Source organism: Dryobates pubescens, chromosome 5, assembly GCF_014839835.1.
Source record: "Dryobates pubescens isolate bDryPub1 chromosome 5, bDryPub1.pri, whole genome shotgun sequence".
In the NCBI taxonomy this organism is placed as follows: domain Eukaryota; kingdom Metazoa; phylum Chordata; class Aves; order Piciformes; family Picidae; genus Dryobates; species Dryobates pubescens.
In genome coordinates, this window is record NC_071616.1 from 29,762,751 (window position 1) to 29,832,874 (window position 70,124).

At 38.5% G+C, this 70,124-nt stretch overlaps 1 protein-coding gene across 3 annotated transcripts; it reads left to right on the forward strand.

The window, feature by feature from the left end:
- The first annotated feature begins 15,965 nt into the window (after positions 1-15,965).
- PPP4R3A (protein phosphatase 4 regulatory subunit 3A) lies at positions 15,966-59,746 on the forward strand. Of its 3 annotated transcripts, none has more exons than XM_009904821.2 (15): positions 15,966-16,554; positions 24,319-24,374; positions 34,139-34,237; positions 36,480-37,097; positions 46,126-46,203; positions 46,304-46,420; positions 46,894-47,010; positions 48,248-48,379; positions 48,470-48,572; positions 50,081-50,239; positions 51,453-51,622; positions 53,402-53,544; positions 55,926-56,116; positions 56,656-56,882; positions 58,662-59,746. In XM_009904821.2, exons 1-15 carry the CDS (start codon positions 16,413-16,415, stop codon positions 58,773-58,775), a joined length of 2,466 nt encoding a protein of 821 aa, XP_009903123.1. In that variant the 5' UTR covers positions 15,966-16,412; the 3' UTR covers positions 58,776-59,746. The 3 variants fall into 3 exon arrangements, with proteins under 3 accessions (XP_009903123.1, XP_054017881.1, XP_054017882.1); XM_054161906.1 differs by lacking the exon at positions 15,966-16,554 and adding an exon at positions 32,626-32,690; XM_054161907.1 differs by lacking the exons at positions 15,966-16,554; positions 24,319-24,374 and adding an exon at positions 24,816-24,938.
- The last annotated feature ends 10,378 nt before the right edge of the window (positions 59,747-70,124 follow it).

The window sequence follows — 70,124 nt, forward strand, 5'->3', positions numbered from 1 at the left end:
CAGTTAAAGGAAACCGGTGTTTAAAATCAGCTTTCCTTCTCCAGCGTACATGTATGTTTTGCTTTGTCCTGACTTTAAATTTAAATTCATTCCCAGATTAGGTGTACTTTCTAATCTTACTTATTTGGTAGTTAATATAGTAATTTCATAACTATATATCAACTATTGATACTTAATGTGTATTTTTCTTCTCAGAAGAAGGCAGTAGTTGCTATTTACAATGTAAGAGATCACAAATGGTATCAGAACCCAAAATTTCCAGTGCTTTTATTTCCAAACACCAAATTTTCACCCACAGAGTAATTTCCTCTGTGTTAATGGAAATAAAGTATGTGTGTGAAGAAAATAATTGAGTGTAACTTAACCACTTTTTTTCCCTTTTCTTCTTTTTTTTTCCCTTCAGGAAGCAAGTGGTCCAAACATATTAGAAACATGTTAGAACTGTTTTGGCAAAGTTCTTGTTGTTTTCAGTAATATCAAACTGAAAACAATTAATTTCATACATCTTTTAATTACTGCATTCATTTTTTTAGGGTATTTACCACCTCTGTCAGGAGCCTCATTTAAATTGTAAGACTTTCTGAAATATAGTTATCACCTTCAGTACCATTGGCAGAAATTGTTCTTTAGTGAGGAAATCCTTCATTTTAGACTTTTGTAGAGTCTACCCAAGAACCTGTACGTAATTTGTTGTTGTTGTTGTTTCAGGGAAATTTTGAATAAACAGGAAAAGAGTTTATTTGTAAACAAGGTTACATGTTCTCTCAGTTTGGTCTGTGCACAGTAGTTTACAGCAATAAGATAAATGGAACTTTTACACTTGATGGAATAGACATGTACTCCTTCAGAAAATATTAATTAACTAATAAGCAATCTCTGAAGTAGCTCTGCCTGTAAGTATACACAGTAATTCAGCACTGACTATTTATTTAACAGGTGTGGTTACCTAGTGATGGAAGCAATTTCTTTTCAATTATTAATAATCTGGAAGATGAAAAGATTACAAAATCAAACACATTACAGTCATTCAGTCATATTTAAGAGTGATAAAGAAAGTGCTTTCTTCACTAAAGCAGGTGAGGAATGTAAACCTACTTTTGCAGTGATGCAAGGTGCGACAACTACATGAAAAAGCTTCTGCATTAACCATGTACCTTGTTAATACTGTTGTACAGTAAACATGTACAGAAACATTAATACTCCTTGTTGATAAGTTCTGAGTGAACTGCCAGGTTAGAATAGTTGAAAGAAAAGCAAGGTTTGTAGAAAGTAGTGGTACTGTGCTTTATTTGTTGTGTCGTTGGAAGAATCAAGCTTGTAATCACACAATCCTTCATCTAGTCAAAGACCAGCAGGCTTCAGGCAAAATATTACAGTGATGCCAACATTTTACAACAAGGGAAGTGTAGTATGTGATTGTTTTAAGCGTGAAAGGTCATACTTCGTTACTTGCTGAGAGGACATCAATGGACATAGCAAGCTAGTCAGTCATACACTATGTATTCCTTGTTCATCTGCCGCAGAATGCAGAATGATGTAATCAAATAGCTCTTGTATTCTCACTGAATCTTGAGAGGCAGACACTGTCTTTTCTCCTTTTCTATTTGTTACAGCATGGTAGGTATACTAGTATAAAATTGGCTTCTGTGGATGTTAAAAGGAAAATACAGATTTAATTTAACTCTCTTTTAATTAATCTTTTCACTTGAAAAAAGTTAGCTCATGTCAGAAGGGAAGCGAGCAAAACTGAAACTAAATTTGTGATTAGCTGGAGGACTTTCCTTCTATCCCACCTCCAGCTGTAACAATGGGATTGGTACTTTTGAGGGAAGGCAGTTTTTTAATTTGTTTTTTAATGAATGATGTGGTATATGCTATAATCATATAGCTATGCATCATGTCAAAAGGTAAGTGCTGATCGTACCATAGAGTCTATCTCTAATGGTGAGATGGCTGTAGCCAAAAAAGATTTGTTACAGAGTGAGGAATTTTACTCATAAACGTTGTTTGTGAACATTTTAAACTGAAACTGTAGGGTAGCTTCTATCGCTTTGTTGTCTTTCAAATAGCAGGGATAAGGAATTATTCCAAATCAAGGTCATGTTGGCCACAGGAACATAATACTGCAAATAAAGAAGCAAACTTCAACTCTTTGCTTAGCTTTCCTTAGGTAAAAAAATTGGATTTAGATGTATTGATGTGGAAAAGACAGTACTGATTACAGGTAACGATAGTTTCCTAATCACAAGAATTCTGGACAGTGAGCCGGGTATAGCAGAGCCTACCATACCTGACAAGGTGCCTTTCAGCAGGAACTTTGCATCCAAGCAATGATTCTTATATGACCTTGTTATGATAACTGGAAAAAATGAGACCTGAAGTTTGAATGATGCAGATATAAGACCATGATAATGCAACAAAAACTACTATCAAATATTTGGATCTGAACACAACCTACACTTTCAGAGACGTTCCTCAACATACAGGTGAGAGACTTAGTGTATAGTCCTTTTTTAAGCATGTAGTTTGTGTGCAATACATGAATCAGCCATTAGCTAGTTTGTGTGACTTTGCACAGCTCAATAACCTCAACACATTTAAAATTCAGTTAAACTTTAGGACTGCTAAAATATTACTTCCTTCTTATCAAATACTATTGCCTGGGAAATGTATTCTACACCCTTATAATCAGCCAAAAGTGAATCTTACCAGATGGTTTCTCTTGTCTTTTCTGCTGAGAAATAAAAGGACTTTACTTTTGATGTTATTAAATATTTTAATTCTCTTTCAATTTGGCATTATCTTACATGTGTTATCTTCTGTCAAATACTCTAGCACTAGCCAAATTGAAGTCTCAGGCTAGTTATAAATGTGAAGTCTATGGGTTAATTTGTAATTTTGAGTCAGTGTCTCAAAATTGATTTTAAAAGTGGGCACTGTCCTATTGAATTAATTGGGCTATACATATGACCCTCTGTTTTCATCAAAGAAAAATCAAATGAATAAACATAAGTATAGACATTTAAAGTAAAGCTGAATTATTTATTTCTTAAAGCATGTAATAATTTTTTTTTGCATGTGGACATGCTTAATGCCTCTGATTCGTATGCACAACTTCTTCAATAATCTTGTTAGCAGAACATTGATAGAATAAAAGCATAGAGAATGTAAGTAATAGAAATCAGAATTAAGAGAATCTTAATTTCAACAAAACAATGTGTGTGGTTTGACAACTATTTTAATTGTGTGAAAAATATGAATTTTGGTGAGATTTGTCTGCTGGTAAAAGTGATTTCTACTGGTAAAAGTTTGCATGGTAAAATGGTTTAGGAGGAGATTATTGCAATCACTAAGATAAATCTCTCTCACCTATCTGGGGAGTCAAGAAGAAATTCAAGTTATTCTTGACACCACAGTGCTTTTTTCCTATGTTGAGCAAGTACCCTGATGATATCAAAGTAATACCAAGATTTATAGCTGACTGTGCTGGGAGTAGGTGACTTATTAAGATGCCTACCTAGTTCCACAAAGCAATTCTTTCATGAAAAAAGTATACACCCTTTCAGGCCTAGTTATTAGTTTCAGTGGTACCTGTCTGACCATTCCACCTCCTAAAAGGAAAAACAAACAACTGTGCTGCTGCCATAATGCTTGCACACACTGCAAATGTACTGGCAATCTTGCTCTGGTTGCTGTGGCCTGAATTTTCTCTCCCATAGCTACCAAAAGAGTCCATCCTCTGCATATGAGCTATTCATTCTGGGTTCTCACTGCACAATGACACTACAGCTTAATAGTTGAATTCTGGTCACTGATCTTAACACTATTGTTATTGGTCACTGGAGTAAGAAATCAAAACCAGTTCCAGCCATCAGCCAGCAACTAAGGACTTTCTCTTTGCCCTGCAGGGCTATCAGGTTGAACCACCATTCTGTATTTCTGCTTACTTTTGTTATGTACTTGGCCAACACCAAGTATTTCAGCAACAAGAAAGACAGAGGCAGCAATGTGCTTATCTAGCATTATAAGCTAACAGTCAGGATGCTCTCTTGAGGAAACGATTTGGACTTGGGCTGTGGAGGAAGTTGAACACAGGCCTTGTACTTTCTGGGTGAATGCTCTGACTAGTAGACTGTACTGTCAATGATCAGCATGCTTAACAGCAGGTGCTTTTGGAAAACTGAAGTAGCTACACATAATTTTTAAAATTAAGAGGTGCACTTAAGATTCCTTTTAACCTGATGCAATGTGCCAGCCTGACAGATCTCTTTAGGAACTTGGATGTGTCACTCCATTTACGTTTGCATCCCTGTTAATTTATGTGAGAGCTGGCTGGTTACCAGCACTGGCCAGAGCAACCTGGTAACGCACAGGAGTGCTGAAAGAACACAAAGACAAAGGTCACAAAAGGAAACACAGGAAATTCCATTTAGAAATAAGAAAAAAACTATTGTGAGGGTGGTAAAACACCACTTGTGGACTCTCCATCATAGGAGATATTCAAAGCCTGACTAGACAAGATCCCAAGCAGCCCTTTCTACCGGATTCTGTTTTGTGCAGAGGATTTAGACTAGGTAGTCTCCAGTCTCCCTTCCAACCTCAACTATTCTATGAACACTGAAGGCAGACCTCTGTCTGCAGACCCAGCTTTTGATAATTAAACTCAGATAAATCCTATTTTAAGTGAGATCAAAGCAAAGAAAATCAGCCGTGACAAGAAATTCCTGTACAGTTGCCTGTATTTCCTTTCATGAACTAACATGGATAAACTTTAAAAGAACTGTATGTGTGGGCGTGTGTTAAAAAGAAACAACAGAAAGAAGGAGGGGAGCTGGCTTGTAAGAAAGGATTAAACCCAATGGCTGGAGAGCTCAAAGTAGTGGAAGTCAGAAAGAAAAAAATGTAACCAACATTTTGTACAGAATTATGTGGAGATGGAAAGGTTACAGACCAAAAAAAAACATTAAAAAATAAATGCTTCCACAGTTACTTTCATTGTCCTTGGTTACAGTACAGTAAAGGACTAGTTAGCCAGTCAGCCAACATCACTATGCTATTGTACCAATCTCAAACACTTGCACTTCTAGTTGTTCATCTCTACGATCATTGTAGTAGCACTAGATAAGACAAAAGATAAATTAATAAGTTCTATACTAGGGAAACTCAATAGGATATTCTTTCATCATAATATAAGTGGTATAAAATGGTGATTCATTGTTTCTCAGAACAGCAAAATGTAGTATTTTGAAACAAACAAAAGGAAACACCTGGTTTTTTATATCTTGTTTAATCCAATTTTTTAATTGAAATCTCACCCATAGAGGGTGCTTTGGAAATCAGAAGTATAGGTAGGTTTAAATAGGCACTAGACAAATATATGTATGGTATGTCCATTGTTTGCCATTGAATTCAATGGTCCAAAATGCTTTAACAGCTGATTGTCAGAAAGGACCACTTTGTATTAATCCTGTTTATTATGCTCCTTCTCTGAACTCTGGTCACCACACGTAATGATGAAATAGATAGACCTGTGTGGTCTGGCCAGCGTGGCAGTTTTTACAGTCTTGTGACAGACACTGTTTCTTTGACTCTGAGGCTGAGGCAACATCATTTAGCAACATGAGAAGTTCAGTATAAAAATAACATCATTTTCAAAGTATTCTTTCCGTTTGTACCTACCGCTCCTCTCTAGTGCAGTGGGCATTGCCAGTAGCTAAAAATACCCAAGCCCATATATTAATGTTACTGCCAGTCACGTGTGGCAGTGATCTGCTTCTACCATACTTGTCCACATTGCTTCTGTTGCCAGTTTTACTAGTTCATAATTGGCAGCTGCTTCCACCAACCAAATACTCTGGTAAAAATATGGCATTGTGAGATACTCTGAAAATTAACAAAATTGGGCTTTGACACCTTGCTATGAGGTTATTTCCAACAAGAAGACAAATCAGTTAAATGGTCTTCTGATGATCACCATAAGAGCATTACAAAGGGAGAAGGCCAGTTTTGAAATACCCTTGCACTAGGTTTGTAGGTAGGAGGAGCAAACTTTGCTATGCAGATATACCCACCAGTAAAAACATGATATATACTACATCCTTTGAAATGCCTTTGTTTTGAGAATACTATTTTCACAACATAGCTACCTATAGGGTAAATCTGTGATAACTGTGATTATCTCAGGAGCATGGTGTGTTTGTGATACTGTAGCATGTATTGTAACACTGAAGAGTGGCAGCACAGCTAGGAAATCTATTCATTAAATGTCTTCAGTTACAATGACTGAAGAACTGTGGCTGGAAAAGTAAGAAGGGAGGGGTAGGGACAAGGTGTTTTTAAGATCTAGTTGTATTTTTTACTGTCCTACTCTGATTCCATTGGTAAAGTGGTGGTGGTTTTGTTTAAATTAATTGAATTTTGTTTCCCCAAAACGAGTCTGCCTTTTGCCCATGACCATAACTGGTGAGTGAGCCCTCCCTGTCCTTTGTCTCAACACAAACCTTTTGTGGTAGGGTTTTTTTCCCTCCTCATCCCATTGGAGGGTGGGTAGGAGTGAGCAAGCAGCTGTGTGATGGTTTGTTGCTCACCGGGTGGGCTTAAACTGCAACACATTAGATTCTATTTTAATGTATGCTAAAATATGCCTTTTGCTATTTAGACTGAAGAAATTAAATTGCTACTTTCCATGTAACCCTATGACCTCCCAGGGCTTTTATTTTCAGTCCAGTGTTTGGGGGGGGGAGTGGGTGGGAAGGAAAAGAAGAAAAGAGAATTTCCCCTCAGGGTCCTTAAGTTCTGTATGAAAGATCTGAACTGAGATAGCTGGAGGCAAGAAACCGCACAGTTCCCAATTAGGCTACCATTCACTGTGCTTCTGTTAGAAAAGTATCATATAATTGTCATTCCAGAAACATCTCCTATTTAAATGGATGAAGATTTCTTTAGCTAGCAAGATTTTGTTTCATTTGGTGAAATGTATGGTCTTGAGTTTAAACTATTATCAAATCGTGTATGTCCTGTGTTTAAAGTGCAACTGATTAATAGAACTTGTGTCTCATATTATACTTGTATTTATGATTTCATTGCCAAGGTAAGATATACTCTCTTCATTTCTTTGATTTAAACTTAAGACAAGCCTGTAAAAGTAACACATATGCTAAACACCCCCAGGGTTCAGTCACAGTGAAAGCCTCTCATGTCTTCAGAACACAGTTTCTGAGTCATATCAGGTAGAGGTGAGAGATAACTGGACATCCTGAGTCTGAAGTACCTAATAAAAACAATAGGGCCATATATTGAATTACATAATTTGTATGAGTAGTAAGCATCTGCTGTCATTGCTGAGATGATGTCTGGGAATGAAAAAAAAAAATTATATAGTTCTTTTAAGGACTTCCTGGGAGCTGAAATATTTGATATGAAGTAGGAAGATGATGTAGAGGTTTGTCTTGCCCCTTGCCTTCCCTCTTCCTCCTTGGTTTGGATCCAACCAGTGCTGATCCCTTTTGGTTTCCAGTCCTTCAGGAATTTCAGAGAGGGTTAATTTTTCTTCCTTAACAGAATGATTTTCTGATGGAAAATCCGGTCTTCTCAAAACAAAGAATGTTGTTGATATTTTGATAGAAAATTACTGAAATTTTAAAAGATCCTTTTTTTTTTTTTTGGATGTAGGAATGTGAGTGGAAATATTAAAATAGAAATTAAATATTTAAATCTTAACAAAACCATTTTCCAAGTCTGAAGAACTTTAAAAAAAAAAAATCTGATTACTTGAAAATTTTTCACATTTAAGTTTGGTTTTTTTCTGATCAGAAATTAAATTTTTGGCCTGATATCTGCTCATACCTGACTTATAGCAAATGTAATTCTTTTGAAACTACCTATACCATAGAGGGATAACAGCGTTGATTTACTCATAACTTCTTTTATAACATCTTATATTGAGGATTTATTCAAGAAACTGAGCTGGAATAATTTTTTTCATGGCCTTCCCACAAATTCCTGAATTGTATAAAAAGTGTGCTAACAAGTCATCTCAAACTGCATCCAGCTGTAATTTTGCTGAGAAAATGTCTTCACTTTCAGCCTTCTCAGACTGTACAAAGAATGCAAGAAACAAAGCAGAAATATCAAAATTACTGTCACTAAGCCAGATTCTGATACTCGGCCAGACACTTATCCAGTATTAGAATACAAATGGCTAAAGGAAAATTGTGCTCAAACTGGACTATAAAGGAGACGTTCCAAATCACCACCAAGTCTTGAAAGCCATACCGAATGCCCAAAATAGCCAGGCCAGTTTCACCTTTAAATGTAGCCATACAATAATATACAACTTAAATTTCAGGTTCTAACAATGCTTCCAATCCATTTCCACTTTAAGCGTTTCAGGTCCATTAGAATTTCCTTATTTTGTCACAGTTACTGAGGTCAACCTAAGGACATTCTGGGAAGTCAGAGGTGAGTATGATTTGAAATTGAAATTACTGAACAATTTTGACCCCAGTGAGTCCATGACAAAACACAGTAAAGATAGAAAGAGGGCAGTTGCATGAGTAAAGGAGAGAGATAATCATGGTTGGATCTATGGTTTCCTAGATGAGATGGTCAGGGAAAGGATTTAGTACTGGTCCGTGTGATAAATAGAAAGTAACAGGAAATCATAAATCATAATCCTAATGATTTGGGATTATGAGAAGTGAGAAGCATAGAGGAAAGCAGGAAGGGATCAAGGCTGCAGCTTTACTGACTGGAATTAGTCATGTTTTGCTTTATCTCTAGCTGCCCTAGAATTCTCTCATGTCTACAAAGCACTGTGAGGTCTTTAGGTGATCAGGGCTCTGGGGTACCAGTGTCTCCAGTAGACCTTTTGTGAGCACTGGAATGCCAAACCCACTCATCCCTAGACAAAATTGTTCATCAGTTGAAGGTCCTGCCTTAAACCTGTCTTGATTGCTTTTAAGAGCAGCATGGTTATGCTCTTCCCTAGCCTTACTTTTGCTAGATTTTTATATTAAAAAAATGCAGCCATTCTTATGATACTGATTGAAAATGGTGTCAAAACATTTCTGCTCAGAAAAGCCTACATTTTGTTTAAAGAAAAAAATCTGCAACAGAAAGAAGGCATCAATGACAATGATGATTTCTTTTACAAGGGATCTGGACTTTTCTATTTCAAATTATCAACTATTCCTGGACCTTTCCATCATCACTTGTCTGATGAATTTCAGGTACCATAAATAGACTGTGTCATTTATAGTCACTACATGTCATTGTTTCACTATAATTATTAATTTAAAATAACGATCATACAATTTTATATTAAAAACAAATAAGTTACATTAAAAGCTTCACTTGTGCAAGTCCAGTGGCATGAGATTTAACACATCCAAGTGCCAGGTTCTACTCATAGGCCACAACAACTCCATGCAGTGCTACAGGCTGGGGTCAGGGTGGCTGGAGAGTGGCCAGGCAGAAAGGGACCTGGGGGTACTGGTTGATAGTAGGCTGAACAGGAGCCAGCAGCGTGCTCAGGCAGCCAAGGCGGCCAGTGGCCAGCAGGAGCAAGGAGGTCATTCTGCCCCTGTACTCAGCACTGGTTAGGCCTTGAGTACTGTGTCCAGTTCTGGGCCCCTCAGTTTAGGAAAGATGTTGACTTGCTGGAACATGTCCAGAGAAGGGCAACAAAGCTGGGGAGGGGTTTGGAGCACAAGCCCTATGAGGAGAGGCTGAGGGAGCTGGGGTTGCTTAGCCTGGAGAAGAGAAGGCTCAGGGGAGACCTTATTGCTGTCTACAACTACCTGAAGGGAGGTTGTAGCCAGGTGGGGGTTGGTCTCTTCTCCCAGATGGCCAGCACCAGAACAAGAGGACACAGTCTCAAGCTGTGCCAGGGGAGGTTTAGGCTGGATGTTAGGAAGAAGTTCTTCGTAGAAAGAGTTATTTGCCATTGGAATGGCCTGCCCACGGAGGTGGTGGAGTCACCATCACTGGAACTGTTTAGGAAGAGACTGGATGGGGTGCTTGTTGCCATGGTTTAGTTGATTAGATAGTGTTGGATGATAGGCTGGACTCGATCTGAAAGGTCTTTTCCAACCTGGTTAATTCTATTCTGTTCTGTTCTATAGTGATTTTGTTCTGACATACTGAAGCAGGAAAAACTTCTACTGAGCTCCCAGATTGTTTACATCTGAAAGAAAAAGACCACACTCTTCTACCTCTGTGCTGAGAACAATTTATGGTTTATGTTAGAAATAATGAATTCAGTGTACTGGATAGAACTTTTATAGAATTTTAATGCTAATTAAATAACCAATGATAAACATTTTATTTTTCAGATTTATGTTGTGATGCTGTGACCTTTTCCGAGAAACATTTCAGAATATTACCAGTTGCATTGTTATTGGGCATTATCTTTGAAGCATTTCCAAGACAAAACTATGATGGAATCAGAAAGAATATGTTTACTGAACTGCTTACAGGTGTTTTATGTTTAAAGTAGCTACTGCTTTGATGATATCTTGCTGATCTTCTGAAATTTTTATGTGTGTATATTCCACACTAGGATCTGAGTTATCATTCTCAAATTGTTTTTGCAATCTCCAGATAGTGTATGTTTACAAGATTTTTATGCAGAAGATTTCAGAGTGTAAAGAATACTCTTCTCACCATAATGTTTTAGCATTAAACACAAATAGACAGGTAGAACTGAGCTATATTCCTATATGGACTCTCTTATGATTATTTTCTCAGCTTATGTCACCAATGAAAGCCATCAACCTTACAAATAAATCCAGCATGTTAATTAGTTTAGAAAATTGTCAGTGAATATTTAATAACTACTAGATAATTTCCACATAATGACAAGCTGCAGTGATGATTAATGAAGTGGTGTACTTACACTGCTTTTGGTAGCAATGACCAAGTACTGCTTAGTTGTATCTATTTAGGACAATTTATTAGTTCTGGTTATTTAGCCCTACTGGCACACATCAAACAGACATGCAGGAGGGGCCTTGGGGTCCTGTAGCATCTCTAAGTGCATTCACACTACACTTCAACACACCAGGGCATGAAAGCTCCCATACCCCCTTTGCACCTCACCGCTACAGACCTTAGTGGCATGCACACCATTCCCAACCTACTTCCTCCTGCACATCTACTGATAATCCCCACATGCCACTAATGCCTTTGCCCATTAGTCATAGAAAGTCTCTGACTTAAGAGCTCTGCTTTGAGGCTATCCATACTCTCTACAAGAGACCCTGGTAGTAGATTAACACATTGGAGTAGTATGTTGGACTTCAGCATTGATGTTATCTTGCGGCAGAGCAAGGAAAATTTGTCTACTTTATTCTTTTCTGGACTTCTGGTGGACTTTCAAAGCCTCATGAAAATAAGGTTATGATGTGGATCTTGTATATCCTGCCTCTCTATCCATCATATTTTCAAGAGATTACCAATTGTATGGGTCTACAAACTGTATGGGTCTAAGAGAAGCCTGTTGCAGTCTGAATTACAGATAAAGTACTACAAATCCTGGGGGAAAAAAAAAAAAACAAAACAAAAAGATACATGGGAGCAAAAGTTAGTAATGGGAAGTCTGCCATAGAAAGGGGGGGGGGGAAGTACTCAATAATACCTTGTTTCAAAGGTTTAGAAATACAGTCAACAGGCACAATAATACATGTAAAAATAGAAATATACATTGCATAGGGACAGCATAATTCGAATGTCTGAGTGTTTCCCTTTCAGAAAAGGGAAAATTTTCACTATCATATGAATAAGTGACCCAGACATGTTCTCTGCATACAATAGCTTCTGCAGTGTTTCAACATTCTTCAGTCTTTGATGATGAGGCCTATATATTTAGGTAACGTATAGGATAAAGTATAGCATTTCCAGAGAAACACATAGGAATTCAAAACAAATACAACCCTGCCACTGATTCTGCAGTAGGAGAGAATTCTTAAAAGGAAGCTCTGCTTGGAAGACAAGGGTCTTTCCAGCACTATGAATATTTAAGATGACAATATGGGTTGAAAGAAAAGAGATGACATTTCTGTTGAGGGGATCCACATGCACATTATGCAGCAAGAAGAGTCACAGAATTTTAACTGCTGACATACAGAGGTTCGGGTTTGTGGTTCAGGTACGGGAACAGGGATACTGCTTCTAGGGGATCTGCAGCAATATCTGAGGCATGATTCATAAGGTATGCTGCAAAACAGTGCATGCTGCAGGAATCTGAGAGATTGAAGTGCAACACATGGATCTGCAAAGAAAAAGCTGTTCAGAGCAGTCTTTTCTGACCCTTTTCTGTTTCTTAAAACCTGCTAAGAGTGAGGACACTTGAATTACGGAACATAGCATAAAGCTACTTTTAGTCCTGATGTTACATTTTTCCATAGCTTATGATACACCCAAAGGGTATTAGATCTTTTAGATACAACATGAGAAATTTGTATTGGGTAGCTTGGTTTACTGTGCAGCCTAACTTCTTTTGAAACTGCCCTGCTATTTATTTCCATAGGTGTGACTTTGTATTTGGTTGTACCTGCATGGTCCCATTTAGGACGTGTAAGTCAGAGCACAACTGGGCCATTCTTAGCCACCCACCCTGGCTGCCTGAGTCGTTTATCCATGAGCTCTTGAACCAACACTGTTTACTTTATTTTAGTTAAAGTGTTGGGCTTTGCCTTAAAAATGCAGTGATAACTGGACATTAATTTTCCACAGATTTTCTTGGGAACAAGAAGACATAGCCAGAGACCATCTCTGTGTATATTTTGGATTGCAACCTTGTTTGCACATCCTGAATGCATCAATACCTGAAATATGTAGCCAAGCACTGACTTTCATTGTAGCAATTATCTTTACCATAATAAAGTCTGAAGTTACTAGTTTCCCAAATAAGTTTGGGGTTTTTTTCCTTTGTTTTAGTTTGGTTGTTGTTGTTGAGTGGGGTTTTTTTGTCAGATTTTTAGGATTTTTAGGACCTCTAATAATGGTTTAGTACATGGCTCCAAGTTATATGTCTGATCTGAATTTTCTCATAATAGCAACATAATTTTCTTTTCCCAAATTATGAGCAGATACTGAAAGAAAAAGTTACTTTGTTCTTTAGCCTTGACTGCTGTGCAGGAGGTCCTCACTGGTAAACTCAGTTTAAGCTTATTTCTATTATGCTGATCTACATGCAGTTACTTTCCTGTGCAGATGAGAATTTAATAACTTTATTCAATGCTCCATTTCCTCATGTATTACTCAATTCCTACTGGGCTAAAACTTCTGCCAGGTGAAGGTCCTTTATTATTTACAGGCACTAAGGGAGCCTATATTTTTTACTTCATTAAGAATGTCTTCTCACTATCCCCAAAGAAATTTCCTTCTGGACATAATTCCTCTGGAAATGGAGAAATAATTGAGATGTGACTTGACACACTGTTGCCTTCTATCTCATAGCTCATAATAGAGTGGGTTTTTTTCTTCCACATCTGCTTTCTGGAATGGGAAGTTGCCCTCTATGTCTAACCTTTCTGCTGGAATCACCAGAGTGGAAATGTTTGAAAAAATTAAAACCCTTTGACAAATATAATGAGAACTAGGATAAAACCTAAAAGTAGGAACTACTGTTGGGCTAAGAATTGTTCAGACTAGTAGCAGAATAATACAAGGCAAATTTAAAAGAAGTTGAACCGAAAATTTTCACAAAGCAAATTATGCAAATTGAAAATTGACTGAATGTCCTGTTTTCCATTCACAAAATAACCCTCAAAGAATCAAAACTGCAGTGAACAGTGGTCTATTCTTAATCTGATGGCCACAATAGGGTACCTTTTTTAAGTTGTAAATTAGTGTAACAGTTCCACAGGCATTTCTCTGAGTGACATTAATATTTTTTTTTCAAGTCACAAAAACTCATTGTCAAAATTCTGGTACAGCACCTTCTCTGGCATGTCTCCTCCAGGGCCGCACAGGTTGCCAAGTGAAGGCAACATGCACCTTTCCATGCATTTCTGCATGATGGTTTCCCTTCATTGGTGGGGATAATAATCTGTGGTTCTCTGACAACTGAATTATTCTAAACCTTTTGGTGCATTAGCCAAAAATAGCATACTGAGAACACCTGAGCACAACATACTTTCAGCTACATTATGAGCCTGCAAATAGCGTTGAAGTCATTTGTATTCTTAACCAGTCCTTAGGTGTCAGAACCAGGCCTGAAAGCAAAGGTTTCATCTGAGCATGTAAGGCAACTGGCTATAAAGTCTGGTGCTGAACACCAGCATGGGGGCATGCCAAAAAAAGAAGATAAAGAAGGATCACTTGACTGGAGGCTTCCCTGTCATGTGTAATTAATTCTAAGGGGAAAGCTCCTATCTGTGGGTTTGGCTCAATCTAGCCCCAGCATAACTTTGATAAACAAAGACCAATACTTGTGTTTAAAAGTACAAAATAAAAATTAATCGATCTAATTGAGTATACAAATTGCAATGATCTCCCGTGTTTGTAGATGGAATGGACTCTGCTGCAGTGGTGTGTCTGAGGGGTCCCAAAAGCACTAGTGTTTCTGCATATTTTAGAGAAATCTGTCAAACATATGTTCAGATATTGGCAGCAGTGGCAAAAGCAGAGAGACTCAACAGTTTCTGTTATTGAAATAGTTAGATTCTATCTCTGTCTACAGAGATCCAACAGACGCTCAACCAGAAGCTGTTCAACTTTTGGATCACTCGGCGATGCGTGACACGATAAAATCGCCACCACCCCTGTTGCGAGAGGGCCCGTCCACTTGTGACGCACCGACGCACGGCCCCAGGTGCTACCCGGAAAGGCGAAGGACGGCAACACCTCTCCGGGATCTCCCCTGAGGTGGGTCGCGGGGACGGGCGCTGGCTCCGCTGCGCACACGTGCGGCGGCCGACAGGCCCCGCCTCATCGCCGTGGCCGCACTACCGGTCACCTCCCGGCCCGGCAGCACCCGCTGAGCACGGGAAGAGCAACCGCCGGGCGTGGCAGGCAGCGAGGGTAGCCGGCACTGCTATCCGTGTCGCTAGCCTGAAGCGCACCACCTCTCCGTTCCCTGGGTTCACGGTAATGGTCCGGCCAGGGCCCCACGCATGTCCTTCCTGTGCGGATCCGAAAGCGACCCGGCAGGGCACTGCGTAGGAGCGGTGCAAGGCACTCTGCGGTGCTGCAGGGGTGCTGTGTGCAGGCGGCTCGGAGCGCGCGGGGCCCAGATGCGCGTACCCACGAGCCTGTGCGAGGCACGCCCGCTACCCGCTTAGGGCTGCTGGCTCTTTAAATACTGGCGGGCGGCCCGTGCTGCCGCTGGCTGGGAGACCCCGCGCCTCCAGTGAGAGGTGAAACCAAGATGGCGGCCGCGCAGTGACTGAGGCGGAGCCGGAGGGAACCGGGCTGGACAGGCCGCGCCGTACCGGCCGCACTGTACCGTGCTGTTGCCGCTCGTCCCCTCCACAGGGCAGAGCACCTCTCTGCCGGCCGGTCTGCTGAGTGCTGAGAGCGCAGCCACGTCGCAGGGAGCACCAAGGAGTCGGGACTGAGCCGCCGCAGCACCGGGAGGAAGAGGAGGAGGAGGAGGAGGAAGAAGAATATGGCGGCGGAGTCGGGCTGGGAGTGAAGCTGTCGCCGAGGACGGCAGCCCATAGGGGAGACGGGGCGCTGAGCCCTCCTGCCACCTTCATCCCGCCCTGGGACAGGCAGTGCCCGCAGGCTCCAGCCAGCCCCGGCGGGAAGGAAAGCAGCTTCTTGAAGCCCCGCGCTGACGGACGGCGAGCGAGGGGCTTCGGGCCTGGGCAGCTGCTGCACAATAGAGCCGAGGTCCAGGCCAGGGCGAACGGCCCCTCTCAGCCTGCCTTTCAGCGGCTCTTTTACCTCGGCCTCGCCAGGCTCACGCCTGCTTCCTTTGCCGGCGTCCCGACCTCCAGGGTCGCCTGTTGTGTCGCCCTGGGCCGGCTACCCCTTGTTGCCCGTGCCATCTGCTGCCCGCCGCTGCGTCTACTCCCGTGGATCTACTTCTGCGGGATCCCTTCTTCACTGCCTTTCCTGCCTGCCCTTCACCCTGCAAAGAGTCTGTCTCCGCTCTGCGGCTCTCCCCAGCGTAGGCTTACTCGCCTTTTCTGCAGCGCCTGCTTGTGCCTGGAGCAGCTCCCCTCTCTTATCTTCACCTCTTTTCTTGTTCCCCTTTCTCCCCTGCGCCCCTCAGTCCTGTTACCCTCGATAATGAAGATCCCGTTGGAGCACTGAAGTAAGGAGAGCTTGCTTTGCGTGCCCGTGTGGGGTTGCTACCTTCTTTCCCGCTCCCCTCCTTTGAGGGGGGCCTGGCCCCCGACCGGACTCCTGCTCCAGCAATTGAAAGCCAGAGTGGTGGCTGTGGTGTGGCAGGCAGCAGGATGACTGACACCCGGCGGAGGGTGAAGGTTTACACGCTAAATGAGGACCGCCAGTGGGATGATCGAGGCACAGGACATGTGTCCTCTTGCTACGTGGAGAGGCTGAAGGGCATGTCCCTGCTAGTCAGGGCAGAGAGTGATGGTAAGTGTGTATGTTCGAAGGTACAATCTTTCCTTGTCCTACCCAAGAAAGGAACTGGGCTTTGGTTTGTTTCTCTTGTCTTAATGTTTTGCTGCGTAATTTAGGTGTGATTCCTAGAAGCAAGTAGGCACTAACTGCAGTTCATTAGTGTTAGTCCAAGTGAAAGAAATGGAAGATTGCCATCAAGTGCAGGCATAGTAGGCACTTGGTTCATAGTGAATACACAGCGTTGTGTACAAAACAAGTTCAGTTCTTACGGTAGATCTTGTATGGGTTTGGATATCTAGTGATCTCTCATTAGATGCCAAATGTGCTCCAGTTTCAAAGCTGATTATCCTGATACATCCATCTTTCCTTAGATGTTTCTGGAAACGATCACCTCGTGAAGGCAGTTGTTCAAAGCTTAGATCATGTTTTTTACTATAAATTTTTAAAAGGTCATTGGATGGCTGGTCCCTTCCCACTCCTTCCTTTTCCTTTCTTTGGTAGCAAGAGTAATGGAAGACATTCTAAAAGCTATCAACAGTTGTCAAAGTACAGTTGTTAGAGTAGTAAAGACAATCCAGTGAACAGAAAACAAATTCTCAGATTTCTTTTTCCTTCCTGCCCCCCTTTTTTTTTAAAATGGAATAGTAGTTCTCAGTCCTTCACCAGTTCTAGATCTTCCTGTAAATAATTTTAAAACAATGCTTTATCAACTTCCTTCACATTTTTCCAACAACATATGACAATAGTATAGGTTCAGTAATAATATCTACCCCTGTGGTTAAATGGGCTAGCCTTGATGATTGAGTTCCTGACTTCTATGATCAGAGCAGATTTAGAAATGTATGTTTTGCAGTATATCTAGCATGTACCATTTTGCTAGTAAAGTCTGTCAGTGCATGGCTTACTATTTCATTAGATATGTGGTTGCTGTATCTAGTGACTTGAAGTTGCAGCTTGTGACTGTCAACAGACCTACTTTTCTTTATTACATATGGTTAGTATGAAAAGCAACTTTAGAATCATTAATTCTTACTGGTTTAGAAAGTTCTGGCAAACTGTACAATGATCTCTACAGCAAAGATCATAAATTCATAGGGAGAAGTCAAACTTCTCTGAGCAGGATCTTGATAATTGAGCTGATAAGCACAGATCTCAGGGTTTTGTAGTTTCTCGATTAGACTTCAAAAAGTTAAACCGATACTTTTTTCTGAAGAATATTGATTTATGAAGTTTGGCTAACTTCATACTGTAAGAGAAAACATTCAAGATAAAAATAAGCTTCGTTTAATTTCAACATGAGAGGGGTAAAACAAGGTTGTCATTAAATTTTTAAGCTCATCTGTACACTTTACTGTAAATGCAGCCCTTTCTATCCTCATGGCCAATGTGCCCATGTTTAAAAACCCTCACGTCTTCTGTGCACTAGATTTCATTTTTAAAGTTCTCTTGTGAAAAGAAAACGAAGGATCTGTGGTTCATAACCTGCTTGTGAAGAAATAGCCCATTCAAACTAAAATCCCTTTATTAACTTTCAGTGAGATATGTGTGTTTAAGACTGATTAGACCCTGAATTAGGCAGTTGTTGCCAGTTTATTTTACATCAACGTCTTGTAAGAAGGAAAATATAAATTGGTGTCAGTGATCCAAAACCAACGATGAAGTAATTACTTTGCATGGCATAGCTAAAATACTCTAATCAAAGCAGAGCTGACTCAAACATAAAATTACACCTAATATACAGAAGTATGTTTAATAGGGTGCACACACTAGACTTTCTCAAGCAGTGTACATGTAATTCAAGGCTATCGAATAATATACAGCGCTTGAGTTCTTAATTTAGTAGGTAGTATCAGTCCTGGGTAAATGTGCACTCTATTAATAGGCTAGTTTTTCTAACTTGCTTGTGTAAACACCTCATAAAACCTGATTTATATTTTGTTTACTCCCAGTCAATTGTTTGAGAGTTGATTTTGAGGGCAAATTTTTCCACGTGAGCTAATGGCTTGGAAAAAGGTAATGGCGATCTTGTTGTTTAGGTACTATGCAGTTTGTGTGTACCTTTTTACCTATGTGAAGTAGTTAACTTGATTATTTTTTTCCCTAGTTATTCAAAAACATATGAGTACTAGGAACCTGACCTGTACATCATTTGCCTCCATACAAGGAGGCAAGTGGTGTATAGGTCTTCTGTTGTCTTTCTTTGTCAGCTCCTCCTCTTTCCACAATAAAACTTCTTCCTTCCTCCTTTTCTAAACCATCTTTTCCTAGTATTTGAGCAGAGATTCATCCTGTGCACCCTACAGACTTAACTCCAGGAAGCTGACTGAAAACCTCGGGATTTGCCTGAAACTGAGGGCTCTGTTTCCTGAGTGGAGGAAATTCCCACTCCTGTTAAAGGGCCAGTTTGGCTGTGCACAGAGCAACAGCGGAATTATCAGAGGTTTATTTGGCTGACCACGTGGGCTAGCACACAGTTCAGTCTTTTGATTGTGCAGCTGTGACTTGGTGTAGCTCTATAGCTGCTTTACAAGTGGTTGAGATTTTATAGCAGGGTCAGGGTGTTCAGATAAGAGAGCTACAATCAGTATGCCAAGTCCAAGGTAAGCTATCATCTGGAACTGGAGCAACAAGAACTGAATAAGATAGTAATTTTTTTAGGAGAGGTGTTTTTTAATGAGTACTTTGTTTTGGCTTTTTAACACCATCTTAAAAGAATTTAGAGCAGATGAGTAATTTGTGTTGCTATCTGATATATCTGGTGTTCTCAGGCACTAAACTTTCAAGAGTTATTGCAGGCAATTTGGAGTAATTGTAGTACAGAAATACAGTAAACTGCTTTCATATTGTGTATATTGTGCTTTGAAACAGGCAAATGTATTTTTTCCCACTTAAACAACTGTTCACTTCTTTACTTAAAACCCTAAGAAGTTGCTTTGTATGATTCCTAGTTGCAGTGTGTTCTACTTGACATAGTGATAGTGATCTTTTCTTGCAATCCCCTTCCACATGAGTTTCTGTGCATAGCCAAAAGCCTTTGCTTTCTTACCTGTTTTTCACGTGGTATTTTAGGCTGCTGTGGGCATGCTTCATGCTTAAAATCTCTGTTTCTTGATTGTCACTGCTCACTAGACATTTGTTTTTGTTCTGAGCCAAGATGACTGAAGAGACCTCTAAAATGAAATGTCTTACTGAGTTAATTTGAAGGCTTAAACTTTGAATTCAACCTTAGTAGTTATTAGTCTTGTTACTAAACTTTTTGACAAGCTGAAGTGAACTCCCCAAGTGTGGAGGCCATACTTGATAGTTGTCTTTTAGGATTTACCTAGTAATTTTTATTCGGAAGTTGTGGATTGCCACTTCTGAATTTGGTACGTTAATGACTTCTGCCATAGTGTAGGCATCCATATCCTCACTGCTTCTTTAAACTAGGTTGTTACTAACCCCATAATACTGATAGAGGGATAATAAGAATTTGGCCTAAGTGTGCATTACTTTACTCAAGGATTAATTTTATTTATGTATTCCTTGATTGTTCGGAATGCAACACAAAATTTTGTGGTTATGTCCTTTTCTTAGATTAAGATGGATGGGACCAAAAAAGGAGGTGGGGAGGATTTTTGTTTTTTTTTTTTTTCTCCTGGTTCTCCCTTCTCCTTAATATTTGGGTTTGGCCCTTCAGAAATGTGATAGACTGAGGCATAGTCTCTTGCAAGTCAAGAGCTTGTTCTTGGACCTTGGCTTAAGTTGTTCCCCAGATTTTCTGTGGCTGCAGAACTTAAACCTCTGTGTGCAAAACCAACCAACCAAAACAAACCACAAATAATTTAAAAAAAAAAAAAAAAAAAAAAAAAAGAACAGCTCCTGATCTGGAATATTCATTTAAACATTTTTATACAGGTTTGAAGAGTAATGTGTGACATTGTACCTTTTCTGGTTTTGAGAAAATATATATATATATCAACAATTTGATGGGAGAAAAGCAGATTCTGTATCAGCAGGTCTCTGTATGCACATATGTAAACAAGTCTGCAGATCTGTTTAAGACTACTGGATTAGGATGTTTGATGTTCTCTGATTATCTTTGAAAATAGCATTGTATTTCATCCCTTTTGAGCAAGTCTTTCCCTGTGTACTCGTATCTTTCACAGCATAGAATGAAAAAAACCTAGCTGGTGCTATTTTGTATTACAGGGGCACATAACTGAATCTGCAAATCAATGTTTTCTTTATTAGGTGGTTTCATATGTTGCTTTATGGCACCAATGTTTGGCAGTTATCTATACAAATTCATTCAATACTGTAACTTATTATCTAGATCTGCATCGTTTTGGAAGGTGTATCATAGCTTCTGTTAAGGTTAGTTTCCAGCTTTTTCTTAACTTTGAATAGAGTCATTGAGTCAGTGAAGGTGAAATTTTGTTGGTGTATTTTTAGTGGATAGTCAACATATTCTAGGGTTGTAATAAGGGAAAAATACCGACATGGGAAGTAATTGCTTACGAGAAATGCAAGAGTAAGCATCTTGAACAGTACTGGGGAATTAATAGTGATAGTGACTTTAAATGGAGAACAACTTTATTTGCTGTATGTTACATTTTTGTAAATTTTTTTTAAAGGTATGTATTTGTGTTACAGACATCTGTTACTGCTGCTTAGTTCACAGAAGCAAATGAGGGACCTAAGATTGCCTTATACCAGGAAGGGGCCAGATCATGTAGAACTACTGTATGAAAGTAAAGTTGCTGAAATGTCTAGTCGAACAGTCACTAGTTTTGAGTTGTTGAACCCTTTCTGGGGAATATGTTGCACAAAGAGAGATCCCATTCTCCAGAAAGATGGATCTGGGGAAGTTCTAGGTTATACAGCATGGTTAATGCTTTTGTACGTTTCTGTCTCCAAATTCATATTTGTCTAAATACTGTCTATATGGTGAGGAGTAAGTTAAAGCCTGTGGCAGTGATTAACAAGTCAAACCTTATAAGGCTTGACCTGCCTTTGCTGCAAGCATCTGGTTTAGTAGAGAAGGAGAAATGCTCTTTTGTGCTAAATCTAGTAAGGAGGTCATTCCCTAGTGTCTCCATATAGCCTGGAAGATGAAAAGTTTGCCTTGAAGATGAAAAGTCTGCATTCAGCTGTCTTCAACATTTTTTTAGTAGCATTTTGTCAAATACAATGTTCAAGTTAGGTATGATATTAATGCTAATTTTAGAAGTTCTGTATCTGTAGATCTGTGTTTAGTAGTTAAAATACAATGTTGTTATTAATTGCTTTTAAATCTGAGAAGATTGACTCATATTTGCTATTAAATACTTCTAGACACTGAAGACTTTGTAGAAATTTGTCAACCAAATTATTAGCATGAAATAATATTCTGAAAGTTAACATTATTGAAACTGAAAGTAAGACTGAAATGAAATGCTGCTTGTAACTAGTGATTGTAAGGTAAAAGGAAATGCTATTTTGAAATGTTTACTAAGCAAACACAAAATTCAGAGCTCAAGACTATGACCTAAGTGCTACAGTGTATTAGACTGGCTCTCATCTTGGATGGTTTCCTTCTCTGTCCTGCTGTATTTTTATTTTTTCTGTAGTTATGTTGCCCCACTTAAGCTGCTTTGTTAACAGAACTGATGTGGGCTAGAAAATTTGGGAAATCCTCTAAAGAAGAAAAGATACCGTATGTAGCTTGGGAGGAATATTGCTATTTAGTTGTGTTGTTTTCCCTCAAGGGCCCTTTAGTTCAGTTTTGTTGTTGGATTGTGACTTAGTTTATAAACAGCTCTTACAGCACAGTAGCTTCTCAAGCTGACTTCATTAAGTGAAGGCTGCTTCTTGTATAACAACAGACTTAGGAAGAAGCAGCCATCATAAGTGAATTACTTTGATTAAAAAGAGCTGAATTAATTGTACCTGATTATCACATACATAGTAAGCTAATTAATATAAAAATATGTGGCAAAGTTTCAAAATTAATGAAATAATAATCTTTCTTACCCCACCTAGAGTACGGTTACTAGCTCCAGAGTCATCAGACCAGAAAAGGCATGGACCTGGTGGAGCGAGTCCAAGGAAGGGCCACTAAAAGGGTAGAAGGATGGAACAACTACTCTATGAAGAGAGGCTGAAAGTGAAAGTTTGGGGGTTGTTCAGCCTGGAGAATGCTTTAGGGCAGCCTTAGTGTGGTCTTCCAGTATTTAAATGGCCTTGTAGGAAAGATAGGGACCATCTTTTTAGCAGGGCCTGTAGCAATAGGACAGGGGGTAACAGTTTTAAACTAACAGTGTTACACTTCTTAGACTAAATATTTAGATTACATATAAGGGAAAAAGCTTTTACAATGAGGGTGGTGAAACACTGACACAGGTTGCCCAGAGAGGTGTTAGATGCCAGGTCAGGTTGGGCAGGGCTCTGAGCACCCTGATCTAGGTGAAGATGTCCCAGCTTACTACAGGCATTTTAGCTTAGATGACCCAAACTACTCTATGATCTTATATTAATCAGTAACAGTTCTTCAGGAAAGGAGTGTGGTTTTCTTTAACTGTAACCGTAACCTACAACATCAACAATGATGATGCAAGAGCACTGGGTTAGGATATTCTTTTGCTTTGACTTTTGTAACTGATACACTCTTCAGATAGTGAAAACTAGTTAGTTGTTGGTTTTGCTGTGAGATTCAGAAGTGCAATTTTCGATTCAAAGTATCTTTTCCAAATCCAAGTAATATGTGTTCTTGTCTTCAGGTTCTCAGGCTTCCTATTTGTGGTTGAAGTACTTTAATTTTTCTTTAGTGTAAATGTTGTGAAGATATTTGGCAAATATTCTGGTAATATAAACGTAAGACTGCCTTAGAACTGTGACAGTGAAACTGAGAAATTGTGACTTCTTAAAGTTGGTCTTTCCTTAATAAGTTAAAGCAGATAAATGAGTGGAGAAATGCCTCTCTGTGGTGCCTGTGGCTGTATGTTTTAATAACAGGACTGACTGTAAAAGTTAATATTGGTACTTCTTCATGTGTGTTGAATGAAGTGCTGCAGGTGTGTAAATACTAAGTTATGGCTGTAAAGAGTCCCTTATCGGATGGCATTTCTGCCTCAAGATGGGTGACAAAAGTGATAGGACCAAAAATAACAGTAGCTTTCAGGATTGTTTTCACCTAAATCAGCCCTGTGAACCATTTAAATGTGACACGTGTTAACTTTAATGCTTAGGCAAAAGGGTGAGCAAGGAAGAATGGGAATTGGTGCTCTATGTCTTAAATCAGTGTAAGCTGCTGTGAAACTACTGTTGAAGTTTACCACATCTGAAGTTTTTTGGTATTGACAGTCATAATGGCTGCTACTGTAAGCAAGTTTCTAGATACACTTTCCAGCAAACTAATATAAGTGTTTTACCTGAACTTTAAGAACATGTGCCACATGACCAGCAAATTTCATCCAGAACAACTGTAGGTGCCATACAGAATTCAGCTGTGGTGCTTTTTGTGTGTTGATGTTTTTTGCAGACGTTATCTCTCAAAAAAACTGTGGAAAAGTTGTTACTGAGACAAGAAAGGTGTTAAAAAATGCCATGTTCTTAAAGCACTTGCATGTTCTGTACTATGTGAACAACATATTTGAGGGAAAAATTAAATACAAAGCCACAGTAAAGTATGGGTTTAACAGGCTTACTGTTAGGAGAAAAGGTATAAATACCTACTTGAGGAAAGAGTAATCAAAAAATTAATGTCAATAGTAAAATTGCAGTACATGTGTAAATAAATGGAACTTTATTTTCTAGGCTCTCTTCTTTTGGAGTCCAAAATTAACCCGAACACTGCATACCAGAAGCAACAGGTAAACATTATGGCTTTTTTAATGCTTAATGGCAAGTTCTTAAAATTGAACAATACAGTAAGTTGTGTGGATTTTTTGCCTCTGTTGCAAGTTACATTGTATGTTCTTGTACTAAAAATAGGCGAAGTAGTTATCAACACTTTTGTGCTTGTTGTCATACATGTTATTTCTCTGCGTGTTTTCTGAAATTACATAGAAAGCCTGTGCTCTGTTTCACACCAAAAACTGCTTTGGATCAGATGGGCAAAGCATAGTTGTGAAAAATCAAAGTATCTGAGGTTCATGAGGATTATAGTACCTGAAACTTAATATCATCTGGCTTTTTTCTTCTTTATATTTCAGACACTACAACTTTCAATGTATTTTATTTAAGAGAAGACTAGAAGGCTTTAAAGCTATTTGCATGTTTACCTTTGTTTGGCATGTACTTGGAAGATGGATATGGGTTACTACTGCTTCAAAGCACTCTGTATACATAAAAGCAGCTTCTCACCTCTAGTTTGCACCTTGCTTCAATTATTTAAGCCATACATTGTGAATCCCTAAAGAACGCTACTGAGATGGGTGAGAAGTGAACTGTAGACCTTCCTCTCTTTTTTTAATGTTCTTATCTCATGGATGCTGAGAATTACCCATAGAGGTTTAGAAATGCTGAACCACTTTGTTCTTTGTTACCTATCTGGTCAGCTCAGACTTCCTAAAATACCTTCAGGTACAGTTGATATATGAAACTACTACAGCTAAAGACTGAGAAGTGTTTTATTGAAGGTATAGACAATACTGTAGTTTTGCACACAGCAGTCTCAGTAGTTTTGTGTTTGCAACTGTTTGTAGGATTGTATGTTGAACTGAATTGAGAGAACCAGTCTGGATTTAAAAGACCCCTCCTTGGGAAAGTTCTCAATGTAATTCCTTGTCACTATATAAACAGTCTATAGCAAATAACTGGTAAGGCCAGTGTCGGATGGAAAATCAATTGCAGGGAGTAAGAAAAGACACACCCAGCAAAAATGCTAAGCAAGCTAACTCCTCCTCGTAATCCTGACTAGCTTGAGGTCATGGTTCTCTTATACTGTAACGCAAGCTTTAGGGCTCCTAAAATTACGTTGAATATTTCACAGCTCAATGGCATAAAGTGCTGAAACTTGCTTTGTTGGCTTAAGAATTAAAAAAAAAAACAGTGCAGGGTCAGTAGACTTTATGTGAGATCAAACATGAAGCCTACTTTTAAAGTAAGCATTAAAGTCTAAGATCAGTGCAAACGACATGTGCTTGTCAGTGCAACAGCATTCTGTATCTGTGCTCATTGCTACTCCAAGTCTGATGTGTACTGTAATCTAGCAGTGCACAGATCAATACTGGTGACTGAAAACATGCTTAGAGACATAAAAGTATTAGACAGCCTGTCCTGTTACAACAGCACTGTGTTTTCTGGGCTGGAGAAGGAAAAGTGCTGGTTTTAAAGTTTTCAAATGCTGCATAGATAGAAGTCTGTATTTGTAAGTGGATTGTTCATACTTAAGCAAAGCAGTGTCTAATATAGGCTTAATGTAGAACTCCACTCTGAGCTGTAGAAATATTGGATCTTCCTTGCTGTTCATATTAATCCTGCTTTGTACCATGTTATCTTTCAGGTGAGCCTACTTATTCTTTCCCTTGGTAAAAGAAATTTTAAACCTGATTCCATATAAACAAAGCTTGTGGCTAGGCAGCTGAAAGGAAGAGTTGCTTCATTCCAGCTCTGCTTGTTGCACTCTGAACTGCCTTAACTCACAGAACCATAAGAAAATCAAGTTAGTGCTCAAAAATCTCTCAAAAGAGTTAGTACTCTTCAGCTACTGGTAACTCTTGTCAGCAGAAGTTTCAAGCCTCTTCACACAAGATCCATTTGTAGAACTGTAGGGAGAAAGAGCAAGATACTTCTTTTTTTGGCTGCAGAATGCTATTTAGGTTGCCTCAGCTACTAGTGAAATTGGAGCCTGAGTTAGATAGAATAGCAGACTTGAGTTTGCCTGCAATTGTCAGTTGCACTCCTAACATTCCAAGAAAAATCCAGAAATGTAATACTTAAAAAATCAAAGTACTTTTCCATTGTTAGGGTCTTATCATTCTTCTAGCTCAAAAGTTTATGATGAGGGAGGACCTCCACTTCTTTTTGAAGGGACATGTGAGAGTAGAAATGTCAGAACATTTTACTGTGATATACTTGGCGTGTGGGTTGCTGGTGCTTCAGATATCTAATGGAGGAAGTGGATGAGTTATGACTTATGTCTAGGCAAATGTGAAGCTTGGAAGAAGAAAAAAATCTTTTATTGGACCAACTAACCTAATTTATGAATGGAAGGAAGGAGAAATGTGTGGTACTGAATCTCCTGGGGAGTCTTACTGGCCAATTGATTTGTTCGTCAGCAAGTCCATAGATACCTTTTGTGATAAACAATGAACTTGCTCATCTGGTGAAAGAACTTTCTACCTGTGTTGAACTGCTAGTGCAAGTATGCAACAGATTGTTTCAGTAACTGTTGATATAACACTTTGTATATACATATGGGTATTTTAATGACTGCAACAGCCTAAATTATTATTTGTCAAGATAACAGTGCAAAGACATGTATGTATTTGCCTTGCTGCCTCTGTTCTCTTGGCATGTAAAATATCCACATAACCCATGAAGAAAACCCAAATCAACAGAAAACCCACAACAAAATGATAGAAGGCATACCCTGTAAACCAGACTTTCAGGTAAAATTTTGTTAAATTGTTTGCTTTCAATTTCTTAGGGCTCAGGATTGAAAGCAATGAGTTTTTTATGTCATATCTCTGTGTGCATGTAAATACTGTTCTAATTGGTAGATAGCAACTGTCTGCTTTCCTCTTTGGAGAGGAAGCATTTTTTTTTTATTTTTTTTTTTTTTCATACATCAACATGGTCCTGAGATGCTTCAGTTTGGACAGTCTGAGTCCCTGGTCTTTGAAATCACTCCTTAAAGCATGAACACAGGCAGTCTTTTAACTTCCTTTTCAATAGTCATATAAACTAGATCAGTTTTTCTGTCACAATGAGAAGATGTTTTCTGCTATGCATTTAAAGTGAAAGATGTGTATATATCTTACTCTGTAACACAGAATTGCTATCAGTGGTAGTTTTTGGGTGCTCTGGACCATGTACTTCTTGGCAAACTCACCGTTATCTATTACTAGAACAAGAATAAGGGAACATTTAAGGAGAACAGCCTAGAAAGAAAACAACTTTGTGGCTCAGAAAAAGCACTCGTATTTCTTACGTTAAGATACAATTTGTAGATGGAAGATTTCCTCTGCAAAGGCAAAATGTACAGCAATATAGCCACTCAGCCTCTGGATTTATATTCTTATTTAGGGTTCAAAGTTAAGTTTCATTAGTATTTTTGTTTCAAAATTTTACAGTAATGATCCTATAACTTTGGTAGTAAATATACAGGATTTAATTAATCCTGTATATGACACAATTCCAAAATGCTAGTGACAGAGGTGCTATTCTTAAACAAGTGATCTTTATTCAGTAAATGAGTAATTGCACTAGTATTTTAGGACAACACACCTCTTCCTGTGCAACCTTAAAGGAGAAATAAATGCTACATATATAGAGTTTGTCTGGGGAGAAAGCTGATGGAGTGTGTCATCCGATACATACTTTTCAATATATGTTGCTGTATAGGGGTCAGGGTAGGGATAAGGTAACGGTCTGTGCAACAAGAGTCAAGCACAAGCAGAGCATGTAGAAGGCCAAAGGTGAGAGATTTATTCCAGCACACAACTCGTATATTGTGTATATTGTTAGTGTGGCTGCCTTCAATTGGTTAATGAACTTTTCTCAAGATTCTCATGGGTCAGCAATAGCATTGCTATAGTTACTTGTTAAGCTAGTCCAGGTGGCCTCCCATCTTATCTTGCGGTTTCTCATTCCCACTCAGTCTGTCCAGGGAATTTCCAGATTCTCATGGGAGCACAGTGATGTTTTCTCACCAGAGCTCTTCCCAGGGTTCACAGATACATCACATTCCCCCACAAATATATTGTGGCAATGCTTTAGCAATAGAACAGTAACCACTTAACTCCATTGTACCTACTCCATGCACATCCTGTAAGTCAGTCATGAAGTATATATTGCACCTGCTTTCTTTGCCTGGAACATGGAAGACTTGACTTGCTCAACAGCTTCCAGCTAGAAATTCAGTGTCCTGTGTCCCCTGCTTTTTAGTCTCTTTTTCAATTCTTCACGAGGATACAAAGTTAAAATGAACCTGGAGTACCATCTGCTAGCTGTGTTGCGCAGAGCTGACTGTCCTTGAGTAATGGAGAGGAAACTTAAAGCTAAATTTCTAAAAGATCCAGAAGGATACTGGAAGAATACTTGGAGAAGATGAACTGCTGTCAGGAAAAGCAAGCCAAGAGTGAAACTATAACAATAAAAGTTGTGCCTATTGTAGCTAAGATAGTATGGGAAAGGGTGTAGTTCTGTGGGGTGAGGAAGAAACAAGGGGAGTGATTGCTCTTGGTTTTGTGGTGGCTTATGCTTTTTAAATGATCACATGTTCCTTTCTTTTAATGTGTATTTTCCTATGTTTTTGTTTTGTGTGTTTTTTCCCTCTGCTGTTTCAGGGTATGGTCACTAGACCAGTGAGTTGAGTTTCTGTTGTAGAACTAATAAATTTATTTTATTCCACATGGTTCATGGCAGTGCAGCTATGAAATCACAAACTGAAAAGTCATTTATCATTGTGGAGCTTCCATATAGGGTAGAGTACATTCTGCCAAAGGACTGCCTTTGTGTAATTTCAGATTTTGGGATAACTTGTTAGTGCATACAGATACCCAGATGCAAGGTGAACATATGTGCAAATGCAGTATAAAAACTTCATATTACATTATTTGAGCAGATTTATTTCAATTTAAAGATTCTGAGGTAATGTGTGATGATGATAATAAATATTTAACTTAAACCTGGCTAGTGCCTGTAGTTTATTTTCATAAGCAGAAAGCTGCTTATGAACCTATACTTTTGATTGTAAATAATTAGCTAGCAAGATGCTGAAAGATGGCTTGGCGTGTCCAGGCAAGCATCTGTAGCTAAACCATGGCTTAGATAAGGCAGACTAGCAATCAGGCAGCCCCAAAAGGGGCGGAAGTAATCCATCTGCATCAAACTTGTAGGGAGGGCCAAGAAATTATCATAGGCCAAAATCACTTGAGGACTAGCAGGAAAAGATACATTTGCATTTTAAGACAGAGAATCTGTGGAAGAAGTGTCGAATTTGGGGGATCATTACTTCTTGAGGGTAGCCTAAGACTCACTGAGATGCTAAGAAAACATTTTAGAGCTACAGAGAGGACTATTATACTCTTTTGATATGAACACCAGTAAGAGGGCATCGTAAAACTAAGAGTTTTCTTAATTTTATCACATTCATAAAATCTTAAATCAATTCTACAGCAGAATAAAATCTGGAGTACTAGTCGCTCTGAAATTCGTTGTGAAAGCCCAGGGCTCACCTTGGAGATGGTCTGAGTGCTATATAACACACCTGCTGATCAGCTTGCTAATTGTTAAATAAAGTTGATGTCTAATAAAAGTGTGACTTCTGCTGAGTGTTACGGTGAGAGCTTGAGATTGCTTAATGAAAAGGATGTTGAATAAACACAATGTGTTTTGGAATTTATTTCAAAAAGTGGGGAAAAATTATAGGGTAGATAATAAGCTCTGTCCCATCTAAGTGCAGTTGTTCCTGCTTCCTGGATTAAAGTATTACAATAGAATTTTTGAAGGTTAGCTTCCTAGGAATGAAGTCTCAAATAGAGTTGTAGCACACAGTAGTGCTTCCCTGAAAACCTCTCAGCTAGCCACAGCTTGCTCCATGTGGACTTGATATAGCCAACAAGCAGTGGAGAAATCCCTGATTGTATTCTGAAGTTTTGCCTCAGGCTGTATCTTTGTAAGAATAAGCATGCATAAAGTTAATCTCTCTTGGTAGAAATAATAAATACCTCTACAGGAGCACTGAATACATAGGTCTTCTAAAAATAGGCCATGCTCAGAATTCTAGTGTAAAATTAAGAATACTTAATTAATCTGAGTAGTCATAATGACCAATGATATGAAAAATGCCAAATTTATATGAAGTGTCTTAGGCAGGCAGCAAATTTTGTATGGGCTTGGGCAGAGATGAGACATCCAACTGGTGCTATTGTCGAGTGAAGAAGCAAATTCTACATAAGAGTTTCCTGGTTATCATCAGAAGATTGTGAACTCTACATAAGTAGTTTCCTGATTGTCATACTATTTAAAAAAGATCTTGCCAAGAACTCTAGTTTGTCTTGAAAAATGTGAGGAGCTGGAATGCTGGGTTTCTTGCAGAGCACTCAGTACAAAAGTCTTCAATGACTTATCCATACTTCAATGATTTATCCATACTTACGACTTAGTTCATACCGTGTAGCTGTACTTCGATATTGCAGTTTCGCATTTTGTGTTCCAAAAGCAAGCTAGCTAAGAACAAATTTTAGTCATCCCATGCAAACCCATGTCTATAGGTTGACATTTGTATGTAATAATAATTTAAAAAAAAAAAAAAAAAAATAAGGACATGATTAAACAGCCAGAAATGGTCTCATGAATCATGTAAGATTAAGTATTTTTACTCAGAGGGGTAAAGTGTAAGAAAAGTCCATCTCTTTAGCTCTCTAACCAATAGCTACTATTACTAGGCATACTTATTCACATTCCCATTTTCTCCTGGAATGGAGGAGGCAGCCTTCAGAAATTTCTGTTTCTGTTACAGATGTGTTAGAAATAGTGCTTTGCATTTGGAAGCAACAGGTAGTCCTATCCTGTAGCTGAGAGATCAAGTAGTGCATTTAGATTGCACCAAGATCAATCATATAGATTCCTTTAAGTACAACAAGCAGAAACTAGACTTTCATTTATGGTTTTTAGCTGCATGTAAAATATTCTGCAGTCACTTCTCCCCAGATGTATAATTCTTGTGCTGCTCTTCCTTTGGATGATTATGAGCTTTGTAGGATTAAGAGAATTAAATTACGTTAGTAACTGTCAGCATTTAACAGTGAATTTAAACTTCGAGTGAACTGTGTATTATGCAACATAGTGAAATTCATTTCTCACTTTGTTTCATGTTCTCTTTTTAAAAGTCCTTTGCGACAGGAAAGTATGTACAAATACGCTCTTACTAAGGATCTAGAGTAGCAATTGATGGATTTTTGTTGAGGCACTGATACTAATCTATAATTTTAAATCCTTGTATGATAAAACAACAGATAACAAATCATTTAAAATTGTTAATGTTGGCAGTTGGAAGACACTTCTCTCATATTAATAGAACACACTGAATGATTATTCTGCTCATATGATTTCAGCAGGTTTTTTTGCTTTCTAAAGACTAAGCAAAAGAAAAAAATCAGAATATGTGGAAGTAAGCAAAACACAATCATAACTTCCATTTTTGATAGTAGATGATTCTGTTTAACAAGAACATTGCTATACTATGGGCAAATACACACTGTACATCTGTGACTATAGATTTCAAAAGCAGTTTTACCTTTGTGCTCTCCCTTTTCTTTTCTCTCTGCTTCACTCTACCCCTCCTCTTCCCAGAGGAACAAAACAGACATACCTGTCTTGGTCCAGTGCTGCATTTTATTTAGAGACCTAGAGCTTTTGTTTATTTAACTGACCTTATTTATGTTCTTTTAGTTATTTTCCTATTTGTTAGTCATGTTCTTCACAAGGAAGAAAATGTGTTTTGTTCTTTTGAGAAGGGCTTCCTTAGAAATCTAACCATTTTTGCTTAAAAGGAAATTTAGCAAGATAGAAACATTGCAAGGTTTAGTGTTAGGGTTGTTTATATTTTTAAATGAAAAAAGCATTATGCAGTGGGAAGCTGATGGAAGTTGCCTTGAAAACTACTACAGTATAAATACTAATAGCAGAGATTGATGTATTAGATTGTGACCCTGATACATATGGTGAATGATGCAGTAAGGTACATACTGCTTTTAAAAGATAGTACGAAGAACCTCTTAGTTTCTTTTCTTTTGGACTTTCCCTTTAAATTTTTGTAAACTGTTATTTTTCTTACTCTATAGGAGTCAGCAGTACTAGTTGCTGTCAATCTGTTATTACCAGAGTATTTGCACTGATTCATGGAGAATAAACTATTAATTGTGACTTTCTTCTTCCTTTTGTATTTTGGAGGTGGTCTTCCTAAATCCTTTTCTTCTGTGTACCACCTCTTCCTCAACCCTTTGGAAAAGGAAAAGGTAAACTATTTACCGTTTGCAAGGTAAAGCCATTAATGCCTCTGAAGCAGTATAGCTGCTCTGGTAATAGCAAATTGATGATGTTGTATTGCTTGACTGAATCCTAATAGAGCTAGTTGATTGTGCTATTTAAATTACAGTCCAGTTTAAGGAGTCTTCTAGTAAGTGCATAGCAGAATCTGAATTTAAGATTTCTCTCCATCCTCAGTGTTCATTTTAATATTTGAAATAAATAAGCCTAATTCATAAACAGTCTTAAACTTCATAAATGTCTGACAACTTGTAGTGCTTTTTCAAGTATTTAAAATTAATTTCTTTAGCAATAATCACTATAAGCAAAGTCTAAACTTAATGAAGGAAAATACTCTTATTTTATAGTTCTCATGAAATATAAGTAGAACATTTCTCTTGGCCTAGTGACTAAAAGCATATTTTAGGTCTTAAATGAAATAATGCCATTTCATGGGGCTATGTATATTTAATGTGGCTGTATTTAAGCTAGTTGTTACAGGAAGACAAGACTTTAAGAATAAAACTGGATTCACTATGTAAATAATGCAGATAATCTTTTCTTCTTTTTTCATGCTTTGTTTTCTAATCTATTTTTACACTAACAGTTACTCAGTTGCTTCAAATACCTTACTGGTGTGTGATATTGCTGTTTGCAGCTTCAGCTTCCTCTTCCATATAGTGTTTTTGCAGGCTGTATGAGGGCTTGGATAAACTCTTGAACTATTCTAGTAAGGAGATGAAAGCTTAAATTTCAGTGTGTAAACATTGTAGGAAGTAAATTTCTAGAAGTCTACTTCCTAAAAACATCCTTTCTGGGTTATAGATTGGAATGAGTAATAACGGTGTGCCTGGTTCAGCCTGTTAAGAATGCATACTCCTAGGCAATTGATTTTCTGTTCTTTAAAGTTTGTACACATCTTGGGGCTACTTTATAAGCAGATCATCTGTGCTTTAGCACAGTATCTTCTGGGGCCTATTAAAACAAAACACACAAAAAATTGTAACACTGATGCTACAAAAGACATGCAGTTTTATGTGGTTCAGTTGTAGCAGGTATTAAAAATACAACCCAAAACTTAGGCGTTTGTTATTGTATTTTATCAGAGAACGGATTGAGGTAGATGTACATCACAGAATGGAAGGGACCTCCATGTCATAGATCAGTGTTTCTGAGATTTATAATGTTATGGCCACGTGAATTAAGAATGAAAACTTTCAGACTTCCTTGTTCTGGTTTATGCAGAAATGTCTTTAAATCCTGAGGATCTCAGAATATATAAAAATTGTACAAAGTATGATTGCATTTGTTTTTTGATACTGTTTTATCATAATTGGGTGTCAAGCTGCCATTATTTTAACATTTTACCATTTAAACACTATGCAGATTTGTAAACTCTAATATACATTACCTGAAGATACTTCTCCTCTTTTTAAAGGATACCTTGATTGTGTGGTCTGAAGCTGAAAACTATGATTTGGCACTTAGTTTTCAAGAAAAAGCAGGATGCGATGAAATATGGGAAAAAATATGTCAGGTAAGTTTGATAATATAAAATTGAGACTATGTCAGTTGTCTTGATGTGTTAACAATTTTCAGACTGTTCCAAGAGGTGAATCTGAACACAGTAGATGGAAAACAAAAATAGATCATCTTAGCCACCTCCTCCAGGCTTTTCATTTTGGAGTTTGAAAACTTTTTCCTTCCTCCAGAAATTTGACATAAACCTAAACTATGGTTTGTTTGGTTGTTGGGGTTACGTTGTTTGTGGGTTTGTTGTTTGGGGTTTTTTTGTGGGTGGGTTTGTTGTGTGGTGGGGAGTTTTTTTGTTTGGTTGGTTGGTTTGTTTTGTGTTTGGGGGTTTTTTTGTTTGGTTGAGTGTTGGGAGTTTTTTTGGCTTGGTGTTTTGGGCTTTTTGTTTGGGGATTTTTAGTTTGTTAGTTTGGTTTTGTGGATTTTGTTTTTATTTATTTATAGCATTTTCAGATCTTTTTGCTTGACAACTTTTTAGCGCTATTATCACCTAAGGAAGTTTAACATTTTCCTAACAGTTAATTTCATAATTGACTTTCTATAGATTGGACAGAAGCGAAAAGGTTACCTGTCCAAATTTTTATCTTAGAGTGAAAAATCTATGTGAGCTCTTAGTGAATTTTGTGATGTATTTTGCATGGATTTAACTGTATCTTATTCACATCTTTATTTCTATGTTTCTCATTCTTTCTCTTACCTCATTCTTTTGTTTCAGGTGAGGGGCATATTGAATTTCTCTGTTTTTCCTAGTAAATATGACAGTATGTTTCTCTTGACTGTCAGAGTACGAAAGATTGATCTGATAGTTGTAGGAAATAGCTCTATCCCCATATTACTACTTCAAAGCTATAATTCTTACAATTTAAAGAAATCCTATTTTAATATGTGCTAATAAACTCTTGATTTCTATGCTACATTAAATGTTTTCTGCACATTTTCTGTTCTTAACAAAGGTCTGTCTCTACACTCTGTTTTGAAGTTTCTTGTTTTCAGAAATAAAGCAAAAGAAATCTGGTTTCACAATTGCACATGTGTAGATACTTTCCTTTTTTTTTTTTTTATGAATGAGTCTTTTCAGTAGTTTACCACTTCTGTAAATAAGTACAGAAACTATACATAAGTACCAAAACATTTCCAGGAACCTTAGCAGTCAAAAGACCAAAAGTTTGGGACAGAGACAAAATGGGGGAAAGGGGAAATGGTATCCTTGGGGAACACTCAGATAAGAAGCCCAGCTTTGTCAGCTTCATGTGAAGATGTAATATTTTTATAAGAATCCAGTGTCTTTACATCTCGTTATGAGGCTGTGCTATTGTATTTGTGTCTAATGTACTTTAAAGATTATAAGCTTCCTCAGTCATTAAAGCTTCTTCTAAAAGAAAAACTTGCATGCCACTAATACTGGAAGTGATTACTGATATGTAAGTAGAACAGTTTCACAACATTCTAGATTTTATTTTATGTATTGCATGCTGTTATCCATGAAGAATTACTTCTCTATGTGTTTACTGATTCTTAAGATAAAGAGAACAGAACCTTCTAACATCTATGCAGTAGTGCCTTTCTGGATTTGACACATCAGACTCGAAGCAGATACTGCAATTATGATATCACTAAACACAGCTATTCTGCCAGCTCCAGATTTCCACTGCTCTTTTGTTAATGCTGCTTTGGGGTTTCCTGTTCTTAAGCTGGGATTCTGTGATGAGTATTTAGAAAGTGCACAGTAGCAGATTCTGACTTGTAGCTTTCCAGAACTGTAAATAATAACTAAATTAACAACACTGGTCTCTCTGTTCGAGGTAGCAGAAGCTTTGAAAAGCATTAAGAACAGTTAAATAGCCTATAGATAAGTGTTTATCACTGCATTTGACAATTTGCAGAAAATGAGGACTGGAAACAAACTGCTTAGTTCACTAGTTTAGTTTAAAAGTCATCATCCATACTAGTAATTTTTAATTCTTTTTTTCTTAATTTTAAGTACTCAGAAAATGTAGCTTTTTTTCATTTTTTTCTGCTTTTTATAGAAAATAAAGAGAAATACCTAATATAGAAGTGATTTTGTAAAGCCTTCTGTTTAAAGAAATCTTCTCATTATCTCTTACTTTCCAACCCAGCTGTACTCAATGTCAGACTTGCATTGCACTTGTATTTTGGCCATCCAAAGAAGAAGTGTGTTTTGCAATGGTAGCAGTATTCAGTAGCAGTAAACATTAAACTCCACTGTTTTGTTCACGTTTTTGTAGGTTCAAGGCAAAGACCCTTCCGTTGATATTACTCAGGACCTTGTTGATGAATCTGAGGAGGAACGGTTTGATGATATGTCATCACCAGGTCTAGAATTGCCCTCTTGTGAATTAAGTCGATTAGAAGAAATTGCAGAACTTGTGGCATCTTCGCTGCCTTCGCCATTACGTCGTGAAAAACTCGCACTTGCACTGGAAAATGAGGGCTATATTAAGAAGCTCTTAGAAATTTTTCATGTGTGTGAAGACTTGGAAAACATTGAAGGACTACACCACTTGTATGAAATTATCAAAGGAATTTTCCTTTTGAACAGAACTGCACTTTTTGAAGTCATGTTTTCTGAGGAATGTATAATGGACGTAATTGGATGCCTAGAATACGATCCGTCTTTATCACAGTCACGGAAACACAGGGAATTTCTTACTAAAACAGCAAAATTTAAAGAGGTGATTCCGATATCTGATCCAGAGCTGAAGCAAAAAATACATCAGACATACAGAGTACAGTATATTCAAGATATGGTTCTGCCCACTCCCTCAGTTTTTGAGGAAAATATGCTATCAACACTTCATTCTTTCATCTTTTTTAATAAAGTGGAAATAGTTGGTATGTTACAGGTAAGTTTCAGAATTTCATGTCTCTTTATTTGTGCTTGGACAGATAAAGTTGGGTAATTTTTCTTGTCAAGGTTGAGGTACATACGTGATTCTGCAAGTAATTTTGAAGTCTGACATAGCATGGATTTGAATACTGTTGAATGTACGTTCTCAAATTCCAGATTTTAGACTAGATTCTCTAACTGATTTAAGTGGAGCAAACATTATACAGAATGATGAATGAGGTTGTTTGGAATGAACTGTTTGTGTTTTGAACAGTTGATTTTTGTTCAGTTTGGTTTTTTTTTTTCTTATGTATTTTGGGACTAGTAGGAAACTGCTGGTTCAGAACAGAACATTGCCTGAGGTGCTTGACTGTTTTCTTAGTTTGTCTTCTTAAGTCTCTACATAGTACTGCTTGACAATATTTTTTTTTCATGATGCATGTCTTAGTGCAAATTAAAAGATATTACATGATGCTTTACATATGTTACCTATGTGAACTTCCTGAGCTGTGTAGAAATGGGTAGTGCATCTCTGTAATGGGAGCTTCTTAAGCTTTCAGCTAACTCAGCAAAGTGTTACAACACATGTATTTTGGCCATAGAAGTTAATTATAATTATCTTCATTCTCCTAAGATCTAATAAACTATTAGCCACTGTCTTTGTAGAGGCTGACTAGTCTGGAGAAATGGACATAGTGCTAGATGCTACTGATTACCTTAATTGTATTTCTCTTCAACTGAATCTCAGAATGCACCCTGTTTAATTTCATGGAAAATACAGCAAGGGAGAGTGCAAATTCCATTGCGCTTCCATAAGGCAAGTCGTTGTTAGCTCTAGGCCTCTTGACTTTTCATCCACCACGCACGTTTGTTCAAAATACTGACACCGTCCCCCACAGCAAACTCCTGGCCAAGCTGTCGGCCCGTGGCTTGGACAGGTGCACTCTGCGCTGGGTTAGGAACTGGCTGGATGGCCGAACCCAGAAAGTGGTATTGAATGGTGCCATTTCCAACGGGCAGCCAGGCACAGTGGTGTCCCCCAGGGATCAGTGCTTGGCCTGATCCTATTCAGTATCTTTATTGATGATCGAGATGAGGGGATTGAGGACTAGAGTGATAGTGCACAAGGAGAAGAATATGTTCTGTGCTGTAATTGCATTTCCTAGTGTTTTCACAGTTCATACAGCATTGAGGAGCAGCTCCCTGAGTTTATAAATAACAATCTGTTGGAAATTATTTGACATTGAGACTTGGACAGACTGAAAAGCTGAGCAGAGAGGAACTTAATGAGGTTCAACAAGGATAAGTGCAGAGTCCTTCATCCAGGAAGGAATAATAAACTGCACCAGTAAAGGTTAGGAGGTGATCTGCTAGATGAGAGCAGCCCTGTGGAGAAGGACCTGGGAGTCCTGGTGGATAACAAGGGCAGCAATGTGCCCTTGTGGACAAAAGGGCCAGTGAGATCCTGGGCTGCATTAAAAGGAGTGTGTCCAGCAGATCGAGATAGGTTCTCCTCCCCTCTACTCTGCCCTGGTGAGACATCACCTGGAATGTTCCATCCAGTTTTGGGCTCCCCAGTTCAAGAGGGACAGGGATCTGATGGAGAGAGTCCAACAGAGGGCTATGAGGATGATTAAGGGACTGGAGCATGTGCCCTGTGAGGAGAGGCTGAGAGACCTGGGGCTTTTTAGTCTGGAAAAGAGATGACTGAGAGGGGATTTAATAAATGTTTATAAATATCTGAGGGCTGGGTGTCAAGAGGGAGGGGACAGGCTCTTCTCGGTTGCACCCTGTGATAGGACAAGGGGTAATGGATATAAACTACAGCATAGGTGGTTCCACCTCAACATGAGGAGGAACTTCCTTACTTTGAAGGTCGCAGAGGACTGGAAGAGGCTTCCCAGAGAGGTAGTGGAGTCTCCTTCTCTGGAGACTTTCAAGACCCCTCTGGGTGCATTCCTGTGTGACCTGTGCTAGATTCTGTGGCCCTGCTCTGGCAAGGGGTTGGACTCAATGACCATTGGAGGTCCCTTCCAACCCCTAACATCTTGTGATCCTGTGATGATCAGTTCTTGGTTTTGAGAATTAAGACAGGCTATCACAGACTATTTCCATAGTTTTTCAAAGAGATTAAAAGGCTTGATTGGTTTTTTTTCACGTTCTCACAGTGTAGCTCTCACCCAAGGTTTAAACCTCCTTACCTGGCATCTGTTCCTTTATTTACAGAGCGGTATGTCAGGTTGCATTTTTCCATAATCTTTGCAGCTTGAAGTTTCATTCTTCCTTTTGCTTTCTTCAGGCCCCCTTTCCCACAGCTCATGTATAACTAATTCTTAAGGTCTTACTTCCATTGGTGTATGGTTTAATATTTCTGTATCTGGTTGTATCACAATACTTTTGGGGATGGGAATGATGTTCTTTCATGAAAAACACAGGAGTTGTCTGTGAGTTCCTGGCATTCATTATCGTAGCTCTTACAAGATCCTAGTGCTCACTAACTTTGAGTGTAGTTTAAAAGCTCTTAAATCATTAATTAAAGAGTTTCTAGGATGCTTCTCAGTAGTTTATTGGGAACTGTAGATGAGTCTCAAGTTCTTAGCTGACATATAATACAGGTTGTTAATGGTTCTGCTGTTGACTTGAGGTTGAATCCCCTGGATCTTTGAGGGTGTGACAAAAGAGCTATCTTTCTAGGAAATGTTATTTGTCAGGTTAAAAGCAAACCCCCTTGAGCAACTGATAATCAGGGTCATCTACTGCAAGTATTGTTTGCACAACTCAGCTGTTTTATATTCTGTTATTTTGTCTCTCATTGGCTGGGAGGGAAAGGAGAAGAAAGCCTGCTATTTCCATCATGGGAAAAAAGATGAGCTCTAGAGAGCCCTTTTCACATCAGACAGCGTATTAACTAAAGACTCTATGCAAGTTGTGTTGTGCTTTTCAATGGGCTAGGTGACTACACAGTGCCTTAATTAAGGTATTTGGTGTCATGAGAGGGTATTTCAAGTCATTAAAAGTCACTAATGTTTAAGGTTAAGGTTTTTCAATTATAACTACTGAATACTGGAAGAAAGAATATGCTGATTCTTAAGTATTTTGATAATTTTAAGTAACTGCACCACTAAGCTAGATGCCACTGATCATGATGGATAGTAAACCCATGATACTAGCTTAGCCAGTCAACAGAATTAACCTGCTCAATTACAGGTTTTATAATTTGCTGTACTTAAGATAAAAAAGAGGTATATAACATTTTTTTCCAATTTCAGCCCCTCCTAATATGCTTTTACTGCTTGGGGTCCAGCCTGTTATAGTCTTGAGATGTCATAGCCACCCAGAAACCTTGCTGAAATACGGAGTCCGCCAAATTTTGAGAGTGGGGGTGGGACAGGTAAGTGGTGTTTCTTACTTTATATGACGCTCTTTTGCAATTTGAAAAATACATACTAATGTTCACACTGGAGGCCACCAGTTCTTTCCCTTTGGATTATTAACTAGTTATTAAAAACCAAAAACTTGCAAAACTGCGCCATAGAGTGAGCAAACACCGTTTCCTTCTGTTCTTTCCCCCCTTTCTCACTGGCATGTTCTTTTTTACTAGCAAGGTCTTGTAGTGTTTTTATCTTCCAGAATATTGTTAAGATTACTTTTGAGTCTTTTATTTCAGGAAAGTAGAGAGTAGGAGGGGCAAATTTGACATATGTTAAAATATTTATTTATGTGCTAGTAGAGCAGTGATGACATGACATCACTGGTAAATCAGCTTTTTTAAATACAGAAATTGTATTACTGATAGTCACTATTTCCCTTTTCAGTAACTTAAAAATTGTAAGCATTTAGGTACTTCTCTACGTTGTACTGGATTTATATATAACAATAGTCTGGTTTTAATGTGGAAGTGGTTTTACAGATGGTTACTTATTTTTAACAGAACCCCATGGATCTAAATGTGATAATCTGTTGTTGTTTAGAGAAAGAGTTGTGTTAGTTCACGTTGGTTGTTTTGCCCAAAGGTAGTAGGACTAGAAAGTCTCCTGCTGATCTGCTGTTTTGCAGTCGTTGGCTCAGGTAAAATTCTGGAGATCCACTTAAACTTTACCTTGCAGTAAAATGTAAAAGAAAGCCCCTTTCTGGGCAAATGGGAAAAGTGCATGCCATTGATTTCTGAATTTCTTTGTTGTGGAAAATTATTTTCGGTGTATTAAGAAACTTCAGGTGTGGTTAGGTGGATCCTGCTGCTTTTTCAGTGTGTTCTCTCAAGTGGAAATAGCTTATTTATAGCAAATGAAAGCATCTGTGAAAGCAGTCTGAGGTAAAGGAGACTGAAAAATTTTAGGCAATGAAATCTTACGGTGTGGTAACATGAAGAAATGCATGTTTGGAGCTGTAATTCTGTTTACTAGTAACACTGAAGCTTTCACAGAATGAAATTATTTCTGCCTTTTTGGGCAGAAATGTGGTGGAAAATAGGATGGCAAGTATACTCTTTTTCTAGTTTAGGTTTCACTGCTTTTCTTGAATGTTACTTTGAGAAAGGGATGTTTATTATCATTTATCTGCGGTCACAAAGTTCCTGATAACTGAAAGGTGAGAGAGGTCTGCTTTTGAAGAATCCTTTTTTAAGTTGGTTTTTTTTTTTTGAGAAGGAGGACTGCTTTGCAAGTTGAATCACAAATGTAGTGTCTTTCTTTGTGATCACATTTGGTCTCTGGGTTTTCTTGATTTTTAGAGTCATAAAGGATTGATTGAATAAGATGCCTTTGCTTAATGTTATCTCCATGAACTCTGAAAGACATTAAATCATAGAAGCATCTACTTAGATCCTGCAGAAGCGTAAATGAATTCATTTAGTATTTGTTGTATGCATAGTTTTTAAGTATTAAACATCTACTAAATTGTGTGAATGGTTCAAATAGCTAGATGGTGGAATTACCACATAAACTGTCATTTGCGGGTTTGTTTTCTTGGAAAACAGGTGTGACCTCCACAGCTTCTAAGATATATCCAGGTGGGTTTTGATACTTAACTGCAAGAAGAAGCCAGATACTGCAAAGAATTAATGCATTTTCCCTACGTAGACGTATGTGAGGGGATTTTTGCAAGTTGGAGAAAACAGTTCAAGCGTTTGGTGATGGATGATGTTTTGTGACTTATAAAATATGTGAGCTCTGCTTTCAGACTGTTCATTTCCATAGATTCTAATCCCTGACTCTTGTCAGTAATTTTACAGCTTGAGGGAGAATCTTGTATTTAGAGTGTTCATTGCAATCACAATTTTTCTATAAATGTGCGAGGGTTGGGGATCTTCCCATTGATAGCAACCCGACTACCTTTTATTAAGCACCTGGAATGTGGGAGCACCTAAATTAATTTCATGACTAAGACGTAACTGTGAATGTATTAAGAGGTTCATTTGGGGGTGGTTTTTTAAAAAAGTAACTGCATTTTACTGTCCATATAAGGGTGGGATGTTTCAAATCACAAGCACCCATCTTAATTCATCTCACTTTTACATAGATCACAGTTGTTCTGAGGCACAAGAAATCTCAGACAATCTTACTAATTTAAAAAGACAATGTATTTAATGGACTTTGTGAGAGGTTATGGAGTGGTAAATGTTTTGATATTATATTTAATACAGAAGTGTAAATTACGATCTATGATATGTGTGGAAGGTTGAAAAATGGTTACATGCTGAACTTGCCACAAATTCTTCCTGGAACAGTGTCAGTGTTGAAGTCTTCATCACTTCCACAAACTCAGTATGTTTGCAAGCACAGTAACAGGGTGATGAGTGGGTTGGCCTCCGCTGTGGATGGCCGCATCTTGAACCGGGCAGAGTTGTGGCAGGATCTGGTCAGATTGCTGAGCTGACGTCCTGCCCCTGTCTTCCTGTCCAGTGAGACCCTGTCTGCTATGCTTTGCTATGTAGTGCTGGAGTTGCAGCTTCTCTGGCCACCTCTGTCTCTGGGGCTCTGCAGTAGGTCAGGCTGTGCAGCCATCCAACAAGATCTGGTCAGGCTGGAGAGCTGGGTGCAGGCAAACCACATGAAGTTAAATAAGGACAAGTACAGGGTCCTGCATCTGGGGAGGAATAACAATAGGCATCAGTACAGGTTAGGGGCTGCCCTGCTGGAAAGCAGCTCCACAGAGAAAGACCTTGGAGTCCTGTTGGACAGCAAGTTCTCCATGGGACCAAAATGTGCCCTTATGGCCAAGAGAGCCAATGGTATCCTGGGGTGCATCAAGAAGAGTGTGTCCAGCAGGTCTAGGGAGGTTTTTCTCCCCCTCTACTCTGCCCTGGTGAGACCACACCTGGAACACTGTGTCCAGTTTTGGGCTCCACAGTTGAAGAGAGACATGGATCTGCTGGAGAGAATCCAGCGGAGAGCCACAATGACTTGAGCACCTCCCTTACAAAGAGAGACTGAGATTTCTGGGGCTGTCTAGTTCTACCCTATGAATAGAAGAATGAGAGGGGATCTGGTCAATATCTGTAAATATCTGAGGTGTGGGTGTCAAGTGGAAGAGGCCAATGTCTTTTCAGTGGTGAACAATAATAACACAGGAAACAATAGGTATAAGCTATAAGATTTCACTTCAACATGAGGAGAAGCTTCTTTGCAGCAAAGGTGATGGAGCACTGGAATGGGCTTCCCAGCGAGGTTGTGGAGTCTCCTTCTCTGGGGACTTTCAAAACGCACCTGGATGCATTCCTGTGCACACTACCCTAGGTGATCCTGCCTTATCAAGGGGGTTGGACCTGATGATATCTGGAGGTCCCTTCCAACCTCTAATGTACTGTGATACTGTGATCTTGACCAAAACAGCAAAAATTAAAGGAAAGTACTTAACATTTTCTTAAATAAACTGCTAATCATGGAGAACAGCTTGCTTGTTCTTCAAAAGAACTGGTTTTTATGGGGTTTGGGTTTGTGGTTTTGTGCTGTTGGTTGTTTTTGTTTATTTTTTCAGTAAAAAGAATTTAAGCATTTCTACTGTGAAATAATAGGTATGTGTCCAGCAGATTGAGGGAGGTTCTTCTCCCCTTCTACTCTGCCCTGGAATCACCTGGAATGTTCCATCCAGTTTTGGGCTCCCCAGTTCAAAAGGGACAGGGATCTGATGGAGAGTCCAACAGAGGGCTATGAGGATGATTAAGGGACTGGAGCATGTGCCCTGTGAGGAGAGGCTGAGAGACCTGGGGCTTTTTAGTCTGGAAAAGAGATGACTGAGAGGGGATTTAATAAATGTTTATAAATATCTGAGGGCTGGGTGTCAAGAGGGAGGGGACAGGCTCTTCTCAGTTGCACCCTGTGATAGGACAAGGGGTAATGGATATAAACTACAGCATAGGTGGTTCCACCTCAACATGAGGAGGAACTTCCTTACTTTGAAGGTCGCAGAGGACTGGAAGAGGCTTCCCAGAGAGGTAGTGGAGTCTCCTTCTCTGGAGACTTTCAAGACCCCTCTGGGTGCATTCCTGTGCGACCTGTGCTAGATTCTGTGGCCCTGTGCCGGCAGGGCTTTGGACTCGATGACCTTCGGAGATCCCTTCCAATCCCTAACATCTGTGATAACGAAACAGAAAACTTACAAAGCAACTATTTTCTTTCATCAGAGCTTAAGTTATATTTCTTAACATCAAAGACATTAATAGTGGTTTAGAACATGTTTGTCTGTTGAAATGTAAAATTCAAACTGTATATTTCCTGTGTTTTGATCTTCCAGAGTGAGTTTTGATAAACTTTGAATGAGGCCTCTCCTGCCTCTTTTTGTTTTGATTTTGAGGCAATCAGGGAAATAGCACCTGAAATTGTGTCCAAAATTCATTCTTTCTTGTTATTATTAGAATGTTGCATCAGGTTAGAAGCACAGCATCAAACAAGAAGAAACATGTGGCATGTCCTGAATACAGCGAATACTGTATAGTGTGGTGAAATGCCTTGTAGGGTAATAGCTCATGCCAGCCTATTTTGGGGTTACCTGTGTTGTGCAGTGCCATTATAGAGATCCTGGATTGTGTTGTGACAGTGTTGCAGGTACATCAGCAGGAGGTGCTTTTGAAACAGAGGTACTCATTTTGTCAGCAAGGCAGCAAGGTGAGCGTGGATGAGGCATCTACCTAGTTTGCAATCTGAGAATGTTTATGAGAATATAGCTGAAGGACTTTAATGGTCTTGTTTCGTCCTGAGTAATATAAGACAACTTGGGTTTCTTGCACTGGTTTTGGGTTGGAAACAGCTCTCTGGCAGCATTTATAACCAAGTCTTGTCTTACTATTGTATAATATTGGGCAGAGAATGGAGGAAGGTTTATTTCTGTTTTAATAATCTTCTAGTTGTTAGGACTATGAATGTTATGGGAAGCTAAATATTACTGCTTCTCTCTGTTTAAATACACATTTGTAATGTGCTGGCTGCCATCCATAGTTTTGCTGAGGTACAGCAGCATGAAAAATAACAGAGTAGTTTTTGATTGCTGCCAGCCAGAATGTCCAATAAATGCCATTCATAATAGGAATTTTGATTTTGTTTCAAGAATTCACTCTTTTCACAGTGATGAGGGGGAAGAATGTCACTTTATTCCTGCTGTTGAGTCTCACTTCATTGTGGCCTTGCTTTAGTTCTGCTGCAAAGGTCTCCTAACATTCCAAAGGCACATGTATGTAGGGCTATGTAAACATTTGAAGCAAAGGTATTGTAATGTGGTTTAGGGAGACAGACAAGTGACAAAGGGGAAGGTAGGTAGAGAAGAAATCAAACACAAAATGGTGAGAATGGCAGTAGGAAATAGAAAAAAGACAGCCAAAAGGCAATACAATCATAACTGCCAATGAGGGGTGGAGCAGTGCTGAGTGTGATGAAAACTCATACTAATTTTTATTTTTTTTTAATTTGAATTAAAAAATTGATACTGGTATGATTGACTACAATACACAAATGTGTGTTCTCTTATTTGCAGGAGGCACGGTTTAGAAGAACTTACTGTTGAATGCCTTTTGATAGTGTAAATAAACAAATGGTATTGTTTTGCCTTTGTAGGAAGATGAAAAATTTCTGACAGACTTGTTTGCACAACTAACAGATGAAGCCACAGATGAGGAGAAAAGACAGGAATTGGTAAGAAATCTGTAAAATATCCATGAAAGGGTCAGTTGCTACAAAGTGATACTTGCATCTTTTTGTAATTACTAACTATTATATTATTCCTGGTTTTCAGGTAAATTTCCTGAAAGAGTTTTGTGCATTCTCTCAAACACTGCAGCCACAAAACAGAGATGCATTTTTCAAAACCTTGTCAAATATGGGCATACTCCCAGCACTAGAAGTCATATTGGTAAGTCAGTTATTTGTGGTAACAATTTTGCTGGTCTCCAGAGAGGTGTTTTAAAAAGTAGGTATGCCAAACTTCAGTCACATAGTTTTATGAGTATTTGCTGCTTCTGTCTTGTCTGAGCTTGAGATTCAGAACACCTGAAATATTTTTGAGAAGCTTTGAAAGCAGTTACAATATGACATTGAAAGTGCCATGGCATTTTTATTGTGTTACTTTCCTATCTTTATATGCTTACTGATACATAATTATGTAAGAAAATAGGGAAATAGAGGGCAGGAAAACCATAAAATCTATTTTGCCCAACAATTGTCAAACATACAAAGAAGACATTAGACTTAATTCAGGTTTAGGATGCAATTTTAGTAATAGATACGGCTTGCAAGTAGGAATTAAAACCTAATGCTTTCTGGTTTTCATTCCATTTAAGCCTTTTCTTTTAAGGAAACATAAATAATTTTATTTGACTTTTCCAGGGTATGGATGATGCACAAGTACGAAGTGCAGCCACTGATATATTTTCCTATTTGGTTGAATACAACCCATCCATGGTACGAGAGTTTGTCATGCAGGAAGCACAGCAGAACGATGATGTAAGTAGAGAGTCCCCAGAAATGTCTGTATTGCTTTTTTGTATTGTTGCTTTATATTTACACTTCTATTAGTGATGCGCCCTAGTTCTGAAGAAGTATGGAATATAGTCATGATGATTAGAGGATACTGAACTGCCATGGTTTTAAAGTTCTGTTAGGTTAGATGAGTGTCTGCATCCTTACACAGTGTTGTTCCTTTGTGTGTAAAGCAAAACATTTTGGTTAAAACGTTAGCTGTCACACAAGCACAGCAAAATGTTTTTGAATGATCACCTCCTTAAGATCCAAAACACAATTTTCAGTCTTGATCTTTGCATGTGGTTTTAATTTATTTGTAAGAAAACTCTTCGGTTTGCGATCATGAACATTTAAAGTGGAATTACTGTCTTCAATGAACACTTGGACAGAGTTTTGCATTTACTAGAGATCTTCTGTAGCAGATAACTAGTAGTAAGAAAGGTATTTCAAAGTGATATTCAGTGGATTAAAAAAATATTGTGCTGCCTTTTCCATAGAGGAGATAGCTAATATTTTTTTTTCTCCTATCTGCTAAAAACATGGCAGAGAACAAAGCAGGGGCAGCTGGGACAGGGAATGTCGCTGGTGGTTCTAGACACTTGAATCTAGTGACTGGCCTCTTTATGGGGGTAACCAAACAACTTTATTATAGAAATTCCTAAATGCAAATGTTATTTTCCATTTTAGTAGGTTATTCTTGTTTTCAGCAAATACATGTTGGGGTTATTTTTCAGTTGAGAAGTTCAGTACTGTTGTAAAATTGTTACATACTGTTGTATGTTTATATAAATAAAACCCTCAATATGTATTCTAAAGGGAGATCCAAACTAAAACTAATGTACTCTGGAAATGTTTCCAAAAACAGCTGAATTTTGAGACTGTTAACTGTCTGCCTCTGTACTTTTTATCTTTTGGTGGTTCAGCTCAGACTAAATTCTAAACTAGGCTGTTAATTTCAAAACTGTTTTTAGTTGCTTTGAAAGATTCTTCTTCACTGCTTGCCTTCTTACTGTTGAACCACTAACCAGAATGTGGCACTGGCATGTAAAGTTAAGTTGTTTCCATTAAGTTTGGGGGATTTTGTTTGATAATTGTTTACATTTTGATAAGCATTGTTTTTAACCAGGCAGTAACATTTTCAGAAGATAATTTCAGGTTTGGGGTAAGGCAGTAGCACTAGAATTAATTTTTGCCTTTTTTCCCCCCCTCCTGTTGTTAGGATATATTACTCATTAACCTCATTATAGAACACATGATTTGTGACACTGATCCAGAACTTGGAGGGGCAGTGCTGCTCATGGGTTTGCTTCGTACTTTAGTCGATCCAGAAAATATGCTTGCTACTGCCAATGTAAGTAAATACCTTCAAATGAAACTGCCTTTGTTTTTTTCAGAAGATTTGGTGATATGTGTTAAACCTAATTTCTTTTTCATTCTTTAGAAAACAGAAAAGACGGAGTTCTTGGGTTTCTTCTATAAACATTGTATGCATGTTCTGACAGCTCCTTTATTGGCCAATACTACAGAGGACAAGCCTAGCAAAGGTAATGCCACTCTGGATTTGGGGCACATCGAGACTCGTAAATGTCCATGTTTGAAATAGAATGTCACGGCGTCAAAGATGTTTTCAGGCTTAAAGTGAATCTAAGACTGTGCTGCATAGTTGAAAGTAAAAGGTGGATTAATTATTTAGTCATTTGAATAATTTATAAAATTCAATGAAGAGACCTGATTTAAGAAGTGAACAGCACTTGCTGCAGATTTTGCTTCAGCAAAAATTAAAACATTTGTGTAAATTTTAGTAACTCAGAGACTGTTAAGTGGCATACATTTGGAAATGTGTAAATGTTTTTTAAGGTCAGACATCACTAGAGAGGATGCAGAATTGTCGATGAGAAGGTGTATATCACAATACTGTGCTAAAGGCATTGGTTCTGCATCAGACTAATAAGGTGGAGATCGGTGATGAAGTAACTCTTCTTGCTAGCTGCTAGCAGCAGTGCTGTTTGTTTATTGTTAGTATAATACATCCAAAAAGGATGAAAAAGGAGATATGTAAATGATGAATAAATGGCCTCTACTAAAGTTTTTAATTTGTTGCATAGATTTCCAGGGGATTAGTTAAATTAAACTGTTTTATCTCAACTGGCTTGCCGATAGATTCAAATTGAGATTTTTTACTGTTTAAAATACTTGTGTTCTTTGATGGTCAATAATCTGGCAGTGTGTTTAAAAAGGTAGCACTACTTTAAGAAAAAAATATCTAATGTGTTATGTATTAGTTGTCTACTTAAAAGCAGGATTTGAGTTATGTTTTGTGTATGCTGATGTGATTATGGCCTAGAAGTATTAAAAGATCTTGAGATATTTTTTGCATAGTACTGTTGTTAAAGAGCATGATAGATTGCATTTTTGGTACAGGCTTAGTCAAGGCACTGCATATAGGGCAGTAGTTTAATATAGACATGTGGACCTCAGGGGGAATGGAATGAAGCTGGAGGTGGGAAGATTCAGGCTGGATGTGAGGAGGAAGTTCTTCACCATGAGAGTGGTGAAGCCCTGGAATGGGTTGTCCAGGGAGGTGGTTGAGGCCCTGTCCCTGGAGGTGTTTAAGACCAGGCTGGATGAGGCTCTGGCCAGCCTGATCTAGTGTGGGGTGTCCCTGCCCATGGCAGGGGAGTTGGAACTAGATGATCCTTGTGGTCCTTTCCAACCCTGACTGATACTATGATAATGATACTTGGTAAAATATGCCAAATGGATTATGTTAATATTCTGTTGTTTCTGAACTTTCAAACACTGATTTAAGACATAATTCTTTCTATAGCTTTAGAGGGTTTCTGCCATATTTGTATAAACAGAAAATACTCAGTCCTTTACAAGCTGTTTAATTTCAATTTTAAAGACTAAACATACCCTGTAGCATGTTCCCTAAATTACGTGTGGGAATAAACAAGAACTTTGAAATGTTTACTAGTTAGATATTTGAAGTTTTCTTCTGAATGCAGTATCCTAGATCTGTTCAATAATTTTGGTTTTGTTTTAATTACAGATGATTTTCAGACAGCCCAACTCTTGGCATTAATACTGGAATTGCTAACTTTCTGTGTAGAACATCATACTTATCACATAAAGAACTACATCATTAACAAAGATATCCTGAGACGAGTACTTGTTCTCATGGCCTCAAAGCATGCTTTCTTGGCATTGTGTAAGTTTGAAATCTGAAGAATAAAGTAGTATTTTGTGAATGTGAAGTGTTACATAGCTTCATTCTGCTGGAAGAAAACTGTTCACAGATCATGACAATTTGTGACTGAACACAGAAATCCTAGTATTACACCCTTTTTCTCATGCCAGCGTCTTGATTTTTCAGCTAGTATTAGTAAATAATTTTGCATTTATAAATGTCTCTCTTTCTAAAAAGCCAAAGTTTTTTTCTGAATCTCAGTGCAGAAGTAAAACCAGAAGGTGGTATGTCAACAAAGGAGAACCATTTGAACTTTTGATAATTTTTAGTAGAAATTATCAGAAGTATTAATTAAGAGATAAGATTATCTGACTGCACTGACCTGCACAGAACCTCAGTATGCTGCTCCTCAAACTCTGGTAGTTTCTTGACCAGTAAGAGCAAAGCAGTGTGACTTAATTCCAGTAGCAAGTAAGAGAGTTTTACTTCTTTTCCCCCATGGTTCTGTTGTGCACAAAACCTAAAGCTAACTGAGTAGGATCCATACAGTAAGAAGTACTTTTGAAATTTGTAATTGAATCACCTGAGTTTGGTCTTAGAACCCTTGAATAATCTTTTCTCATAGACACCTAAGTGTCTGTGTGCTGCCTTACAGCAAGATGACAACCTTCTGTTTGTGCACAAACATTCAGACACTTGTGTATGAATGTGCTTTAAACTGAAAGTAAACAAAGTCTTTGCTTCACTGTGTGTGCAAAGATGATGCCATTTGCTAATTTTAAAATGAGATAGTTTGCACCCCATTCAAACAGGTCTTAATTAAATGTAATCAAACTTACATTTGAAAAAGAGGAATGATAAGCAATTTCCGTAGTTCTTCTACTGAGAAAGTATTTTAGTGTAAGTGATATTAAGAATATGAAAATAAACCTTTTTGTTAGTAGTAATGTAGTTAAAGAGTAGTATGTTTTTTTTCTTCAGTGAACAGAAGAGGTTTCATGTATACAGTCATGATGGAGGATTTCTTTATGATAAAATAGATAAGTAATTTTTTGCAATGTAGACAAGATTGTTGAGAAGCAGAGAATAGCTGAATGTCTTCACCTGGTTTTAATAATGCAATGCTGCATAAGAAGTGGGGTTGCAAATTGCCCTAACTACTGCTGAGTCATTTCTGGATTTTTTTTTTTTCCTTTTGAATTTAAAAATTCTTTTGACAACACTTGTGTTTCAGGTGCCCTTCGTTTCAAGAGAAAGATAATTGGGCTAAAGGATGAATTCTACAACCGTTACATAATGAAAAGTTTTTTGTTTGAACCTGTGGTCAAAGCATTTCTAAATAATGGTTCCCGTTATAATCTGATGAACTCTGCCATAATAGAGATGTTTGAATTTATCAGAGTGGTGAGTGCTTTCATATGATGAAGATAATAGCTATATTGTTTAATCTTGTAGTTCAAGATGACTTTTCTTTTTGCTTGTACCCTAAATTACACTATTGTAATGGGACTATATGGTCCTCCATTTACATTATCTTTTTTTTGTCACTGTTACATATTTGCACATCTTTCCTGCATGTAAACAGCACTGTGACTTGAAAGCCAAATTCATATGGTAGTTCATTAACAGTACCCAGATTTGCAAAGGCAGCACTAATTAAGTTTCATCATGCAGACTGGATGGGCCTGTTATGACAGAAATGTAATTTGAAACTAGTGCTAGAGAAACATCAAATTTAGCTGTACTCTGTAATGTCTGTTCAACAGAATATGGGAACATCTGGAAGAGGTACTAGTCTTTTTTTGATTATATTAGTGGGATGCTGCAAAGTTCCTCTTCCATCAGGAGTCCCTTAAAGTATTTAGGCCAATTTGGCCATCAGCACAGTACTGTTTCCTCACTGTTTGCATTCAGATTCTGACAAAATATTATACGGGCTGTAAATGTGGTAAGTGAAGCCAAGCTAGGGGGCAAACAGCTGTGGAGTAAGTGGGTGAGGAAAAAGGTTTTGTCATCTCTTGGAGTCTTCTGTGCTGATAACCTCTTTCCTCTTTTAGTTGAGACTCAAGGTTATTCAAGACTGAGTTGACCTGATCATCATGAAAGAGTTGATTTAAATATGATTTTGAAGATGTGAAAAAAAGTGGCCCTGATTTCTGTGGTCTTACAGTCCTCCATGAAATTGGGTGCTGATTTTACAGTTCAAGCTATGGGGAAATTAATGATCTGTCATTTTTTTTATTCTCCTTTTCACATAGACATCTAGGTTGCATCTCCAGAATACTTCTTGGTATCTGTCCATAATTTTTGTCTTTTTTTTTTTTCATCCAGGTTTCTTTTAAAGAGAGGTTTATTTATTTTTTAAAGCATGCTTTTGTTGTTACTGATGTATTACCACTCCTAAGAGGTGACCAAAAGGGAAGATAATCAGTGTATTAAGATTTATGTTGCTTTGCTTGTCCTTAATAGATGGCAATGTAGGTGTTTATTCTGCAGTGTGTTCAAGGCAGTGTGCAGTGCTAAGAAAGCCAAATAGGGCACAGGAGAAATTTTCCTGCTGCAGTGTGCAGACCAGTGCTAGTCTCAACTGTCTTGAGTGGCTTTGGGCAGCCACAATGCTAAGCTGAAACAGCAGAACGGTTGGGAGGTTTTTGTGAAGAACTTTGACCAGCGCTGTAAGGCCACAAAGAAAAAAAAGTTGATGTTAATCATTTCCAATACAAATATTTTTCTTACTCTCATCCTAAACAAATACATTAATTTATTTTTTAATATGTATAAATAATTTATTTGCAGCAAGGAAAGAAACAATGCTAAGTCTGTATCTTGTACACATTTTTTAATTGATTACAACAGTTACTAGTCTATCAACATAAAAATATTTATAAGTTACAGTGGGAAAGGCTTTTGAGAATTGGGTTTGGTATAATTTTCTGTTGGGTTTTTAGGTTCTGGTCATGTGTTTTGAAGGAGAATACTGCTAGAAAATTGCTGCTGTTGTGCTTTGCTAATCAAATATTTCAACCTCTAGCACTTGGATACACAATGCTCATTTTTGCTTAAGCTAATTAATATGATGCTTCCTGTGGAGTGCTTAAAAATGAAAAATATTTTCAATTACTTTTTGTATTAATTAATTTGAATGAAAATAAGTCAGCCTGTGTTTGTTTGTTCATTCTATAGGAAGATATAAAATCATTAACGGCTCATGTAATTGAAAATTACTGGAAGGCACTGGAAGATGTAGATTATGTGCAGACATTTAAAGGACTGAAACTACGATTTGAGCAACAAAGGGAAAGACAAGATAACCCAAAACTTGACAGGTAAAATGCACTAAATTTTCTTAATTAATATTACTGTTTTAATTACATTTTGGGAATATTGGTGGATTGTTCTGTGATAGTGGGAAATGTAAATTCAGATTTTTACTTGCATCTCAGGCACTGCTGAATTTACTTCATTAAAAGTGTGATTTCAAGATGTGTTACTTGAAACTCCTAATCCACTTTCAGATAACATTAGTTGCTGAAACACCAGTAATAATACTAACTTGTCATATCCTAAACTTGTGTACACTTACAACAAGGCTGGAAGGCTATCAGGTACTTCAGCAAACTTCAGAAGGTTCATTTGCTTAAATACAGACTCCCATTATTTATTAGAAAGATCATTTATTTATGATTCACCATTCTGTGGATTTTTCCTTTAAAAATTCATGTCATATTTTCTTTTAATTTAGTTGTGGAAATAGAAACTCAGATAAGCTCTACCAAAATGACTGAGAAATTGACTATACAAAAGGCTTTTCATAGAATGCTCTTTTGTCAATGATGTATCAATCAGATACCACCCTTGAATCACTCACTTTTGCCAGAGCGTGACTTCTCTTCCTTCATACACAGTTGCCCAAGGTAAAAAGGTGTATAAAAGTAGGAAGTTTAGGACATTTTACTCCATTTATTTTTAGCAAATGTTATTAATTTTGTGTGTGGTTTCATTACCAAAAAAAAAAAGAATTCTTGTGGAAATAGAAAAGTTACTCTTAAGAATTGTTAGCTTGTTAGCAAGACTTACTCCTGTTCTGTTTCAAATTAGTTTGAAAACACATTGAAGACTTTGTCCTGGTGAGTCATATTAGAACATTTTGACATTCCAGAATTTGAGGGTTTTTTTATTCCCTGCCACAAGATTTCTTAAACAATATTTATATTTGAGTCTCATGCAATTGAAACGAGAGTATAACTGTAGATTTGTTCTAAAATGTTGAAGCTTTCCAGCATATATGCAGGATCTGCAGTTTTGAGTACTAATGTTTTACAAGTGAGATGTTATTATTTTTGCTTGTGTCAGCTAAGCTTACACTTAAACAGCTGTGAAATTCAAGCCTACAATTCCTACATTAATGCACCTGTTGGAAAGAACACCCAGCCACTTTCTTCAGTGATTTCCATACAGTATAGGAAGTAAAACATTAGACTTCTCTTGGCTTAAGTTGAGCTAAGTGGTTGTGCCACCTGAGTTTGTCCAAAACAAAATTATAGTTTCAAGAGGTTTGTAGCTCAACCAGCCCAGTGGCTGCACAAGCCCTGTCACAGTCTGTGTAATTTCTGAAGTGAAAACCTAGAAGTCATAAAAATGCAAAAATAACAGGAATCTTCAGGAATGAAGGAGGATTTAAATGCAGTGTAAAATGATGCAGTGTGTATAGGTCCACATGATAGTTTTGGTAATTTTATTATTCTGATTTAATACTTTGTAATTTCCTACTTTTTCCTTTCTAGCTTTTTTCCTGCAGTCAGTAATGTAAAATGTTTTGCCAAAAATAATGAGCCTAGATTGTATTATTAACATTTTGAGTCCAGTAACAAACATTAAGTGAAAAATACTACATTTCAGACTTAGATTGTGGCCAGTACATTTTGAAGAAGCACTACAGAAAATTTGTCAAGGTTGTCAAGCTTTTGTTAGAAATTCAGAAATCAACATCTAGCAAACGAAAAGAGTGTTCTCAATCTCTTCTACTTCTCTTCCCCCTGTTCTTCAGTGTGCACATCACTGTCCCTCTCCTTCCAGGCCGTTAATACTGCTTCTGTGAGGATAAAAAAGGAGGGTGAAATGAGACAGACCAACACTCTCAGTAGATCAAATGAGGAGAAGTAGCACTTTGTGTCCAACGCTCTGAAGAATGGAAAATAGTGACAGTCACCAGAAATTGTCACATGGCAGGAGGAGTTAGCTGTCTTTTTAACGTCTGTTTTAAAACAGATTTGTAATTAAGTTAGATTTTGGGGTTATTGTTTGGTTTTGTTTTTCTTTACTACGTTGGACCCCAAATACTGACAAGTTACATTTTCTGGAACAAAAAGTCTGCAGTTCCTAAACTTCTTGGTTTACAACTTCTTAACTTACCAGTCCACACATGTAAACCAAGCCTAAATACAGCACTTCAGTGACATTTGGTAAAATTACTTTTGCTAAAGCCATAGAATTTTGGAGAGAGAGAGTGGGCTGAATGTGCTGTTATCAGAGTTCTACTTTATTTGGTTCTTTAAGAAGAAATTCTTTAAATATGAAGACTTACATTGTAGAATGCTTTGCTGGTGTTTTGTATTTCTCTATCCTATTTTTAAGCTGTCACTATAAATGCCAAGTAGAAGTTTTATTATTAATATGAGTTGTTTTTTGAATCAAAATGGTTCCGCAGCATGCGCTCCATTTTGAGAAACCACAGATACAGAAGGGATGCAAGAACCCTGGAGGATGAGGAGGAAATGTGGTTTAATACTGATGAAGACGATATGGAAGATGGAGAAGCAGTGGTGCCCCCTTCTGACAAAACTAAAAATGATGAAGATATTATGGATCCTATCAGTAAATTCATGGAAAGGAAAAAATGTAAGTAATAATAGCAATGAAAATGGCTTATGCATTCATTATGCATTCGTTAACTTGTACAGTCGTCAGTCCTGCTGTAGTGAAGGGCTTGTGTCTGTTTATTCTGAAATACTTCAATCTCAAAACTGTGACACCAAGTTGGTGGACCACCCCTTCAAAACACCCCTTTTGTTGTCTTTAAAAGTGAAATGATACAAAATATTATTGTTGGCTTCTTTAAAGTATTTGAGTGGCAATCTTAGCTCATAATCAAGTTTTCCTGTGTTTTATTCATGTTGAGAATTCCAAATTTTCAGTGTAAGTGTTCATGTGATGTCATTGGTAGAATAGAAGTGTTCATTCCTGGCCAATGACAACAGCTCATAGATGGTATAGTAGTATATAAAAAAAAAAGTCCTGTGCTGACTTACTTTGCCGAGTTGTACATAAAATATTAACCTTTTTCCCACAAAGTGATTTGTAGTTCAAGGTTTGAGTCAATAATACTGCATTACTTTTGCATTTTATATTTTGTTATGTTCATTTTTTTTTCTCTCCAGTAAAAGAGAGTGAAGAAAAGGAAGTTCTTCTGAAAACTAACCTTTCAGGTCGTCAGAGCCCAAGTTTCAAGCTTTCTTTTTCCAGTGGTACAAAATCTAACCTTACCAGCCAGTCATCTGCAAGTAATCTACCTGGATCCCCAGGGTCTCCTGGATCCCCAGGGTCCCCTGGTTCTCCAGGATCAGTTTCTAAAAGCACATCTCAGATGGCAGCTATTACAACTAAGGTAAATTTGAATGGATGTAGGTTGACTTCATTGTTACAGACTACTAATTTCCTTTAGCTCCTCTCTCAACTTTGTGTGAATTCTTACATGGTAAGCAGTAATGGACTGTGTGGATAGGTGTACTTTTTGTCTGGCCTGTAGCATTTTTAAGGGGATCTGACACGTACATAAAAAGAAGAAAGAAAAATTCTTTTAATGCCCAAACTCTTAAAGTATGAGGCATACAACTAGCAGCTGTTTGATGTGATCTTTACTGTGAAATACAGACAGCACTTCAGATTGCACAGGGCTATTTGGTGGGTAGAACTGTAGAAATACTTTGGAAACATTGCCTGATTTTGCCAGACTTCATCATGTCCCATCACCCCCATTGAGAATTTCTACTGTTACCATTTTTAATACTGTTCAAAGTTATGTAACTGGCACACATGAAAGAACTAAATTGGATTATGAAGGAGTGGTTGCTGTAAGCCAAAACATTAGAAATTTTTAATATCCCAGTATGACTTTTTTTACCTTCTGAAATGATATAGTTTTGGATTGGAACATACTGAAGTAGAAAAAAATGCAGTTAAAAGACTCAGTATAACTTGCAGTGAACATACAAACCCATCATTTTAAAATACATTTTAGGATGCTGTTGGAATTTTGGCAAAAATTATTTAAACCAAGTCAGGGACATAGAGTAACAGGTGTTTGCTAAGAAAATAGTGTTGGTGCAGCACAGTTTGGATAAGAATTAACTTTCATAAAAAGTGTTGCCGCTTCTGAAAGCTCAGGCGTGTGTCTCAGGTAGCCTCAGAATAACCCTGATTCATCCTTAGTTTTTAAAGCTATCATACTGCTTGTTAACCAAACTTGTAAAGGCAAATGGGGGTTCAGGGGGTTTTTTGTTCTTGAAGTCAAACATGGCTTAAGAGTTTGTGTTTGGATTGCCTTCTGTTGGAAACACATGAATGAGAAGAGTTTGGCTGATGGGAGAACTAAGGGCACCTTCCTTAAATCCTTCTGTGGGGGAAAGGAAGATTTATTTCATTTATGAAAAAAACATACATTAGTTAGTCAAGCTCTTTTTAAAAGGGAGTGAAGCTGGTTGGAATTTAGTTCAGTCTGTTTCTGCTGGAGACTTGTTTTCTTCCAAATAGTGTAACTCCTTTAACCTGAAGTGGAGTCTACATATGGAGCATATTGGCTTCAAAATTTGAAGTTGTGACAGCAAAGAATAGCATTCAGGTTACACTGAACACACAGTGCACCGAGAAACCATTCATAGGTTTAGAGCTGCCTAGTTTGAAAATTGGTGGTTCTTTGCAACACCTGGGAGTTTTTCATGTTACTAGAAATGCTCTCATGTTCAACAGTCAAGTTGTTTAAAGTTTGTGAAATTCAAACAGAAGGATATATTCTGTATTTGTTTCTGAAGTGCTTCTGGATTGTTTGTTGCTGCAGTCATCTCTGCCCATTAAAAATAAACAGACAGAGCTGCAATGACACTTAACAAAACTAGGTGAATTTCTGGATTTTCTTAAATTTCAACTGGAAATACTTCTGCACAGTTGGATATGTAAAACTTTGCATTTATTAATTTAATAATTTTTCAGAAAAGGTCATTTTCATTCCTACTGAGGGATTTGTTTTTGTCCTGCCTCATTGTATTTGAAACTTCAGGAATCGGTATGCTTTCGGCAGTAACCTGTGCAGACGTCGCTTTCCAGTGCGTACATGAAGTATCAATGGGTAACATTTCCTTAATTATAGTAACCATGTCTATCCTTGCAGGGAGGCCTCGTTGGACTTGTAGATTATCCTGATGATGATGAAGAGGATGATGAAGATGAAGATAAAGAGGAAACTTTACCTTTGTCAAAGAAAGCAAAGCTTGAGTCGTCATAATGGCAACTGCTGAGGAACATTACCAGTTGGGGGAAGGATTTTTTTCCAAAAACCAAACAAACCCACAGCAAAGCAGCAATCTTTTGTGAATTACTGTGTGTGACACAGATCAACCTATACAAATGTATTTCTGCCAATCAAGTGCCAATTCAAAGGAGCAGAAGAAGAGGAAATACTTTATTTAGAGGAAAGACTTACACCTTTGAGCTCTCCAGCTTGGACCACACGTTGCCCTTTTCTCAGGGAAGGAAATGGAAAACAAAACAAACAAACAAACAAAGCCAACAGGGCAGGAGTTTTGTTAGTGGAACTCTGGATTGGCTGGTCAGTTGCTACAATCAGAATATGCTTTCTTGGACCATGTATGAGACTTCTGAAGAAAAAGGCAGGTTTTGCCATAATTCTTCACTAGTTAAGAATGCCAGCAGTTTCTTTGTATAAAGAGACCTGCCTTTGAAATCGTACATTCTGAACATTTTAGTCAAGCTACAACAGGTTTTAAAAACCTCTACGGGGGAGGGCCGAATATAAAGTTTCCTCTTTTGTTTTTTTAAATCTGTTCCCTTTGCCCTTTAAACTGCAGAACTTTTTTTTTTTTTTTTTTTTTGAGGTGGGGGATTTGTTTGTCCCTTCTTGATTAAAGATTGAGTGGAATTCTAGATGTGGTCACTTTTGTGTCATAATTATTTTTTTTTTTGCCCCCCTGAGTGTATGCTTAGTTGTTGAGTATATATTTGGGACCATTAAAATTTTTTGATGTAATATAATCTCACTGTTGTGCTGGTACCTGTTTCACCCTGTGTAATTTTGTTCTGTTTAGGATTTTATGGAAGATGGTATAGTTTTTATTGGAAAACGAAAATAGTCTTTCCACGATGTGCATAAAAGCAATACTATTTTGTGACTATAAATATTTTATATTAAATTTTACATCAGCAAATGTCAAGAAAAAAAATCAGGGAAATAGGATGGAATAATAAAAAAAAAATTAAACCTACAAATACGAAATTAGTATTCCAAAGAGACAGTGAAATTGCGTAACTCGCAGCAATGATGGTAGACCACCTCATCAAAATGCAAGATGGATGATGTAGGAATACCAATATACTGACTCATTTGACTTACAAAAATAAAAAGTAAAACATAATGAAAGCTGAAGGAAAACTGCAGTAGTGGTATTTTTTAAAACCTCTGCTTCCCTTTGGAATACCAGTTTAATGAATCAGAGATGGTTGTAGAATAAACTCTTTACAAGGATACCATCTTTTGAAATTTGTTCTGATACTCAATTGAAAAATTTTGGGTCGAACTCAATGACTGCATTCTTTCCCCTTTTCCCAAAAATCTGAATAATACTACTTACTAATTTAAAACTAGATGTTACATCTTGTTTCCTCACTGCTTTTACGGAAGATGACTTTACTGTACGGCAGTGAAGCCCGTAAAGAGGAGTTCACCCAGTTCCTTTGCAAACGAGACCTTTTCATACACGTATTTTTTAGGCTTGATTTCCTTTTGAACATTCAAAGCATGAATGTTGCAACAATTGTGATGTTACACGTGAATGAATCACATACAAAAAGAAAACAGAGTGGGTCAGATGTGACCACACCCAGGTGTTAATTAATTAGCACTTTGTTCATTAAAATTGTGCGTTGCGTGGCAGATTCCATGCTGACTACAAAAGTAGAAGTTTTTGTGCTTGGACTTTACATTTTAGTAATTTCAGATTTACATAAGAGTGTGGATTAGCGAAAAATAATTTGCCATCTCTAATCAAAAAGTTAATTTGAAACAACTTTCCGAGACTGCAGTTTCACAATGTGTTTGACATGTTTGTGAGAGGGCAGTTCTTAGCAGTAAGTTTTACGGAGAGGGCCAGAGTTGAGCATTTGGTCACTACAAGATTAGCTGCAATCTCCTGCTGCAGTGGGAGAGTCCCTGTGCTGTCTCAATGACCTGTCTGAAACCCGATTTTTGCAACTTTGTTGTCAAGAGTATACACTGTGAGAAGGAAATCTGTAATTTTGCAGGCTTTCTTAATTAATCTGAATTTAAATCTTCCCCAATCTGTCAAACTTCAAAAGCACAGAGCTTTCAAAATTTACCCCTATAGTCATCTTCGTGGCCTCTGGGCTGTATCTCAGGAAGTCATTCTTCTGAGTGGGTCAAAGGTAGAACATTTGTTGTTAGTGTTTTTCACGTTTCTTCATCTGCTGAATGTGTGATCTTGTGGTGTTTGATGATGCAGTCTTCTCAACTTTCAAATACTTCCATAATACCTGTAGGAATCTTGGAGCTTGGACTTACAAGTATTTTTGAAGTATTTCATTTAACACAAGAAACACCTACCCATAAGCTACTAAGTTTGGTCAAAATAATAATGGAAGTAGGAATGTTTCTGAACTTTTTATATTTTTATGAAGTTCTAAAAGACTGGTAAAATATGAAGCTACACATGATTTAGTGATAACTTGCAGGTGGTTAGTTGGCTTCCCAGTTAACTTAATGCCTGTGGCCTGATAGGGCATGTCTACATGTAGATTATCTGTTTGTGGAACCTGAGTGTTTCAGGAGGTAAAAAGGAAATAGTGGGATTGTGAGAAGCAATCAATATAAAAAATTACCCAAAAAAATGGGTATGAGTTGAGAGGTGGAAAAAAGTATTACAAACCAACATTCTATTCTAGGTCTTTCTCCAGGCTGATGTTTTGGGGTTTTTGAAATTACTAGTTTTAACACTGTTTGTCCACATCCCAAGAGAGCTGCATGCACATTGTATTAAGCAAGGCTTGATCATCTTAATTGCATTTTAACTGTATCCGTAAGTATGTTTTACAGGGTAAACCCTTAAGTGTTGTACAAGCAAGATAAAACATTATTGAATCATCAGTTACATTCCTCTAGTTGGTGAGACTTAGTGCTGGTTACTCTGATGTACACTTCCCAACTTTAAGCCTGAGTTTGCTAGGGATACCAGACAAAAGTATAAGGACTTTCCTCCAAGTTCATCCAAGGAAACACACTCTACTCTAAGGAAGGCAATTCTGTTTCCAGATTTCTTCCACCATATAGGGAGGGCAGCCCAATGAGGTAACAGTGCAGATCACCAAAAGCCAGGCCTGTGTCATGAGGGCAGAAGGACCTGAAAGCTAGAGCATCCCTCTAAAATGTACCTGTTTGTAATACACCTACTTGGTAAACAAGGTCAGAGTGTTCATCCACCTTTCATAGCCCACCCAGGTGAGATGTCATGTTATCATGGAATGAAGTGTCAGGTAGGCCCAGTCCTTTTAACATGCTAAGGACGAAACTGTTCAGATAGGTTTGGGCTCAATTCAGATAGGTTTGGGCTCAATTTTTAAGTCTCTGCAATTAAAAAAAATGTGTTTAGTTAGATAACTGCTAAGAGTTCCTTATATTGCTGCTGTGACTCCAAGAGGGAATGAGCTATTTTTCAACCCATCACAAGTTACGTTGGTTGCTTTGTTTAATTCTGGATCCCAGCGCCTGCAGAATGGCCACAGAAGTTCAGCCTTACCTTCATTAGCCATTGTACAGCTGCAGAAGCATCCTGCTAGACTAGTACTGCAGTTTTCCAGCCTTGAGAGTATTGGGACCTGTTCCAGGTAAGTTGTGAAAATAGGAGATCAGATGGGTTACTGCTTGGACTCATCCACAGCATAACTGTAAAACTGTGCAAGCATTCTAAGAAGCAAAGTTACCAACAGATGAAGGTTTTCAAGAAAAGCTGTTCATGTGCTTGTTCTGCACCTGCTCATACTGCTGTCTTTGGAGTCCAGAAGAAATTGAGGTATATACGACCTACAATTAGTCCAGAAAGGAGGCAGAGAACATGGGCATGCTGCAGACAGAGCAAAACTTGTGTGGAGAAAGGTTCCAGCCTTCAACCACAGCAACAATTTAAAGTCTGGGTTTCATACAAGGGAGACGTAACTTGCTGTGTTTTTGTGGGAGGCTGGCTCTCTGATAAGCTGCTGTCTTGATTTAACACTCTGCTAGTTACAGTCACAGTCGTTGGAGCATGTTTTTTAATATAAAGTGAAATTAGTAACACTGTTCAAAGATGAAACAAAACCCTCTGGATTGCTGTGGGGGGGGGAAGGCAATGTGAAAAAGGGAAGTAGGAGAGGTAATCTGTATTAATGGACAACGTAAAAATATAAGCAAATGGCTAATAATTTTTAAAAAGTAGAATGCTGCTGGAGAAGAATTTAAATAGCTGCTGATTTACAGGGATTTCTGACTGGTAGTCCTGTTCTGCACTGCTGCATCTCCTGGAGATGCAAGGTGTCTGTCTCAGAACTCTGAAATAGCTCCATGTGAACAGCTGTGGTTTAGGTTGAGACCTGGGAACTATTTAGTACAGGGTGAATTTATGCTCATAAAACATGCCTTTCTAATTTAGACTGAGGATAATTTGTATGAAATAATAACTGATTTTGATACTCCACTTGTAAGGGATTTCGATAAGGAATGCATAAAGCTATTGTATGTGGGCTGATCACCTAAACGGGTTCAGAAGCATTCCATAGTCATCTATCACTGTTGGTGTTGCTTTTGGAAGTGCATGCATACTGGAGCCCTTGTGTTGTAAGTTTTCAGATGAGGCTAAGTCTTTTCTCTTTTGCTGCAGATGTACACTCCAGTGGCTGAAATCATGGAAATTTGATTTTACAGTGTGCTTGTCTCAGTAAGGCCTATTTTAAAGCTGCTCATGTTCGATGACTTTTTGACAACTGTACTGTTTAATGGGAAGTTGATGCTGTTAGATTGGAGAGTTCAGTACAGACTTCCACCCTCCTAGTGAGGCCAGAGATGGTATAACTGTACCTTCACGCTGCTACTGAATTGGTGTTGAATAGTGCTTGGGGATGTGCAATTTGTTAATCTCACCGCTCAGCAGGATTCAATCAACATTGTGACTAAGGATATGGGGGTTAATGAAGCAGCTGCTGAACCAATTCACAGGAGTCTCTGCTAGGAACAATGAATGTTTGGGTAAAACTGTAAAACCCCTACATTTTCAATCTGCTTCTACTTTTTCATGTCTGAGAATGGTGTTAAGTTAGAACATCTTATCCTGAAAATCTTGTTTCCTCCCTATGGCTCTCCCTACCTCCACAATTCCCCTAAAACAGAAGTGAATTCCTCTGCTGCCATCAGCCAAGGTTTCATTAGCCAGGAGAGCTGGAAGTTGCAGTTCTTACTCAAGCAACAACTGCAAATCAAACAACAGAGCACAACTTCTAGCATGTTTGAATTTAACCTCAAAGTGGAAATGAATCTACCTCACCAAGGTCTAGATTAGGTGGTGCTGGATGATGGGTTGGACACGATGATCTTGAAGGTCTCTTCCAACCTGGTCTATTCCTATTCTATTCCTATTCTATTCTATTCTATTCTATTCTATTCTATTCTATTCTATTCTATTCTATTCTATCTGCAGTAAGAAAGAAGGAAAATGTAAATTATTGTTTTTCATGGGCAGGAGAATTATGTACCAAAGCTAATAATAGACATAATACAAATGTTTGTCTGTCTAAAGAAGCTTTTATTTGTGTGTGCTCTTTGAAAAGCACTTTACAAAATTTCTTAGTAGTTATGTAACTAGCCATACATTTATTTTTATATATAGGCACTGTTTCATCTTTACAGCTTGTGTTCCTTTGGAACCAAGTATGGAGATTCATTTCTTTTGTTAGACCAGTTGTGTTTGTATATATACAGTTGTCTATTAGAGCTGTGCTGCACAGCAGAGTGAGAATAATCACAGTCCTCAGTGTTCACTGTTATGAACAGGACAACAGGTTAAGCCTCTCAAATACCCAGAAAGCTGACCTTCAGACTTCCCTCTTGCTCAGTTTGGTGAATAAGATAAGCTTTCCATACTTAGTCACTTAAAAGAAGACCTCCCTGTAGAGTGAGGTGCCTGACTTAAGCTAGACTCAAGACCCTAAAATCTGAACTCCACACAGTATGTTTAATTTTCCTGATAGAGTGGCATCTAATTCAGGTTAATTCTGTAGCAAGGAAGAGCTACATTTGCATGACGTGTTTATATGCAAATTGGTCTTGAGAACTCTAGCTGAGAGATCTGTGACTGTGGCTACATGCTAAGTGATGTGATACCTGAAGGAAATAGCTGTGGTAGTTGTGCAGTTTGTTTGGAGATCAGAGCTGTCTTTTGCAGCCTGTTGCCAATATAATGATGCTTAACTGTATCCCGAGGGAGGAACACATTCCCACCTCATACCCTGGCAGCACTAGGGGCCAGATGAAGTGCCTGATGGTTTTACGAGGAACAAACTTCAGGCCCTCATTTCTGAGTACAACTTGTGTAAAGTTCTACCAAAGCCACTGCCCAAATATCCTCATTTTTGATACCTAATACTGATCTTCTACATTTTGAGACAGAATCAAAGAGGTCAAGCTGGGAGGGAGAAGCAAGGTGCCAGTCTTTGGCTATCCCACTGCAAGAGGTGAGTCATTCTGACACCTGCAGCCATGTCTTCTTTTGGTACAAGAAGAGGACAAACCTTTTCACGATGTTAATATGGAAATTAGGAATAATCGGAGCATCAAGATTGCCTGCTACATCTGAGAACAGCAGACTGGTTACAGCATCTCCATCAAAAGACAAACTGCCTTCATATCACTGGGCAGTTATGCTAGTCCCTATGAGGAACATGCATGACAGTCATCTGCCTCGGTTCTATTCTGTGCTTTGATAGAACCTAAGCTTTTGGGTAACATCCCCAAGTCTTCACACAATTGTTTTGATCCTTGCCTCTTCAGACATCACCTTCTCAATACACCAGGCTTTACTGTGTCTTTAATACCTTCAAGACACCTTCCTCTCATTATTGGTGCTTGAAATGACATCTTTCCTGATTTTCTGGATGTGTAGTTCCCGCACTTCTGTATCCAAGCTGACTGCTTTACACTAGCACAGCAAGCCTTTGTTTCTAGCACCTCCTTAGCTTATGAGTCTAGCTAAAATCAATATGTTTGCTTTTCTTTCAGGTTCACAACCATTCCTACACTGCTGTGGCATTTGTTGCTTCTCTGAAGGGCTCAAATCAAGAAGGTTATGCCATCTTTCCTGTGCTTGCTTGGGATGCGAGTACCCCTCCCTTGCCTTCAAGTTCATGCAAAGGACCTATAAATCACTGCTTCCCCTTCATCTCCCCATATGTTTTGCTGAATGATAACCTGTTTGCCTTGTGTATTTGACTATTTTCTATGGATTTGAATGTTAATGAGAGATTCTGCCCAAACTCTCTCTTTTTGTATTTTAGATTCAGTGTTACATTAATTTTGTCAGAAGGCCACACAGCTGTCTTAAAACTTCATCACTGAATGAGCATCTTGCTCTGTATCAAAGTTCAATGCTAGGTTTTTTGGGAGTTACTTTCTGAATGTTTGCTTTCAGACACCAACCACAGACTCTGCACATCACCAGCATCCCCACACTCTCTATTCAGATTGATCTAAGGCATGTAAACAAATGCTTGGGTGGGGGGTATTTGTTTGTGATTTGGTAGGACATGTAGATTTGTTTTCATTCAAATTTATATAACAGTTTATTTACCAGACAAAATGAACAGTATTGATGACAGCATTTCAGATATTGCAAGGATAAAAGCTATCTTCTGGCCACCTTCTATTTTTCTGTTGTTTACAGCTCCAGAGTCTATTTAAAGGGAACTTACTTCATAGCTGAGAAGCTGGTTGATGAACAGTGGAGTCATATTTACAAGAAAGCTGCTTAATAACAGTCCCAAGCAAAGGAGGAGGAAAAAGCCCTTTCCTGATTGCCATGAGTTTAACTCTTGTATTGTAACCTTGTGAATTCTGTTATTCCCATTCCTCAGCAACTTACACTTCAGACAGCAGATGAATGGTGGACCTTTGTTGATAGTTGTAATCGTTGCTAGGGGACAGTCTGAGGGAGGTGAATCATGCCATTTACAGTCAGCCTAAAGGAACATTTGGAAATGCCTGAGCTTAGAAATTTCCTTCTGTGGTCTGTGTTGCTGAGAGTTGAGTACTTTGTGCCTCTGAAGTGAGTTTTAGAACTACAGATGATGCTGGGAGACATTAACCATCTTGGTGTCTTTTGTTGCTTGTATGTGTTTTAAATCTTCCTGGTGCTTCTTATTTATTTGATAATTATTATTTTAATTTTTAAAAAACAACATGCAAAGGGTATGAAAAATGGTAAGAAAGTTGTTGCAAATTATGTTACAACTAAATACTACAACTTTTCATCATTTCTTTACTGTAAGAAGCATGGTTTCCAAATGCAATTGCATTTACATACCTGAACTCTCCTGGATATATTTACAGACATTTATTTTATTTTACTGTACATATTCACAGGTACTTATTTTACTTTGTCTGCTGGGGGGGGGGGGGGAGGGCAGCTCCAGGTATAATTAGAAATGAGAACTTGATCTGTAGTATCTAAGTTAAATTTTACAACCTACATCTTTGGTGAAAGGTAGGTAAATACGAGTGCTCATACTATAAAATTTATGTCACAGTTTGAAAAGAACATAGAGAGAGGAAGCAGTACACAACTAGCTAGGGCTGACAGGTGTTACATGGGGGAGGAAGAAACCCAGCATAGGAAGTGTGGGAGTCCAATAGTCAGGGTGTGTTTTTTGCCCTCCTTGAGGGCATGGTGTACCCATGGTGTACCCAAAACTGGCAAGCCGGGTCTTGTTCGTCCTCAGGTCAGCAGGGTTTTGCCAACACACAGCGGTCTTGTGTGACCAGCTTGAAATCTGAGGCTCAAGAGAACAGTTAGACTTGGGCACTTCAGCAGACTCATGGTTTAGCTTTTCTCAGCGAGTCTTCTTTTGCCTCTTCACCCCTCAGTTGAGGGCTGTGAGCCCCCTGCAACACTTAATAATATTTTACATACCGCATCAGTGGCAGCGCTTTTCACAACAACAAAAATGCGATTTCCTAACGTTTTTATTTCAGCCCTAGAGGTGTGAACGCACGCGAATCCCCGGAGCCGGAACCCCCAGTTTCTGCCCTCGGCCTCCGCGCTGGATCGGGCGGGAGGAGCCGGCAGAGGGCGCCCGTCCACCGCCCGCTGAGGCCGAGGCGGTGCCCAGCCCCGTCCCGATGCCCGGCCCTGTGCTGTGTCCGGCCCCCAATCCGGTCCGGGTCCCCAGCGGGCTCCTCGTCCCAGTCCCAAATCCCGTTTTAGTCCCCTGCCTCATCCCGCTCTCTAATCCTCTCCCGGTCCCTAGACCCATCCCTGGGCCAGTTCTCCTGCATGTCCAGCACCCACCACGATACTGCTAACGGCCAAATATTTTCTGTGCCGCACGTGAGAATTTGGCATCTAATAGCACCCCCAGGAAGATTTCCTGGACAAGAAGTCTGGTTTTCGCGACTGAGCTCCACGACTGAGCTCCACGACTGACACGCACTCCCCTGCAGGTATATCACTACTGGCAACACTTGGATTGGACCACGCTGTTGTCACTTCTTTTCAGGATTCTGCAGAGGTGCACACCTACCGAGGAGTCACACCCGAGGTGTGAAAAGTGGGAAAGCATCTTTTATTTGTATTGTCTTCTCTGAAAGGAACTAAATTTTTTTTTTTTTCAAATATTATACTCTTTTCACTGTGTTGGTTAACATATCCATCCTTTGGTGTGAAATCTGTTCACAAATCAGGAGATCATAAGCCTTCAAGAAGTTTAAGCATAGCAACCCAGCTCTCTGAAGTGTTGAGAAATAATTAACCATTATTTTTCTTCCTTCTTTCCGGTTTCAGAAACACTTCGACTATGATTCACAAAATAAAGGGTTCATTTAACTGCTTGTCCACTCCTCATACGCTCTCCCCGGAAACTTAGGGCACAACAGCTGCGTTGGCTTGAAAACAAGTGGCAGCCCACAGGGGCCAGGTCCGGCTAGCAAACAGGAGTTATCCTTCCTTGATCTACTGGTTTGAGGGTCAAAAATAAATCGTGCCTTAAACAGAATGTACGCCGGCTAATTTACACCATTCCTGTGTAATAATGGGATCCATCCAAATGCAAATCCCAAGCCTGAGGCTTGGGCTACTCTTTATTTCTTTAATAAGAACCCAGATGCCTTCCCCGCGGCGTCTAAGGGGGGGTGCAACGGGAGCCCGGGAGGTGCGACGGGGCTGAGCCTGTGCGCAGCGGCGGGGGTGCGGGAGCGCAGTGCTCCTGGGCTCCGTCCCGACTCCTCGAGGACACGGTGACAAGTTTCTCTTCCCGCTCAAAGACCGTGAGAAGCAAACACAAAGTCTGATCTCATTCATGTGTCGGTGACTGATGCTAGTAAGAAGAGCGGGGTCCTCGATACGTACAGGGTGGCCTGAAACAAGGATCGTCATGAAGCAAATCATTAAACCCGATCTTTGGTGGGACGAACAGGCCACTGCAGCGAACGCCGGTGTCTGTCATCTAGTAATGGATTGCTGGCAAACTGCTCAGGGCCCTCAGGCAAAACAACAGATGTCTCTCCCTCAGACGACACACAAACACATACATACCCGCCTGCCTTGCCGAAAACACGTATGGAAGATTAAGTAGTTAATCGCGAACATAATTTCAGATACGGTTTGCCTGTCCATGTAAGAGCCAAACTATATTTTGCAGGTTGAGTATGATCAAACAAGAAGCAGGGAAAATGCACTAATAAGTAGCTGATGCAAAGGAATAGAATAGAATAGAATAGAATAGAATAGAATAGAATAGAATAGAATAGAATAGAATAGAATAGAATAGAATAGAATAGAAAGATACCTTTGAGATCTAGTCCAACCTATCATCCAACACTATCTAATCAACTAAACCATGACACCAAGCACCCCATGCAGTCTCTTCCTAAACACCTCCAGTGATGGTGACTCCACCACCTCCCCGGGCAGCCCATTCCGATGGCAAATCACTCTTTCTATGAAGAAATTCTTCATAACATCCAACCTAAACCTCCCCTGGCACAGCTTGAGACTGTGTCCTCTTGTTCTGGTGCTGGTTGCCTAGGAGAAGAGACCAACCCCCACCTGTCTACAACCTCCCTTCAGGTAGCTGTAGACAGCAAAATACCAGAGATAAAGATTACATCTGTGAAAAGTAGAGCAAACCACTGAACGTCAGTCCTAGCAAACACGAACCTCATTTAGTAATGCTGTGCACATATGTTCAACTTTATGACCAAATGGTATTTCCTCAAAATCTGAGACGAGGATCACTCGGAATAATTCCTTTCCCCTCTGTTCCCCTCCCCCCCTCCAAGGTAGAATAAATTCTGCCTTCGCATGAAAAT

Coding starts and splice junctions, on each gene's coding strand:
- PPP4R3A (XM_009904821.2), top strand. CDS start 16,413: ATGACTGACACCCGGCGGAGGGTGAAGGTTTACACGCTAAATGAGGAC. Junction 50,240..51,452: donor GCATGCTTTCTTGGCATTGT/GTAAGTTTGAAA, acceptor CTTGTGTTTCAG/GTGCCCTTCGTTTCAAGAGA. Junction 53,545..55,925: donor GATAACCCAAAACTTGACAG/GTAAAATGCACT, acceptor ATGGTTCCGCAG/CATGCGCTCCATTTTGAGAA.